Here is a 72,089-nt window from a genome sequence, read left to right as displayed (position 1 = left end):
CTAGTTATTGAATCAATATCTAACTACAAGCTAGCAGAAATCACTTGTAGCCAACCGAGATCTCGGATTTTGTTGGTGTTTGATTATTTTCGAAAATAGAAAGAAAGAGGGAGTAACTAGGGAGAGAGTTGGTGAGTGGATAAAATTAAGTTTTTGCAAAAGGTTGTCTCTAGTATGTGCATGCTTCACCTTATATAGGTGAAGGCATGCCATACTAGGCTTTCATTATATTGGCCCAATGGGATCTCAATACATGGCCTTGGGCCCAAACATACAATTAAACAAACCGAAAAGCTAATAAAGCATCGTAAATAAATCAAACAAATACAAAAGACTAATATACAAAAAGGATCCTTACAATCTCCCTCTAGTCTTCAGTATTTGATCCGGTAGCTTCTGTCTTCAGTTGGTTTCATAGTCGAAGCCTTCGTCATTTTCATATAGTTGATTGTCAACAAGGAAATGAACTCACCTATTGAACTTCTCAACTATCATGTTCATGTTATCTCGACGAACATTTTCGACCGTGGCTAACGTAGAGTTGTACAAATTTATCAAGTCTTCTTTACTAAGGGAACCAAGCTCGTGCTCATCGAAGAAACGAAGAAAGTGCATTCGTTTGCAAATAATAATCTCTTCCCCATGTTGTTGTCAAATTCCCCGCAAATAAAGTCATGAAACAAGTTGGGCAGAAACGGTTCTCCATGGTAAATGTGTCACTCATCCTTGCGAGTCTTGACCTTCAAGCCTTTCTTTTCTTTCTTGAGACCGGATCAATCTCAGTAGGGTGACGATATGACTTACCCTAGTTGAGTTTGAAGTTAGGGTAATCGTTCTTCCATTCCCTACTCAAGAATCTCATAAACCATCCCTTCAGCACCGCCTCACTTGGACCTTGACCTAAAAATCGTCTGAAGATGACTGTCGTTTTAGTCATTCAAAAACCCAATTAAATTAAATAGTTAGAGTAAGTAGGGTATTGTATCCACAAGGAGCATGTTGTCAGTATTACAAATTTGTTTGATTATTTTAATATAAAATTATAACAAAAGTGGATAAACGATGTCAAAAATATTTGAAAGAGTGATGTTAAAAACAATTTAAGGAAAATGCAACCTCCTTCGGGTTCAGGTTCTAGGTTTCACACAAAACTCGTTTGATCAACTGGACACCACATAGACATGGTGTTGGAAATTAGTTATAACAGATATTGAGATAGCCTTTTGTCATCAAACCTATATAATTCAATTACTTAGTCTACTAGTATCAAATCAACCCCCTTAAGTCACCCAACCCGCTTCTAGGTTTTGTAATCAACCGAACATGGTTGTAAAGAAAGAACTCAAAACACCAAGAAACTGTTTAATTAACTAATACTTCAATTTGTTAAATGTTTGTCATCACATAAACAAATCCAAGACATAAATAAAACAAGTTTAATGTTTAACCTATATGAACCATTCACCCGGAGAAAGTTACAATGAGATTAGCCTTGCCTCATCGTGATTTGTGAATTTTTTATTTGTATGTAAAACTGCCAAGAAGGCAGTTGCCTTCTATTTTCATGCTCTCCAAGATCAGCCACCAAGCACTCTCCCCTTCCTCGGAATCAGGAATACACCTCCTTATCACTTGATCCGAACCAATTTTGAACAAGTTCGGTTCATCCCAAATATATTGTTTCACTTGGTCCATGAACCGTTGCCTTCTTTTCTTCGTCCAGTGACTTGGAATAGACCTCGTGGCTAAATAATTCACAAAGTGGGCATACCACGGTGTGGTCGACACGACTAACAATTGTTCACCGGGAAACAGTTCATTTATCTTCATCGGGTCATCAACACCCTCCAATGGAATCCTGGATAAGTGATTCGCCACTACATTTTCACACCCCTCTTTATCCCGAACCTCCAAATCAAACTCTTGCAAAAGCAATACCCACTGAATTAACCGCGCTTCTGTATCCTTCTTCTCCATCAAATACCGAACCGCACTATGATCTGAATAAATGATCACCTTACTCCCCCAAATATACGAGCGAAACTTATCCAAAGCATACACCACCGCAAGCAATTCCTTTTCGGTGGTTGTGTAATTAAGTTGTGCTTCGGATAATGTTTTACTCGCATGATAAATTACCACCGGATTTTTATAAATTTGTTAACCCAAACAGCTCCGATAGTAGTGTCACTAGCATCACACATAATCTCAAACGGCTTTGGCCAATCCGATGGTTGTAAAATGGGAGCTTACACCAACTATTCCTTCAAAACATTAAACGCTTGCAAACACTCACTAGTAAAATCAAAAGGAGCATCTTTTAACAACAAATTACATAAAGTTATTGTGATCACACTAAAGCCTTTAATAAATCTTCAAAAAAACCCGCATGCCCCAAAAATAACCTTACCCCTTTAATGGTTTTAGGTGTAGGTAAAGATGATATTACCCGGATTTTTGCCTTATCCACTTCCATTCCCCTTTTCTAAAATAACGTGACCCAATACGATACCCTCTTGCACCATGAAGTGACTTTTCTCCCAACTTAAAACTAAATTTGTCTCAACACACCTTTTTAAAACCTTTTCTAATTCATTGAGACAAGTTTCATAAGTTGGACCAAAAATGGAAAAGTCATCCATAAATACCTCAAGTGAATCCCCGACCATATCCGAAAAAATAATCATCATACAATGTAGAAATATGGCCGGGGCATTACACAATCCCAACGGCATTCGCCGAAAAGAAAAAGTGGCATACGGACAGGTGAAATTGGTCTTGTGTTGGTCATCCGGGTGGATAGCAATTTGATTATAACCCGAGTACCCATCCAAAAAACAATAATACTTTTGACCCGATAATTTTTCAATAATTTGGGCAATAAAAGGTATTGAAAATGGTCTTTAGATGTAGCGGCATTTAATTTACGATAATCAATGCAAACTCACCACTCGGTGACCGGTCGGGTGGCAATTTGTTCACCGCTTTCATCATTAATTACATGTATACCTGCTTTTTTCGGTACCACCTGTGTAGGACTTACCCACGCCCTATCTGAGATGAGATAGATAATTCCGGCATCCAACCACTTTATTACCTCCTTCTTCACAACTTCTCTCAAATTTAGATTTAACCTTCTTAGAGTCTCTCGGGTTGGTTATGCATCCTCGTTGGTGATGATTTTGTGCATGACTATAGACGACCAATGCCTTTTAAGTCGGCAATTGTCCAACCTATCGCCACCTTGTTCATCTTCAACACCTTCAACAATTCCTCCTCTTGAAACTCATCCAAATTAGATGAAATAATGACCAGTAGTGTGTCGTTATTCCCCAAAAACACATACTTCAAGTGGCTAGGCAAATCCTTCAATTCCAATTTCGATGGGCATTGCAAGGACGGTTTTGTCCCCGAATCGATCTCGGCCGGTAGACTTTCAATTTGATGAGTCCATGGTGGTCGTCCTTCTTTTACCACCGACACATCTTGATTCATCTCTTCCATCCTCAACTCACAAAGATGTACGTGTTCAGAAAAATCACAAACACATACTTCTAAATCATCTTCCTCATAATCATGCAGTTCACACATGACAACTATATCTGCCATGAAACACTCATCACCACATAAAGAATTAGATCTGTTAGTGACCACATTTAATCTCATTTTCCTATTCCCAAAATCCATATCAGCCGTACCTGATCGACAATCAATAATAACATGAGCGGTGTTTAAAAACGGTCGACCCAAAATAACAATTTGTTGTTGGTTTGAATCAACCGATGAGTAGTCTATGACCATAAAGTCAACCGGATGGTAAAATTCTTCAACTTTTACTATCACATCCCGCACAATCCTTCGGGGAAGTTTATGAGACAAATTGGCTAACACAACCGTTGTCTCAACCCGTTTTAAAGGACCAAAATCGTATTGGTCATATAAACCCCCCGGAAGAATGCTTACTCCGGCCCCAATAACTAGTAACGCCCTAGATATTTGAAAGTCACCAACTTGAATATTAATTAAGGGCGTTCCCGGATCTTGAAGCTTAGGAGGAAGATCTACTTTTAAAACTGCACTTACTGTAACGATTCCGGCAAATTCAGGTATACCCTAGCCGGTATATACTATTTACGTGTTATTTAATACTGAATATTTGAATTATAATGTGTATATACGAGTATGTATGATTCACGGTACGAATTATACTCGATTATACAGTTAATCGTATTGGAAGTACGATTAACCGATTGACGGTAATTGAAACCCGAATGAATCGGAGATTACATTATAGACGAAAGATATAATGTTTAGTGATGTTTACGAAGTATTAAAGCTTCGGGATAAGTGAATTAAAGCACAGAAAAAAGTTTTCGATTTAATGGTACGTCGGTACGTTAAACGAAACCTTTAATACCAAACCAAGCAAGAGACGATCGATCAAGCCGAAAAAGATGCACAATTACCGACAATATGATGTGTTAAGTCAATAAATGTCATGGTTTAAGTTTTTAAAGTTTTTAAATCGGTTTTATGTAAATTTCATTTTTAAGCCGAAAAACGACCGTTTTAGCCTCGTTTTAAGCCGAATTAAACGTTTAACCGAAAAATGAACTGAATCAGATTATCCACAACATTATCCGGATTACACAATCCGAATGTGTGGCCAAGATTTGAGATGTGGGCCCCACCCCACACCATTACATGGACCGATCGGTCCATTTCACACACATTAACATTTCATTTTCTTTTTTTTACATACAATCCAACTCCAAAACCTTTCCCTCTCTTCAAATCTCATCCAAATCTTTGATTTTTAACAAGAATCACAAGGTAAAAACATGGTTATAATGGTTAATTCATAGTTTTGATTCCATGATCTTGAGTTGTTTGCAAGAGAATGAAGTTTCAAGTGAAAAATGGGTGAAAACCCGAGATGAAACCGATTCTTGCATGATCAAGTGATCTATACAAGTTATACAAGGGATCTTGGTCCAAGAAAGGAGTTAAAAGTGTCAAAAACGAATTTTTACGGTTAAAATCTTTGTTTCTTTATCATAACCGAAACCATGAAAGAAATGGCTTGATTCTGGGTGTAACTTGCTTGGTGTGGTGTTGTTGTGCTTGTAGGTGTTGTATCTAGTTGCTAGCAAAGGCTAGAAAGCAAGATCTTTGCGATCTAAAGCTCGTAACACAAGGTAGTTCGGTTTTTCGTATGATTTATATGATTTGGACAGATTGTGATAAACTTAGAGTTGGGTCATGAAATTTCACAGAGATGATCTACACATGAAAATATGAGATCTGTGAAAATTTGGTAATTTTTGGATAAAGGATGAATATTTGGTGAATTTAATGCTCGGTTTTGGCTAAAAATGGTGAAAAATAGCTAAACATCATGAAAAATTCTGGAAAATTCCAGATAAGCTTTTCATAACATGTAAAAGTCACACACAAAATTTCAGGTCCATTGGGGAAGTCTAAGTAGGCTTTTCGGTAAAACGAGTTCTAGGGTTTTCTAGCTCGGTTTTGGTGAAAATGGCATGAAAAATGAGATTTTGGTTCTGGAAAAATTACAGGGAACTATGTGGATGGCAGGGGTCCTCCCAGAAAAATTTGGGATTTTTCTAAGGTCGTTTGGTATTTTCGACATATTTGGTGCTTAAATGACGTTTAAAAATAGATAAATAAATGTTAAATATAAAAATTAATTCTGGAAATATTTTTATAAAACTCCTTACTGTCAAAAAGTGATTTGTCCAAAATTTCAAGATCCGAGACTAAACGGATAATCATTTGTGCAAAAAAGAACATAAAAACAAACTTTTAAAGCATAAAACGCGTAAACCGGCAAAGTTCGCCTAAGCGAGCTGACTGGTGTATAAAAACCCTAAAAATGGACTATTTTCATGAAACTAAGTAATCAAGTAAAAATAAATCATCCGAAAATAATTCGGATGATTTGGGTAATTTTACCCGATTTAGCAGTTTCCGGTGTATTAACGACGGAAACGGGTCCCGCGGCCAAACGGGGCGTCTAAACCGAGCTCTAAATTCACGGCTTTAACTAAAATATTATTAAAACACTATTTTCGGGTCGTGTGTGACCAAACTCATTTTTGAAACATAAAAACAGATAACAGTGCTAGGCACGCAAAACGAGGAAAACAAAATACTAATAATTTTGACGGTCAAACTCTAACGATATCACAATCTAAGTCCTGAGAAGTGTTTCGGGGTTAACATTGTCCCCGGATCGTGTACGGTACTGGGTTAACGGTGTCCCCAGACGTACCGGTTAACACGAATTTAAGTTATATTAATAGAAATTGTATAGTAACGACTTAGGGATCGTATTACAGATCCGGACCGGTAGCCGTGCACAGTGTTACATAGTTGCTCACGAAAAGGTGAGTTTCACGAGCCCCTTTTTACTGAACTGTTTTAAATATTTTCCCGGGGCGGAAAGCATGTTTATATCAAAATGTTTAAGTACATGCTGATCGCATGGAAATGAATGTATTTATATAATGATTATTGTACGGGAATCGTACGGTAATGTATTAAGATGGTAATTGTCTGAGTTGCTAACATTGTAAGGCCCGAAACAGTGTTCTGGGTTAACAGTGTCCCCAGAGGTTATTAAATGAGTTTCTGGGTTAACAGTGTCCCCAGAGGGTATTAAATGTGTTTCTGGGTTAACAGTGTCCCCAGAGGTTATTAGATGTGTTTCTGGGTTAACAGTGTTCCCAGAGGTTATTAAATGTGTTTCTGGGTTAACAGTGTCCCCAGAGGTTATTGGATGTGTCTCTGGGTTAACAGAGGTTTCACTTGTGGGCTCAGCATAATTTCATCGCTAATATATGATTACTATAATGATTTGTTATGGTTTATTTAAATTAGTGAAACTCACCAACTATTCGTAGTTGACCCGTTTTCTTTACATGCTTTCTAGGTACTCCCAAACTGGAATAATTGATACGCGCTTGATGATGCGTGCTTTTGTGGAGGCTTAGTGATCTTTATTTTGTATTGAATATGTTAACGTATTATCGGTAAAACTTATGTGTTAACGCCTAGATGATAACGAAACTCGGAACAATGTATTGCGATGCAAATTAATGTAGTGGTGTTTTCTTTATAAGCAATGCTGTTGATATCAGATGCGTCTGTTGCATCCCGTTTACGTTTCCGCTGCGGTTACGGGGTGTTACAGAACTTGGTATCAGAGCCATTGGTTATAAAGAATTAGGATGTCTTTAAAAAGATACCTAAAATATAACCAGTAGCTCAAGTATTATAGGATCTGAATATCAACTAATAATTTATAGTGACGAGATCTGGATGAACTTGGATGGGCAAGTGAGTTATTATGGTCCGGAACATAATAACAGACTTGTCTGCACGAGGGAATTCAGGGGAAGTCACGGGGGACTTTAATAGGTAAAATTGGCAACATATGTGTAAATATATGATAATATTGTTATGTGGTAAAGTTGTATAAGTAAGTGTATATTAATTTGATTATGGTTTACACTATGGAAAGAACTATATGTTTGATTAACTTGTGCAGGTAAGAATGTCGAGAACTCATAGTTTATCGGTGGAGGAGGACCCGGAGGAAGTCAGCTCCGGGAACTCTGGGAGTCTACGCATATCATCCAGCTCTGAGCCTAGCGAGGCTAGTCGTAGGAGCTCTAGCCAGTCCTCCCCAGTCAGGATTGCCAGATCCCCCACCCCACCCGCACCACAGGCCACCCCTATCCCTCCCGGATTCGGACCCCGCCTCACGACGCGGATCAGTGTCCCGCATGTTCCACCGACCTCTCCCCCACCCAGACCTGCTACCCGTCGGGGCGAGTCCTCCCGCTCCCAGCCCGAGCCTGTGACTCCACCTGTGTGGGGTCTCCCTAGGCAGGAAAGGGACGCGGCGCCATGGCTTCGAGTGCTCACCGAGCAGGTGAATGAGCACTCCGCCGCCTTGACAGTGGGAGTGCAGAGGCGGATGTATCTGGGGGACTGCATACTGGACCACCAGTATGCGATTGCGCAGCTGAGGAGGGAGTGCTCACACTCCCAATTGATGATTGATCGGTTAGAGGCGTGGGTCCGGGGTGTGTTGGCAGTGATGGTGGTGTTGGTGGCAGTGATGGTGTGGTGGGTATACCACCGTGTTTAGTGATGATAGGATGGTAGAAGTCATGGACCGCTTTTTGATACTCTGTGTAAGCAGTTAGTGGTGATGCTAACATAGAGTGAATCTTGGGTAGTTATAATACAACCACTGGCCCTTAGGGGGTCTCTTTTGGGGTATATCATTATAGATACTTTTGGGTATCATTCAAGCACTGACCCATTGCGGGTTATGTCGAGATGATGCCGACATAGGCCCTATGTATGAAAACTTAACCTATGTAATGGTGACAGGGAAGTAATGTGAACGGATGTTTGTGTAATATGTACTAATGTTTATTAATGAATGGAATGTGGGTTATGTTTTATGATTGGAATTTGTATTAATTACATGTATTTTTCTGAATGTTGTGTAGAATGGCACCAAAACGATCAGCTCAAATGTCGGAAGTGAATGTGAGCCGTTTGATTGCTCGACAGTTAGAGGCGGCGATACCGGATATAGTATCGCGCATCGCCGCCAGTATTAACAATTCGACCAATCCAACCCCTCCGAGCAATCAAACGACCACCAATAATGACGGGGAACAAAATGCTAATCCTCCACAGAACGATAACACGATTCCGAGTAATGACGCACCGCCTAGGGTGGTCGTTACGGACAGTAATGGCCCTATACCAACTGTAGAAACGAACCGCACTGAACCAATTCCTGCATCCAGGGGTTGTTCAATCAAAGACTTTATGTTGTGCAAGCCCCTAGAGTTTAGCGGGTGTGAAGGACCAAATGGGTTGGTTAAGTGGATCGAGAAAATAGAATCAGTTGTGAACATCAGCAACTGCCCCGAGGATTGTGTTGTTAAGTACGCCACCTGCACATTCACGGACCATGCCTTGACATGGTGGAACACCATAGTGCAGACTCGCGGTCAGGCGGCGACAAACCGCATGACCTGGACAGAGCTCAAGGCTCTTGTACTGGAACATTTCTGCCCGAAAAATGAATTGCAGAAATTAGAAAACGAATTGTGGAAGCTGGAGATGCAGGGGGCAGACCACTTGGGTTATACGAACCGGTTTAATGAGTTGTCGCGATTGGTACCATGGTTGGTCACCCCAGAGTCGAAGAGGGTTGAGCGTTATATTTGGGGGCTAACTCCAGTTGTAAGGAGTATAGTCAATTCTGGGGGACACCAGACGTATGAGGGTGCAGTGACGCAAGCTGGTATCATCACGTATGATTTCGTAAGGAGCGGGTCACTGAAGGTGGCAGGAGAATCCGCTGGGGGAAAGCGGGGTACACATGATCATAGGATCCAGGAAAAGCAGCAAAATAAACATGCTAGGCCCACTGCCCAGAACTACGCCATGACTAGTTCGGGCGGAAGGCAGGAACCGCAGACAAGGACGTTTCCCAGTTGTGGGAAATGCGGTTACCAGCATGGTGGCGAGTGCAGGGTGGTAGTGTGCCATCGGTGTGGCAGGGAAGGGCACTCCGCACCGAGATGTAGGACAAACCTGAACAATCTGAACCGACAACCTCAACCTATCCGTGCGCAACCAGTTAGGACCCAACCAGCCCGACAACAAAACCCACAAGGAAATCAAGTGATGACCACCAGCCGTGCTTGCTTTGAATGCGGCAGCACAGATCACTTCAAGAGAAACTGTCCGAAACTGAACCAGGGAGGAAATGAGCGGCAAACCGCGGGTCAGGCATCGTCGTCCAACCCGGCAAGAGGCCGAGCATTCGTGATGGGGGCGAACGAGGCACGCCAAGACCCCAGCGTAGTGACAGGTACCTTCCTCGTCTCTAATCATTACGCTTCTGTATTATTTGATACGGGCGCCGATAGAAGTTTTGTCTCCGTTAAGTTCCTATCGATAGCAAACCTTCCAATTGGTGAAACCATAGAACCTTATACCGTAGAAGTCGCTAACGGTAAAACCATGATAGTTAATCGAATAGTTCGGGATTGCCCTTTTATTCTGAACAATCAATCCCTTCCGATTGACTTGTTACCGGTAGAATTGGGTAGTTTTGACGTGATAGTGGGAATGGATTGGTTAGCACGTAACAAAGTAGAAATAAACTGTGAAAAGAAAATCGTCAAGATCCGGGTGTCGGATGACGAAGAGGTATTAGTGCAAGGAGAAAAGTCAGGCACCATGATACCATTTATATCCCACCTCAAGGTGTTAAAATATATACGCCAGGGATGCGTGGCGTATCTAGCAAGCTTGACGGCCACTGATTCTGAGGAGAAACGGGTGGATGATATACCAGTGGTACGCGAATTTCCACAAGTTTTCCCAGAAGAACTTCCTGGATTACCGCCAACCCGCCAGGTCGAATTCAGAATCGATTTATTACCTCAAGCTGGCCCTGTTGCTAAGGCGCCCTACCGGCTTGCACCGTCTGAGATGCAAGAACTATCCAATCAATTGCAAGAATTGTTGGATAAAGGGTTTATACGTCCTAGTTATTCCCCGTGGGGTGCACCCGTACTATTCGTGAAAAAGAAGGACAGGAGCCTTAGAATGTGCATTGATTACAGGGAATTGAACAAGTTAACAATCAAAAATAGGTACCCTCTTCCCCGAATTGATGACCTGTTCGACCAACTACAAGGTGCGAGCTACTTCTCAAAAATAGATCTTAGATCGGGATACCATCAGGTTAGAATTCAGGAGGAGGATATCCCAAAAACCGCATTCCGGACTCGCTACGGCCATTACGAGTTCTTAGTTATGCCTTTCGGGCTAACAAATGCGCCAGCAGTGTTCATGGATCTCATGAATCGAGTCTGTAAACCCTACCTCGACAAATTCGTCATCGTGTTTATTGACGATATTTTGATATACTCGAAGAGTAGAGAAGAGCACGAGCAACACTTAAGATTAATTTTAGAGCTTCTTAATCAGGAGAAGTTGTATGCAAAATTCTCCAAGTGTAACTTCTGGTTACAAGAAGTGCAATTCCTTGGTCACGTTATAAACCATCAAGGAATACACGTTGATCCGAGTAAGGTGGAAGCAATTAAGAATTGGCAAGCACCTAAATCTCCAAAGGAAATCCGCCAATTCATAGGCTTAGCTGGATATTATCGTCGATTTATAGAGAACTTTTCCAGCATCGCCCAACCTTTAACCCTTCTGACCCAAAAAGGATCGAAAGTATGAATGGGGTGAAGAGCAGGAAACGGCGTTTCAAACGCTAAAACAAAGATTGTCCCAAGCGCCGATCTTAAGTCTCCCCGACGGAGACGATGGTTTTGTCGTGTATTGTGACGCATCCCGGAGAGGGTTAGGATGCGTGTTGATGCAAAATAATAAGGTTATAGCCTATGCTTCTCGACAGTTAAAAATACACGAGAAAAATTACACTACTCATGACTTAGAACTGGGAGCAGTTATCTTCGCACTTAAAATCTGGAGACATTATCTCTACGGTACAAAGTGCACAATCTTCACCGATCATAAAAGTTTGCAACACATATTCGATCAGAAAGAACTGAATATGAGGCAACGAAGATGGGTCGAGTTATTAAGCGACAATGACTGTGACATCCGTTATCACCCCGGCAAGGCTAACGTCGTAGCCGATGCCTTGAGTAGGAAGGATCGGGTTAAGCCATTGCGAGTGCGAGCGCTGGGGATGATAGTCCGGTCGAACCTTTCGGACCTGGTTCGAGTCGCTCAACGCGAGGCGTTGAAAGAGGAACAATTGGAAAAAGAGGGACTTTACGGTAACGAGAAGAATTTCGAACAGCGCGTGGACGAAATTCTCTATTTCAAAAATCAGATTTGGATCCCGACCCTCCATGACCTTCGTGAATTAATCATGGACGAAGCGCATAAATCGAAATATTCCATACATCCGGGATCGGATAAGATGTACAAGGATGTGAAGGAGTTCTACTGGTGGCCGGGTATGAAAAAGAATATAGCCACATACGTCGGCAAGTGTGCGACGTGTGCGAGGGTTAAGGCGGAGCACCAGAAATCCTCGGGGATGTTACAACAACCGGAAATTCCCGAATGGAAATGTGAGCAAATCACGATGGATTTTGTGACACATCTCCCTAAGACGTCCCGTGGACACGATGCAATCTGGGTAATCGTCGATCGATTAACCAAGTCGGCACATTTTATTCCGATTAGAAATAATTATAACACCGAGAGAATTGCGCAGATTTATATAAATGAAATTGTGTCTCGTCATGGTATACCCATCTCGATCATCTCCGATCGGGATAGCCATTTCACCTCCAATCTTTGGCAAGCTGTCCAAGAAGCGTTGGGAACGCGTATTGATCTAAGCACAGCTTACCACCCTCAGACCGATGGTCAGTCTGAGAGGACCATTCAAACCCTGGAGGATTTGCTTCGTGCGTGCGTACTGGATTTTAAGGGAAATTGGGATCAACATCTCCCACTCGTTGAATTTTCCTATAATAACAGTTACCATAGCAGTATAAAGGCAGCACCTTACGAAGCATTGTATGGACGGAAGTGCCGATCACCACTCTGCTGGACTGAAGTGGGCGACACACAAGTTATTAGATCAGATCTGGTCCAGGAAACGACCAGCAAAATCCTTGAAATTAAGAACAATCTGAAGGCCGCGCGGGATCGGCAGAAGAGTTATGCTGATACCCGTAGAAAACCGTTGTCATTCGAGAAAGGTGATAAAGTGTATTTGAAAATATCACCTTGGAAGGGTGTAGTCAGATTTGGTAAGGCGGGGAAGCTAGCCCCTAGATATATTGGACCATTCGTTATTACTGCAAAAATCGGTCCCGTAGCATACCGATTAGAACTACCCGATGAATTAAGTGTAGTTCACAACGTGTTTCACGTGTCGAACTTGAAAAGGTGTCTGTCGGATGAGACATTGGTGTTACCACTAGAGGGTGTCCAATTAAACGATAAGCTTAATTTCGTAGAAGAACCCATAGAAATAATGGACGGGAAAATCAAGCAACTTAGACACAACAAGATCTCGTTACACAAACATGTAAATTCACGCAAGAACAACTTATATTCGTTAACGTTTAAGCACAAAATAACATAAACACTATTAGGAAAACATGTGTGTTTTACACCACATCAACAACGTCCTCTATTACTGTCAGTTTCTTCCCTGCTACCTCAGTTGTAACGGTGTCACCATTTTTTATTATCTTAGCTTTTGACCAAAATTCTTCAATTCAACAAGTGTGAATCTCCAGGTTGGCAGAAATAACATGCATTAGTGGACACTCATGTAGCCCCTTGATCATTGAAGTAAATACCCGGTGTCTCATCTTCCTCGGACGATACAAAGGACAATACATGTTGTGTGCTACAATGACATTAACAAACAAAACATTAAGACTGATCATTGAGTTAGAAGAATAAAGATATATATACTAATAAAGTAAAAAATAAAATTTAAAATAAAATGAAATAATAAAATAAAGTGAAAATAAAAAATAAATAATAAACCAAAAAAAAAATTAAAACTAAAGACTATTTTATAAACTGTTAAGGAGAAATGAATCGAATCGAGTTTTTATTTAAAAGATTAGAGTTAGAAATCGTTGGAATAAAATATTTAGAGTGTAAACGGATCAGATCGAATATAAAACGAATCGAAACAAGTATAAAACTAATCGAATCAAGTTTGATTTGAATCGAATCGAGTTTGGAGATTCGATTCGATTGAAATCGAGTTCGATTAGATTAGAATATCAGAGACTCGATTGGATTGGAATTATAGTCATTCCGAGTCCTTTTAACCTGTGAAAATGAAAATTGTCCAAATTTGATCGAATCGAGTTTGAAATTAAATGAATTGAGTTTCATAAGAATCGGATCGAGTTTGGAACCCGATTGATTCAAATGAAATTCGATTCGATTCTAATCAAATTCGATTAGAATGGAATGATTACGATTGCGATTTGATTCCTTTTTCCTTTGGGAATTTTCAATGATCACATTTGATTTCGAATCGAATCTGAATTCGATTCGATTCAATTAAGAACTCAATTCGATTTAAACTGAATTTGAATCAAATGCAACACTTTGTCCAAAACATCAAATTCCTTTTCAACTGTGTTCATTTACCCCCCGATATGAATTTTGAGCAACATATATACAAAAACACATCCATTTCAAAGGTCAATTAGACCCAAAATGGTCCGAAAACGACCTAAAAATCAAAAACTATACAAACTTAAACAAAAACTCAATTACATCATTCCTGAAGTTCCTAATGATAGCGATATCAAGATTATAATAACAACTTGAGCAAACAACAATATATAAAACCCTTTGATCCAATAACAGTTCCGTTTGGATATAGGAAGAACAAGGTCAAACCAAACAAGAATTTAAACCACAAAATATGGACTACCGAATGTGAAGGATCCATTATTGATGATTATCAAGTGTAGATAATCGAAGGTAGAAAACAGGTTTGATGATTTAGGTTTTGAAAGAAATGGTAGTGGATAAGGTAGAGAGAGGGAGATTTGAGAAAGTTTTGGAAAGTGTTTGTGGATAAAATGAAAGATATTTTGGTTGACCCTTTATATAGGGTCTCCCTCTCTTGCAATAAGATCAAAACATCGCAAGTTTTAAACGATTTTACACTCTCAGTCCACCAACTCTGAAAATATTAACATATTTAAACCCGAAAAATATTTATAAACCGAATCCAAAAACTCAAATATATACAAGAAATATTTTTGTTGGTCCACACATTAACAATGTTTGCACGAAAGACCTTAACATAAGCCCATAAATACCATAGATTAATATGAAGAAATAAAATTAAAATTAAAAAGTAAAATCAAAGATAAAATAAAATAAAACATACTCAAGTCAAATTTGAAGTAAAAATAAACAAAAATAAAAAATTAAAACCAATTAGGTGCAAAGATGAAATTTATATTATATATTATATACTAATTATAATTATTAAAAGTTTACATATTTTTTGTGAGAAATGTCACGACATGGAATCACATTATCCGTTAACATCCTAGAAAAAACTTCTATTTCAACATTATTATGCCAAGAACCCAAAGTCGATTGTAGATACATTTTGTCAATTTTAAGCTTAACAAGTATTTAGATGTGAATGTGATACGTGAAGGTATATATATTAAGCACAACACTTATGTGGTTTGCATTTAAACCAATATGATACTGACTGCATCATACCTCAGACATAGATTATGTTTATTAGATCACCCTGAATTGACTCCGATCCCCTAATGATTGATCAAAACATTTTGAGCTAATTTAAACCTTTTAAAATTTTTTCAAACAATAAAGGTTGAACCATGGACTTAATTCCAAGTTCGGACTTACAACCTTCATATAAAGTGTTTAGGAATTACTTGTTCGCCACACGTTACGTGTATTTTGTTGATTATCAACATTATGTGTTCAGAATTGTCAACATTCTTTGGTTTGAATTAAATTATTTTAATCACTTTGCAGTTTTTCTGCTTTATCATTTTGATTTTAATTATTTGTATTTAAAACAAGAATAATTTTCCTGGTGATTAATCACTAACGGGCTGATGTATGACTGACTAATTACATTTTTGCCTTCATCTATATGACTTAAGTGGAGTCATGTAACCTCTTCATAAACGTACAACCACTAGCATAGACGAGTAATTTAGTTTTTATCACTCTGACACTTACTCATTTGTCAAGTCTATCAACAGATCAAACAATGATCTTGTTGGCTATTGATCTACTATTTTCATGTGCTAGGATCATTAAACTCAATTTCTTATCATTTTCAAAAGGTCGGATCAATTTCTCAAAATTTTATAATTTTATATTATCCGATTCTCTCTAAGCAAGAGCTCCATCTAAACAAGAAAACATTTTAAATCATTTTCTAATTTTCATAAATAAGATTGTAAAATGTGAAATAAAATATATAGAGTAAAATATAAATTATTTTTGGCAAGTCAAGTGACTTAAATTTTGTTTTTCATTAAATCAAACGAAAAATCTTTTTGGTGAATCAGAACTCAATTTTCTTCCTCTAAAATTGTGACATATTTTAAATATATTTACAATTTTATAAAACACTAAAGGATACAAGAAATTCAATCTAAAAAAATCATGCCCAATGACTGTACAAGATATAGAAATCGGGCACGTTCAAAGGATTTTGTGAAAAGGTCCGCAAAGTTGTAATCAGAGTGGACCCTTACAATACTGACAAGTTTTCGGTCATAACAATTATGAAAGAAATGCATTCGGATGTCAATATGTTTTGTCTTATAAGGTTGAACCGGGTTTTTGACGATACAAATTGTTGCTTCGTTACCACACTTGATAAGAGTGTTAAAGAAATTGAATCCATAATCTAGCAGCTGATGTTGGATCTATATAAATTTTGAGCAATAGGCGGAGGTGGCAATGTATTTTGCTTCAGATGTGGAAGTGGATATGATGACCTGCTTCTTGCATTGCCAATAAATTTCCGTCTCAAACTGACATTCTCTGAAAGTTGATTTTTTGTAAAGATTGCATCCCCATAATCACTGTCGGTGAACGCATGTAGCACTAAAGGAGAGTCTTGGGGATACAAAAGACCTAAGAAAGGCTTTCCTTTTAGATACTAAAAGATACGCTTGACATCGGTTAAGTGGGATTCTTTTAGATCACATTGATATCTTTCACACTGACAGACAGGGAACATAATGTCCGACCTTCTTGCTGTGAGGTACATCAGGGAGCCAATCGCGGACCGATAAAAGTATTGATTGACTGACCTTCCCGATGGATCTGGATCTAACACTGGTCTAGTAGCAATCGGAGTGACTAAGGAATTGGCATCTTTGAACCAAACTTCTGAACAACTTCGTGAACGTATTTCTCCTGATGAATCAAAATCCCGTCTGCCATCTGTTCAACATGAACGGCCAAAAAAAGTCATTTCCCCAACGAGAAAGCTTGCGGTGCATTGCAAAGAATTGCCTGGCTTTAAATACAGACATGATCTGGTTAGGGATGTTCTGTGTGATGTTCTTAAACGGGCAGGGATTTCTGCTAAAAAGGAGGCCCCTGTTAACTTTCTCACGGATCCTATTGAAGGGAGGTCTACTTTACGACCAGCTGATATTCTTGTGTTCGGGTGGGCAGGGGGGAAACACGCCTGTGTGGATCTTACAGGAGTGTCTCCTCTTGTTGGGCTCAGGGACCGTGGGTTTGTTGTGGGTCAGGCTGCGTTGAAGGCTGAATCGGGCAAAGTTGTTAAACACGAGAAAGCTTGTTTAGATAATCAACATGTCTTTCTACCATTTGCCTTTGATACATTTGGTTTTCTGGCTCCAGAGGCTGTGAAATTTTTGAGTAGGGTTCAGCGCGTCGTACACGGAACCTCTTCAGCTTCTAGGTCCCAAAGCTTCGTTTTTAGCAGGATTGGCTTTGCTGTTCAAAAGGGGGTTGCGGCGCAGCTTGTTGCCCGTTTGCCTGCCACTTTATTGTAATCATTTTATAGTAAATTATATAAAACTTCGATAATCAAGGTAAAAAAAAAATCATTTTGTTACATAGCTTATCACACGTTAATCCCAAGATAGTTTAGCTTATCACACGTTAATCCCAAGATAATATCATCAACATACACTTGGACAAGAATCTGATCATTCTTTACTTTCTTGATAAAGAGTGTTTGATCAATCACACCTCCTCTCTAGCCATTCTTCAAAAGATGTTCTGCTAAGGTAGCATACCAAGCACGAGTTGCTTGATGAAGGCCATAAAAAACTTCATCAAGACGGTAAACGTAGTTTGGACGTTCATGATCTTCAAAACGTGGCGGTTGCTTGACGTAAATTTATTCTTTCTCTTTCCCAAAAAAAGAGACAGTCTTTACATCCATTTGATACACTAAGGCTCATGTATGAAGCATAGGCCAAGAAGAGACAAATTTCCTCAAGCCTAGCAACATAAGCATAAACCTCATCGTCATCAAGACCTTCACGCTTAGATAAACCTTGAACTATCAGCTGCGCCTTATTTCTTATTATTGCCCCTTTATCATCCTTCTTATTTCTGAACACCCATTTGTACCAATTAGTTTCTTGTTCTCCGGATTTTTAACCAGTCTCTACACGTTGTTCCTCCTTAGACAATGATGTCTTCTATCGGGTGTGATCAATGAATGGGCAACTAGGTAATGTCTTCCACTTGAATGGCAATTTCCACTTGAAGATCAATTGTTTGACTCTCGATGGGATGAAATATGTTTGGAGAATTATTTAGAATATCAGTGGCCGGCCGAACAATGTCAGGTTGATCAACCACATGTTCTTGAGAAATAGGTCATCCCAAAAATTTTCAACAAAGAGGATCAACAACTGCATGAACAGGAGTAGAGGTAGTGTTGCCAGCATCACCAGCTGTAGTTTGTTCAGCATCAACAACTTATAACTTGTCATTTGAAGAGGGAGGCGTGGGAACAAATACGACAACACTAGGAGATTTTTGAACATTTGCTACGGGTTCAATTTGAATTTGTTCCACAATGTCAGCTGACAGGAATGAGTCATCTGAATCTAAATCAGAAGCATCTTCAACGGTTTCCATGTCGGTTGTATCAGCAGGTTGAGGAGCAGGATTTTTGACAGCTAGTGGAGGGGCTGTTGGTGGTACATTTTTGTTGGAAGGGCTAGTAAACAGATTGTTTACATTCAAGTTGTTGGAAATAACTTGAATCAACACAGGATCGGGTATAGAAGTTGGAACATGAACACTTGTTGATGGGGAGGTAGACATGCCACGAAACTGATTGACGTGGTAGTCATAATCAAACAACCAATTGGTCCCGTGCGAGCATTAGTAGGGTTAAGATCTTGCCAGTCGACATTAAAGGATTCCACAATCACCTTTGTTTTCTTGTTGTAGACACGATAAGCGGTTTTGTTGTCTGCATACCCAACAAAATAACAGTCGTCGGCCTTCTTAGAATTTTTTTTATCCTGGTGAGAACTTGTATGAAGCAGAGTGCATGGACATCCAAAGGCTTTAAAGTAGTTGACCTGCGGATTGATCTTATAATAAACTTCAAAAAGAGTCTTCTTTAAGTGCTTATTGATTATCACACAGTGTTGTATGAAGCATGCAACATTGATTGCTTCATCCCAGAAAAACAATGGTAGCTTTGAGTTAGAAAACATCGTTCGTGCAGCTTCAATCAGTATTATGTTGTGACTTTCAGCAACCCCATTCTGCTGTGGTGTGTACGGGGCACTGAACTGTCAGTCTATTCGCTTTGAATGACAGAAATCTTTCACAACTCTGTTACAAAACTCAGTTACGTTGTTGCTTCTAATAAATTTCACTTTTTGATCAGTCTAATTTTCCACAGGAGTTATGAACTTGATTAAAAACTAAGTGGTTTCATCCTTGTGCGCTAAAAGGAATGTCCAATTGAAACGCGATAAATCATTAGTAACAACAAGACAATGGGCTTTTCGGCCTATTTCCAATGGATGTATGGGACCAAATAAATCCATATGTAATAACTGAAGAATGGAATATATGGAATTGATAGTCTTGGGCCGGTGAGGGAGCTTGCACTACTTGCATTTAGAGCACGAAAAACATTTTTCAATGCAAGAGAAAATTTTAATAGGCAAGCCCCTCACGTTTTTACCGTTTACAAGGTTGTTTAAATTTTTAAAGTTCACATGGCCAAGACGTCTATGCCATAGTGATGAATTGTTCTCCGAGGCTTTTGACATTAAACATGAAGTAGTTCTCTCTGAGGCTTTTGACATTAAACATGAAGTAGTTCGACGAGAGTATGAACTGTTAATATCCAATATGTAAGCAACACCCTGATTATTATTGATTTCACCAGTTTTAATCTAGTGGTTTCGCACTCTTATTTCGTAAACATTAATGCCAATAGTTTGTGTGGGTTACGAGATTAAGGGTTTTGAAAAGTGGTATCAGAGTAGGTTACAGAATCGTTCTGAGTAACCACTGAATTTGATTCAATTCTCTCTTTAATCAGCCATGGACATTAAACTTTGAAGTTTGTTGAAGTTTTTGTGGGTTTTTGCATGGATATGGATGGAATTTGTTAGTGCACGATTTGGTGTCCGTAGCGATCGAATAAGTTAGAGATAGTCTAGTCTGTTTATTTAATGTAAAATGGCCCATTCGCTATGGATTGTATTGCGAATGAGGTCCATTCGTTATTGATTAGCTATTCGTTAAGGTATAAGCCCATTCGCTATGGACTGTATAGCGAATGGAGGCTTAATAGTTAAGTTAGTCCCACTCGTTATGGAAACATAATGATTGAGATTTAGTTAACTTATGGGAAGCCATTCGTGAAAAGTATCACCCCATTCGTTAGTTTTGTATAACAAATGGGGCTAATGCCTATAAATAGGCTTATCTTATTCATTGAATATGAATGAAATCCGTGCCTAAGTTATTTTTCATGTCGTTATCATGCCAGATTCTCTCTAGCTTAAATTGTCCACCATAATGTATTCACCATTAACATATCAATAAAGTATTGTATTTATTGTATAACGTATTCGTGTTCGTAACGTAATTTGTATCGTGTTAGCGGCTAGATCTTGACTCGTTAACGTTTTCTCAAAATTTGATGATTTGAAGATGATTTTTGGTTCGTTTTAGGTTGAACTCGTTTATATTTGAGGCTCTAGATATGATTGTTTGAAGAATACGAATGGACCGCCATTCTTGTGTTAGGGTTTATATAGTCCGTACAACACAACACACTTCCCAATGAACCTAAATGGTTTCATTCATTAAACATGTTAACGCAGCCCTTAGTTCGTTAAGGTTTTAATGAATAGGATTTCATTTGTTAAAATATTAACGAATAGCCTTGCATTTGTCAGTCATTCGTTAAAAGATCAATGAATGAGTTTTCATTTGTTTTGATAAAGCGGAAACGAAAGTGAATTTGAAACGAATGTAGCATATTAATAATGGATGCAACACATTTGTTACTTAACGAATAACCACCCAATCGTTATACTATGATAACAAATGAATAGTAACAAATGTTTTTACCATTCCAAACCCTTGTAAAATATTTCAATTAACCATCAAAACCAAATTTTGATGCCAATTTTCATAAATATATACTTAAACTCGTGTGTAAAATTTTATCAATATGGTAAAACCCAAGATGTTATCAAAATTTTCAATTTTTCAACTTTCAATTCGCATAGCTCGATAATAAAAAATAAAGCAGAAAAATAAAATATTTTTGTATTTTGAAAATTTTAAGATCAAAACACACCAAAAATATTTTTGTACTTTATCAAATATTCAAACAAAAATCAACAGAAACCCCAATTTAAACTACCATAAGCAGTACATATATTTGTGAGTTCGAGTAGTGAATCATATTGACTTATAATGTCCTAACCAACATTTCAGATTTGACATTATTATGCACATAACTCGATGATGATTGCAAATATAATTGTCCACTTTAAACTTTATACAGATCCGTCGGCAGCCTTAAGATACGTTTTAAGGTTCAATTAAGCACCAACTTCCAGTCAGAGTTTTTATATCTTTATACAGTGAATTTCACATGTATATATTTTTCTTTCTTGAAATGATCTAGCTATGACCCATGCAAAAATAACAAAAAGAAATAAAAACAGAATGTTAAAGTTTTCCCTTAAGATCGGTATTACCATATGTAGATTAGGTTTCATTTTAACAAAATAAAAAGATACAATAAGTGGAAATTGTACATGGCCTTAACCTCCGGTTCGATACATGACTTTCACACATTTGTGCTTATATTATACGCAAAGAATATCCAAGGCTTGTATGAAGCACCAAGAAAATAAAGCAGAGATCTTAGGCCTTAACACTCAGATCGGTATTACTACACACAGAGAGAATGCAATACTTAACCAAAAATAAAGAACAAATAAAGTTAATTTTTTTGTAGAATAAAAAGAAAAATTAGCTGAATTTCTTTGCAAAATGAACATATATATACACAGCAAGCTTTAAGCTTTTCGGTACTTAAAACATATATTAACTCCGCATCAAGAGGAAATACCACTAGATTTAGCTAGAAATTTAGGTTTATATTTTTTTAGCACCTATATGATTTGTTAAGCCTATCATCTGGCAATTAACTTTATGGCATTTTTAGTTAGTTTTTCCACGTGTTAGATCCGATATGTTAATGTGCTATCATTTTCTCTTTTTGCTTCAAAAACTCATTTTGAGGAGTATTTTTCAATGTTTTTGAATTTTTATATATTTCAAACAGAAAATCACACTATTTTTGTATTTTCCCTCCAAAAATCAAAAACTAAAGAAAAAGAAAAAAAATATAATTAAATAAAAATGTTTAACCGAGCTTTTGAATTTCATTCAAAGTTTTTAAACCATTTAAACCAAGCAAATATGTAAATCTCGTTTTGTTAAATGCTTTGGTAAAAAGGTCATCTTTTTGAAAATTTGTGTGAATCTTTTTAAGATTAATTAATTTCTTTTCATAGCAATCACGGATAAAATGATAACGCATTTCAATATGTTTCATTTTAGAGTGATGAACGAGGATTTTAGTAATACATATCGCAACAGAATTATCAATAAAAATGGGAGTAGTAAAAAATTTCAAACGTAATCCCTAAAGTGTTTTTGGATCTACAAACCGGTTTCCTATTAATTGACATCCTACTGTGGTAGACTTGAAGTTAATTTTGCACCTTCCATAGTCTGAATATGTGTAAGTAGTAAGATCGAAACTCTCATCCATGGAATACCATAACCCGATGTTAGGATTACTACCCCTCAGGTAATGGAAAATATGCTTAACAGCTGCCATATGAGTCACTCGGGGACTCGATTGATACCTAGTGTACAAGCAAACAACAAATATTATATCAGCGCAAGATGCAGTTAAGTACATTAATGAACCAATCATAGCACGATAGAGGGTCGGATCAACGATATCCACTAATTCGTCCGATAACAAATTGTGACCCATGGGAAGAGAAGTCTAGGGAAGTTTTTTTTGCTGTTATCCTGAATCGGCTAAATACATCATTCACATACTTGGTCTGTTGAATGAAAATGCCAGAATCAGACTGGTGAACCTGCAATCACAAGAAGAAATTCATCTCTCGCATTGAGCTCATCTCGAATTTAGTCTGCATAATCTTCTTGACACTACTAGAAAATAGGGAACTTTCCTAAAAAATGTTTCCGACAAAATATCAACAAACGCAATTTCCTACAAATTATAAACATTTTTCTGACAAAATAAGAAAAACTTACATTTCCAACAATTTTTCAAGAAAATTTCAACAAAAAAAACATTTGTCGGAATTTTGTTGCTAGTGGTAAAAGGATTCTGACACCTTACCGACCATTTTTCCATTTATTTTCTAATCTATTTGGTGAAATTAGAAAATCATTCGATGTTTTGTCAGAAAGTTGTCAAAACTTCTATACACTTTCCGATATGTTTCCGACAAATATAACAAAAAAATATTATTCCTTTTTATTAAGATTGTTAACAAATGTAATTGATTGATTTAAAAAATAATAAGTTAATATTTTTTAACGTTTGTCGGAAAACTGTCGAAATTTATTAAACTTTCCGACAAGTTTCCGACAAATGTTAAAAAAAATATTTTACTTTTATAAGATCATTAATAAATCTAATTGACTAAATAAATAAGAAAAAAATAATTAAAAAGTATAAATAAATTAATACTTTATTATATAAAACTTATTAATTATAAAGAATGGAAGGAGAAGCAGTGGATTACACGTGGTGTGGAGAAGCGGCGAATTACAGGTGGTGTGGTATACATATTTCGTTGCAGGATGTACAGCTGTTGATGCACAATATCTCCCGATATTGTATATTTATAAATAGCATAAATAAATTTTTAAAACGTTGTTTATGATTTAGTATTACTAATTAAATATACTAGAAACCAAATAATTTATGATTGTTATTAGCACATTATTAATAGATAAAGTTTTAATTACGAATTATTTTCACTTGCATAATGTATGTATAATTTGTAAAGGCATATGCGTTGTGTTAGCTTATGTTATATAAGCGTGATGTGTTAGTGCGTGCATGCATGTGTGTGAGTGTGCGTTATGTGTATGCGTATGTGCTAGTAGTCTATGTGTATATGACATGTATGCTTATGTACAAGCGTGTGCGTTAGTGTATGGATGTGTATGGGTATATGCATATAGGGAGAGGATCATGAGAGAACTCCATTTTATGAAGAGAACTAGAGAACTAATAATGAATTATTTCTAATTTAATTAAAAAAAATATTTTTAAAATTTTTTTTCTTTCATCCTTCTTATATGTTGTTATTCTTCATCACAAAAAAATATAAAAATAAAAAAAATAAAAAAAATAAAAAATTAACGAGTAATGCATATATGAAATACACCGGCTTTTTTTATAATGCATATGTGCAATAGTGTGCATTTTGATATTTGAAATAGTGTTGAATAGCATATATATAGTTGTTTGTATTGTTTATTTGCAATAGTGTTATATTATATACAAAAATTAAAAAAAATCGATATAGTGCATATGTGCATTAGTGTTGTCTTACATATATGCGATAATGTGTTTTGCATACAATTATTAGTGTCGTATTTGCATATATATTCAATAATGTGTATTGGATAATGCAATTGTGTTGTATTATATGCAATAAAACACTATTGTATATATGAAATAGGCATTAGTGCACATATGCACTACAGTACTACACCGACAAGGTTTTTTTTAGTATCAATATCATCTTATTAGAATGAGGAAAGAAAAAAAAATCACAAAATATTTTTTGAAAAAATAGTTAAAAATAATTTTTTAGTAGTTCTCTAGTTCTCTCTTTAAGAGTAGTTCTCTCTAGATCCCACCCCTATGCATATATATGTAGATATTAGTATATGTGTATGTATAAGCTTGTGGATAATGCGTGTTAGTGTATATGTGTATGGGTTAGTGTGGTTGTGTATGTATGCAGAGGTGGATGCATAATTTTTTTGTACGGGAGCACAATACGGCGACTGACGGGTTTGTGGCGGCAGTGGGGTGACGTGACATTGTGTGAGGCAGATTACAGTAATGAGAAGTCGAGTGGGCAATCGTGTCTGGTAGGCAGAATTTGATTCATCATGTATGGGTGTGTATGTTAGTGTGTGTATATGTATGAGCGTGTGTATGCGTTAGTCTATGTACATGTGCTAGTGTGTGTGTATGCGTATAGATACGCACGCGAGTATTTACATCGTTGATTTTTCAATAACCCTAAGGGCCTGTTCGTTTCAAGGATTTGTAAGGAATTCTAAGGAATGGGATTTTAAATCCCATGAATTGATATGTTCGTTTCATTAAATGAAAGAATGAGAATGGAAACTAAATCTCATCAAATCCACATTTCATGGGATTTTAAAATCCTACATATTTGAAAGGATTGTTAAGGATTTTCTTATTAACAATAAAAACCCTTCCAAAATAAATTCAAAAAAATTAATAAAAAATTCATAACTCAAAATATAAATTAAAAACGAAAAATGTAAAAAAACTAAAACGTTTCCGCCTTTGCCCTCCTTCTTAAAAAAAACACCCAATAATGAAGAAGATTCCAGTTCCAATACATATTAACCAACCAAACACATGATAGGGATTCTCAAACATTCCATTCAATTCCATTCGAAATTCCAATTCCAATTCCTATTCCAATTCCAAATCCTTAAAAAAAAGTCCGTGAAGCGAACGCGCCTACGAAACACTTATGTCCAACAATCTCCCTCAACCGCCATCGATCCAACACTTATGCCCAACAATCACCCTCAACCGCCATCGATCCAATACTTATGCCTAATAATCTCCCTCAACCGCCATCGATCCAACACTTATGCCCAACAATCTCCCTCAACCGCCATCGATCCAACACTTATGCCCAACAATCTCCCTCAACCGCCATCGATCCAACACTTATGCCCAACAATCTCCCTCAACCGCCATCGATCCAACAGTCGCCGACATCAACACACCTCCGTCACCATCACAAGTGTGACATTCGTCAATTTCGGGTCAATTTTGTTATGTAAACCCAACCCGTTTGTAACCCGAACATTTCAAATATATAAAATATTGGATTTTGTCATTTAAAATATATAAAATATATAAAATATTGTTTTTTTTATATTATGCATTGTTTGACCATTTAAACATACCCATATTTATGCAAACCATAAAAGAATCTTTATACCCAACCCTTCACTCCTTCCCTATATATACACACCCATCTTCTTCATTTTACTCTTGCTACATCTCCAAAAACTCTCTCAAAACTCCATAGATTCAAGGTTGTTATTTCTTATGTATTCTTGAAGTTTTGACTTCTCAAGTCAAACTAACTATAGTATTTCATTCTAACTTGTTCATCTAACATTACTAACTCTTGAATATGGTGGTACAACATATATATAATACACACCCCTTGTTTCCTTTATTTGTTACTTCACCGACTCTGGTTGGTTAAGTTTCGAATGTCATAAGGCAAGGCTTCATGGGGGACTTCGTGTTCTTGATATATATTTACACACGCATAACTTATTATACATATCACTTATGACTAACTTCTAACCCTTTAGTTTGTTCATCTTATTTACAAGTTCCATGGTGTGGGTTTGTATAAGACTAACCTCGGTTTAACCGAAACTAGTCCAAACCGGAAACCGAACTTTTGTTTACTAGTTTTGTTAAAATAGTTGTTTAAACATGTTTATTGCTAGATTTGAGTTTCAATAATCATTTTTACAAGTTCTTTGATATTAAGCATATGGAATCCATCTATGAACTCGTTGCGAGATGGAAATCGAACTAAACCGAAACTTTTGCTTAAAAGACTTGTAGTTAACTTTTTTTGTTGTAAAATTTAAATTTTCTTCATTTATAAACCAATATACAAGTTCTATGATATTTGGGCATGTAGAAACCATCTATGAACTATTTGTGAGATGGAGACCGAACCAAACCGAACTATACCGACTTTTACTCGCTTAAGACACACAAGTGTGTTTTTAGCTATCAAGACTTGTATATTTCATTAAAAAATAGTTTACAAACTGATTTTAATTATTTTCTTAAGTACCTGGAATAGTTAGATCCAACTTGATCTCATAACATAGTTTGGACCGACAAAACCGAACACTCGCTTAACGTGCGTTGTTAGTTCTAAACAATAGATCTACATACTTGGTTAAGTGTTAGTATGTTTTAATGAGTTATCTCATAACAATTAATATTTTGGAAAGTTGACTTCGGGTTTGACCATTTGTCAAGACCCGAACCGACAACCCGAACACTTGTTAAAAACCCGTTTTAGTATCTTTAGCCTAATGGAACTTGCATTTTAGCATTTTCCCCACCTTATTACTTAACATTGGTTAAGTAAATATTGAGGTTAGATACTTTAACCCGGTTTTGAGCAAACTTACATTTTTTAAAAGGGTTATTATTATAAATTCTTAAATAGTTACATTTTAAACCTTGAACTTTAATTGATTAGTTTTTGCAACAATTATTTTGTTTAAAGATCTTCAAGACAACCTTTCTAAATCCAAGACTTTCTTTTATTTAGGCTTCATACGTTAAACTCGTCGTTCCGGAAAATCTCCAAATAATCAATCTTTCAAGTTTATTACTTGAACGTGAGTAACTTCATACCCCGTTTTCTATCTTTATTTTGGGGGTGACATTTCAACTTATCTTAACTAAATGTTTTATAGTTGGGTCTTAAACCACAAACGTTGTTGTATTCCTTACTTGAATAATTGCTCGATTTGGTGTTCTATGCTTATTTGACTATGTGTTTATCGCTTTTGGATGGTGGAACTATAAATCCTAGACCATTTGGCAACCCCTCATGGCAAGGTTTCGTTAACGTAATGCAATTAACGATAACTATAAAATCCTAAACTATTTAGCAACCCCTTATAGTTGGGTGTCGCTAACTTGTTAACGATAACTATTTATCCAAGTTTATAGCTATTATTTATGGTTTTGTATACTAGTTTTGTGGCTTTTCATACTATATATCTATTGTTCAAACTTATGAATTGCTCACCAACCTTTGTTTTGGTAAACTTTATTTTATGAAATGTTACAGGTTTGCATCTAGGTTGATTATGGAGTTCGGTGAAGAAAATGTCACAAATACCGTTAGGATATTAGCAAAAATGAACAATATTTGATTTGCTATATTTTGTTATATTTTGTTGTATTTGAGTTATGAATATTTGGTTATGTGACATTTTCGATGTTGTGAAATGAAATGAGTTTGTTAAATATTGTCGCTTTAAATAGTGTCATGCGCTTATGAGCAATCGTTGCACCCCGGCATGTTCCGCCGCCTTTGGTCGGGGTGTGACAGATTGGTATCAGAGCCATGACAATTAAGATAGGTGGTTAGACGTAACGACCTAGAATTGTTATGCTTAGGGTCCTATACGTGTGTTCATACGTGTTTACTCTATCTAATTGTTCATATCGCATGTTTATTTATTAACTTGTTTAAAATTCACCAATATCCTAAATGATCACATACACACACTTTCATAGTATTTCCAAGGTATCCTTACCATAAAACGCAAAAAGTAGATTTTCATTGTGTTTTATGGATTACAAGATTAACTTGGATCCCGTTGTTTCAAATCCCTTAAATGTTGCGTTTATTTCGGGTTTGTAGCCATCGTAGGAAACGAGAATTTATAAAATGACCATTTGACAAAAAGATTCCAAGAATCGAAGGTGATTTACTTACCTGGGATGGTTGAGTTATAATTCTCGTTTTCTAGGCCATAAATCGTGTTATAAATGTCAATACTTTAAGTAGTCGAATGCGAGCGTTCTGGTCGCCATCCTAATTTTCGGTGTTAAAACAATAGAACTACGGTGATTTCGTGGACTAGTGTTTTGACATAACGTTGTATCTCGATTTATTGTGTTATTATCGTTATTTGAGTCGAAAACATGAAAAAGTTTCGGTGGTTCGTACACATGTTTAGACTCCAATATGTTGTTTTATAAAACTTTTTAGTGTTGAAATATCAAGTCATGGTGGTTCATGCACGATTTTTCCAACTCTATAAATCTCAAAATCTCAAATTTTTAAGCTTTAAATTCTCAAAAAAAAAAAAAAAAAAAACCATTTACTATTGTTTTCGGTTTTGTTATTTATAAACAAAGTTTTATATTTTATCTAACACTAACATCTTCTCTATACTAACTCTAGGATTCACAAATCAAAAATCGAAATCTTATTTTATTTTATACACCTTTATATTCATTTCCTTTTTACCCAAAAACTTATCCCATTTTCTTTATAATTTTTTAGCATGCCTCCGCTAAGACGCCAACCGCGCAAGAACTCTACTCGACGTATGGCCGCCATCATCGCCAAGCAAATGGCCGCTGTGATTCCCGAACTAATAACCCAAATACAAGCAAACCAACCCGCACCCTGTTGTTGCACCTATTGAGCCCAAACCCGCATCCTACTTGCTTAAACAATTTACTAGTGCCAACCTGTCCGAATTCTATGGAACCAACTGTAAGACTACGTTGTTGCAGTGGTTCGAATATGTGGAGAATGTGTTTTTACACAGCGAATACCCCGAAGCGAAAAAGATAAACTTCGCTTCAAGCATGTTTAGGGGAACCGCCCTAACTTGGTGGGGTAGTGTCATGCACCTCTAAGGTACGGATGTGGCCATGGCTCTTCCATGGGCCGAGCTCAAGGCGCTGATGAAGAAGAAATTATGTCCTAAACACGAGCTCCAAAAGCTTGAGGTAGAATTTTGGGACCTAAAACAAGAAGGTGGTGATAACGCCGCTTACTCGCTCCGTTTCCACGAGCTAAGCGTTCTTGTACCTCACTTGGTCACCCCAACCGAACGTGAAATTGACAAATATATTGGGGGTTTACCGATGAAAATCCGGGACTCAGTCATGAGTAGCAAACCCGCGAACCTTGAGGAAGCCATCACGTTAGCCGGTTGGCTATCAGAAAATCACGTGAAGGAGGGTACCCTAACCCTCAAGAAAACAATCGAGAAAGCCAAAATCGAGCCCGCTCCCCAAGCCAAGATTGAACCTGCACCACAAGCTATAAACTACTCCAACTCCTCCCGACACAACAACAACAACAAGAAGAAACCCAAGACTAATTACCGAAACTTTGCCGTCACCCAACCTCAACCACCACAACAAGCCCAAACTCTTCCCCAAAACCGAAAACCTTATATTGGTAACTCCCCACTATGTAACACTTGCCAACTTCACCACCCAACGAACTCGCCGTGTCGCCATTGTACAATTTGTAACCGATTTGGTCACTTCCCCAACACATGCCGATCCACCCAACGAAACCAACCCAACCAACAAAACCCACCAACCCAACCGAGGAACTTTCCCCAAAATGCCCAAAACCGCTATGAACCATACCCATCAAACCAACCCCAACAACCCCGAGCTTGCTTTAATTGTGGTGATCCCAACCATTCCCGCCAAAATTGCCCACGTTTAGCTTTTGCCAACCAAGCTCAAACCGTAACCATACCATACTACCAAACACAAGCTTACCAAGTTCAAACTTACCAACCCCAAATTCCCTAACTCAATGCACCACTCATCCAACCCATCCAAGTACCACCTACACCTCCACAACAAGCACATCAAGTCAACCATGGTAATCAAGGGCGGGCGTTTATGATGAATGCAAATCAAGCTCAAGTGGAAAACGATGTTGTGAACGGTATGTTTTTGGTGAACTATCATTTGGCTTCTATTTTATTTGATACCGGTGCCGATAGAAGTTTTATTTCTTTGAAATTTGAGTCGAAACTTGCGATGCCTCGAACTAAGCTTTCCCGACCGTTCTCTGTTGAAGTTGCCAATGGCAATTCTATTACCATCAATTCCGTCGTCCGCGATTGCTCTCTTATTCTTTCTAAGCATAAATTCTCCCTTGATATCATCCCGATGCAAATGGGTAGCTTCGATGTCATAGTAGGCATGGATTGGTTGTCTTTGCACCGTGCCGAAGTCGTTTGTTTTGATAAATTCATTCGCATTCCGCTTGTCAACGGCAAGGTTCTTAAGGTCTTTGGAAACACAACGTCTCGAAGGCTAAAACTCATGTCGTGTGCTCAATCGCAAAAGTACTTACGCCAAAACTACGTTCCGTTTTTAGCTCTCTCGGTGACAAAAGACAAAAAGGAAAGGAAGATCCAAGATATTCCTATTGTTCGTGATTTCCTTGATGTCTTTCCCGATGATGTTACCCGTCTTCCTCCCGTTCGTCCGATTGAATTCCAAATCGATCTTGTGCCCGGCGCGATGCCCGTGGCCAAGGCTTCTTATCGTCTAGCCCCGTCGGAAATGCAAGAACTATCAAACCAACTCGAAGAACTTTCCGATAAAGGCTTCGTTCGTCCAAGCTCTTCTCCTTGGGGCGCTCCTGTTCTCTTCGTGAAAAAGAATGATGGTTCGTTTCGTATGTGCATCGATTATCGAGAACTCAACAAACTTACTATTAAAAATCGTTATCCATTGCCACGTATCGACGACTTATTCGACCAACTTCAAGGCGCAACTTGTTTCTCCAAAATTGATCTTCGATCGGGTTATCATCAATTGCGTTTTCGCGAAGAAGACATTCCAAAAACCGCTTTCCGTACTCGATATGGACATTTCGAATTTTTGGTTATGCCCTTCGGGTTAACAAATGCACCCGCGGTGTTTATGGACCTCATGAACCGCGTTTGTAAACCATTCCTTGATAAATTCGTTATTGTCTTTATTGATGACATCCTTATCTTCTCTAAATCCAAAGCTGAACATGAACATCATTTGCGTTCCATTCTCGAGCTCCTTAGAAACGAACAACTCTATGCCAAATTCTCCAAATGTGAATTTTGGCTCGAGGAAGTTCAATTTTTGGGACATATCGTAAACGACAAAGGTATTCATGTTGATCCCGCTAAAATTGAGGCTGTTAAGGATTGGAAAACTCCAACGACTCCCACGGAAATTCTATTCTTCCTCGGTTTGGCCGGATATTATCGGCGTTTCATTCGGAATTTTTCCAAGATCTCTTTGCCTCTTACCTCTCTCACCCATAAGGGACAACCCTTCGATTGGGGTTCGAAGCAAGAGGAAGCCTTTTGTACTCTCAAAGACATGCTTTGCAATGCTCCTATTCTAACTCTTCCCGATGGAAACGATGATTTTGTTGTATTTTGTGATGCATCCCATCAAGGACTTGGTTGTGTTCTCATGCAACGAGGTCAAGTCATCGCATACGCATCAAGGCAACTTAAGGTCAACGAGAAGAACTATATGACTCACGATCTCGAACTTGGTGCCGTCGTTTTCGCTCTCAAAATATGGAGACATTACTTTTATGGAACAAAATGTGTGGTTTTTACCGATCATAAAAGCCTTCAACACATTTTTGACCAAAAAGATCTCAACATGAGACAACGACGATGGGCCGAATTACTTAGTGATTACGACTGCGAGATTCGCTACCACCCCGGTAAAGCGAATGTTGTCGCCGACGCCCTAAGTCGAAAAGTTAATGTTAAATCCGTTCTGCTTCTAAGCGTCATTGTTCAAACCGATCTTCAAATTCGTATCTTTCAAGCTCAACGCACCTCCGTTGAAGAAGGTAACATGTATGGCGAAATGTCATGTGGAGCCGAACTTCAACTCGAAACCAAAACCGATGGTCTTTTGTATTTTCTCAATCGTTTGTGGGTTCCCGATCGCGATGACCTTCGTACTTGTATTCTCGACGAAGCTCATAATTCGCACTATTCCGTTCATCCCGGTTCAGATAAGATGTACTTCGATCTTCGTGCTACCTTTTGGTGGCCGGGTAAGAAAAAGGACGTAGCGTTGTTTGTATCTAAATGTCTTACTTGCTCGAAAGTCAAAGCCGAACATCAAAGACCTTTTGGCCTACCCGAGCAACCACCGATTCCCGTTTGGAAATGGGAAGACATTGCTATGGACTTTATCACCAAATTAGACAAAACCCAAAAAGGCAACGATAGCATTTGGGTGATCATCGATAGATTAACCAAATCTGCTCATTTCATTCTGATCCGCGAGAAGTATTCTGTCAAGCAGCTTGCTCAAATCTATGTTCGGGAAATCGTGTGCCGACACGGTTTGCCATTGTCTATCATCTCCGACCGCGATGCCTATTTTACCTCTCATTTTTGGTGTTCACTTCAAGAAGCTTTGGGAACACGTTTCAATCTTAGCACCGCTTATCATCCTCAAACGGACGGTCAATCCGAACGTACAATCCAAACACTCGAGGATATGCTACGAGCATGTGTTCTTGATTTCGGTGGGAATTGGGATTCTCATCTTCCGTTCATCGAGTTCTCCTACAACAATAGCTACCACTCTAGAATTGATGTGGCTCCTTTTCAAGCTCTTTACGGTCGTAAATGTCGTTCCCCGATTTGTTGGAACGAAATCGGTGAAGCTCAAATCACGGGACCCGAAATGGTCCAAGAAGCCACCGACGTCATTGATCAAATCCGTAAAAATCTCCTAACCTCTAGAAATCGTCAAAAGAGTTACGCCGACAAACGGCGAAAACCGATCGAATTTAATGTTGACGATCTTGTCCTTCTAAAAGTATCTCCTTGGAAGGGGGTAGTTCGTTTTGGAAAGAAGGGTAAACTAGCTCCTCGTTTCGTTGGTCCTTTTAAAATTCTTGAGGGTGTTGGGAAAGTAGCGTATCGACTTGAACTACCGCAAGAAATTGCCGGTGTTCATCCGACATTTCATGTTTTGAATCTCAAAAAGTGCCTAGCCGAGGGTAATCTTCATATACCCCTCGATGAAGTTCATGTTGATGAGTCTATGATTATGGTTGAACGACCCGTTGAGATTATGGATCGCAACAAGAAGAAAACCAAGCGTAGTCGTATTCGGTTAGTAAAAGTTCGTTGGGAATCACGGCGTGGCGCGGAGTTTACTTGGGAGCGAGAATACGCAATGAAAGAGAAGTATCTACATTTGTTTGCATCGTCGTCTTCATCTTAATTCCGGGACGAAATTTCCTAAAGTAGGGAATACTGTGACATTCGTCAATTTTGGGTCACTTTTGTTATGTAAACCCGACCCGTTTGTAACCCGAACATTTCAAATATATAAAATATTGGATCTTGTCATTTAAAATATATAAAATATATAAAATATTGTTTTTTTATATTAGGCATTGTTTGACCAATTAAACATACCCATTTTTATACAAACCATAAAAGAATCTTTATACCCAACCCTTCACTCCTTCCCTATATATACACACCCATCTTCTTCATTTTACTCTTGCTACATCTCCAAAAACTCTCTCAAAACACCATAGATTCAAGGTTGTTATTTCTTATGTATTCTTGAAGTTTTGACTTCTCAAGTCAAACTAACTATAGTCTTTCATTCTAACTTGTTCATCTAACATTACTAACTCTTGAATATGGTGGTACAACATATATATAATACACACCCCTTGTTTCCTTTATTTGTTACTTCACCGACTCTGGTTGGTTAAGTTTCGAATGTCATAAGGCAAGGCTTCATGGAGGACTTCGTGTTCTTGATATATATTTACACACACATAACTTATTATACATATCACTTATGACTAACTTCTGTCCCTTTAGTTTGTTCATCTTATTTACAAGTTCCATGGTGTGGGTTTGTATAAGACTAACCTCGGTTTAACCGAAACTAGTCCAAACCGGAAACCGAACTTTTGTTTACTAGTTTTGTTAAAATAGTTGTTTAAACATGTTTATTGCTAGATTTGAGTTTCAATAATCATTTTAACAAGTTCTTTGATATTAAGCATATGGAATCCATCTATGAACTCGTTGGGAGATGGAAACCGAACTAAACCGAAACTTTTGCTTAAAAGACTTGTAGTTAACTTTTTTTGTTGTAAAATTTAAGTTTTCTTCATTTATAAACCAATATACAAGTTCTATGATATTTGGGCATGTAGAAACCATCTATGAACTATTTGTGAGATGGAGACCGAACCAAACCGAACTATACCGACTTTTACTCGCTTAAGACACACAAGTGTGTTTTTAGCTATCAAGACTTGTATATTTCTTTAAAAAATAGTTTACAAACTGATTTTAATTATTTTCTTAAGTACTTGGAATAGTTGGATCCAACTTGATCTCATAACATAGTTTTGACCGACAAAACCGAGCACTCGCTTAACGTGCGTTGTTAGTTCTAAACAATAGATCTACATACTTGGTTAAGTGTTAGTATGTTTTAATGAGTTATCTCATAACAATTAATATTTTGGAAAGTTGACTTTGGGTTTGACCATTTGTCAAGACCCAAACCGACAACCCGAACACTCGTTAAAAACCCGTTTTAGTATCTTTAGCCTAATGGAACTTGCATTTTAGCATTTTCCCCACCTTATTACTTAACATTGGTTAAGTAAATATTAAGGTTAGATACTTTAACCCGGTTTTGAGCAAACTTACATTTTTTAAAAGGGTTATTATTATAAATTCTTAAATAGTTACATTTTAAACCTTGAACTTTAATTGATTAGTTTTTGCAACAATTATTTTATTTAAAGATCTTCAAGACAACCTTTCTAAATCCAAGACTTTCTTTTATTTAGGCTTCATACGTTAAACTCGTCGTTCCGGCAAATCTCCAAATAATCAATCTTTCAAGTTTATTACCTGAACGTGAGTAACTTCATACCCCGTTTTCTATCTTTCATTTTGGGGGTGACATTTCAGCTTATCTAAACTAAATGTTTTATAGTTGGGTCTTAAACCACAAACGTTGTTGTATACCTTACTTGAATAATTGCTCGATTTGGTGTTCTATGCTTATTTGACTATGTGTTTATCGCTTTTGGATGGTGGAACTATAAATCCTAGACCATTTGGCAACCCCTCATGGCAAGGTTTCGTTAACGTAATGCAATTAACGATAACTATAAAATCCTAAACTATTTAGCAACCCCTTATAGTTGGGTGTCGCTAACTTGTTAGCGATAACTATTTATCCAAGTTTATAGCTATTATTTATGGTTTTGTATACTAGTTTTGTGGCTTTTCATACTATATATCTATTGTTCAAACTTATGAATTGCTCACCAACCTTTGTTTTGGTAAACTTTATTTTATGAAATGTTACAGGTTTGCATCTAGGTTGATTATGGAGTTCGGTGAAGAAAACGTCACAAATACCGTTAGGATATTAGCAAAAATGAACAATATTTGATTTGCTATATTTTGGTGTATTTGAGTTATGAATATTTGGTTATGTGACATTTTCGATGTTGTGAAATGAAATGAGTTTGTTAAATATTGTCGCTTTAAATAGTGTCATGCGCTTATGAGCAATCGTTGCACCCTGGCATGTTCCGCCGCCTTTGGTCGGGGTGTGACAACAAGCATCAACAACGAGCCTCCGCAACCTCCCGGAAAAACGTAGAATGCCGCTCCCCTCGTTTTTCACAGGTTTATTTTAGCAATGATCAATTAGACTTTGAAATTGATCCAATTAATAATCAATTTGAAGTTTCAATTGATTAATTTTGAGTTATGAGTGATGGGTTTTAACATTGAATGTATTAGAATTTAAAGATGAATGTTTTAGGGCTTTTACCTGAACGCTCTAAGGTTTAACTATGAACGTTTTAGGGTTGGGATTTTGGCTAACGTTTAAAGTTTTTTTTATCACTAAACATATTTCGCGTACCTAATGTACGTTAAGCAATTATTTTATGTTAACGCACCCATATACAATTGTAATATTTGTTAATTTTATTATTTTCTTTTAAGTATTTCCTATAAAATACCGACAACAGTCCTAGTCCATTCATTATTTAATTGATTATTTAGGGTAATTAGTATCTTTTAAGTTTTCTTGTGGGTATGTTTTTTAAGGTTGAATGTTATAGTATCATATTTCGGATATGCTGATTTTGTGCCTCCTTCTTTTTGGAACAAACTAATTAGATTGATTATGCCATACATTTTGCAGAAGTTAATATAAAAAATATGTTTGCTTCATCTATTCTTAGGACTAAGTTAGTGCACAAATAGATTTTGGTATAAAATCCATTGTTGTAATGAAATAGGGGTGTTCATGGTTCGGTTTCAAACCGTGAACCACCCGCCCAAACCGGTCATCAGTTCGGTTTCACGGTTGGTTTTTTTGTTTAACTTTTGTTCGGTCGGTTTTAAAATTTTCAAACCGTAGTGAACGGTTAGTTTGCGGCTTATATCGTAAACCGGACGTAAAATGCTGGATCGAACTGTAATTTATATTTATCTTTTAAGTTTTTACATGTATATGGTTTATATAACTTGAATTAATATATAATTGTTGCTGGAATTTGAATTACTGCTTTACAAATATAAACAGTTTGCTAAAATTTGGAATGACTGTTATGCCATGTTTTTTATAGTTGTCATTTATGCCATGAATTTTGCTGTTTAAATTCGTTGGTACATCAAATGCCCATGTAGCTATAATTAAGATATTCGTTTTAAGTTTTGAAAAAACATACTAAATGAAATAATAAAGAGTCTTCGCACGCCTTTTAGTTATAAGTACTCTTCAAAACTGAAAAAGAACTCATCAGCCCATTTAAGTTTTAACCAGAAACAAACTACAAATTTGAAAACCGTGAAACCGAACTGGAACCAAACCATTATTAACGGTTTGGTTTGATTTTAGTATCTAGCAGTTTGTTTTGGTTTTTGATAAACAAAAAACCGTTATCAACAGTATGACCTAAGAACTGTTAAAACCGGACCATGATTACTCCTAATTGATATTGTTAACTTGTTTTATTTGTATATATTTATTGTTAGGTTAGCATCTATATGTATACGTATGTGGATGAGGACGATTATGATGGGGAACATGGTAGTCGTCTATATGATGATGGTGAGAATGATGGTAGTGGTAAGGGTGCTAGCGGTAATGATGATGTGGTGATAGGCGGATCGCACGCGTGGGAAGAAAGTATGTTTTTTAATTTCTATATTTTTATTTGTGTTAATTATAATTACTGTTTATTTTTATAATGCTATAGGTTTGGATCTGGACGTGTTCATAGGAGTGTTTGTGTATTACTAGATCAAAAACTTGATGGAGATTGGATCACATTTAGAATGATCCCACATTGTGTCTTAAGGGAGATGTTTAGTACCTTTCGGGTAAATATCAGTAGATTATTTGTATATTTTATAACTATTTATTTTTAATGTATTAATTTTATATTTTTATTACAGACATGGTGGATATGGGATTCGCGAGATGACCAATACATTTTTGTGGGTTTTGTTAATGGTCTTATGGATTATTATCTAGCTAAGATGAATGAACTAAGAGAAGAATAAAAAAGAAAGCCAGGGGGAACAATCAAGTTATTGAGGATGTTCGATAGTCGAAGGAGGTATCATTGTTATTATTATTGTAAATTGTTGTTAAGATTATTATTATTACTTTTAAGTCAAACATATATATATATATATATATATATATATATATATTTAAGTTTAAGTATTTTAGGGTTGTTTTCATATTTATTAGGTATGCAAATTCTTCTAGTTTACATTTAGGGGTGCAAACGAGCTGAGGCGCTCGCAAGCTACTTGAGATCGGCTCGAAAAATTATAATTGAAAAAAAGTTCATAAAAATAATTCTAAATATATAAAAATTAATTAATAAGCAGTTAACGAGCCGAGCTCGAGCTTTGTAAATATAGCTCTAAACAAGCCGAGCTCGAGCAACATGTAAGTTAAACGAGCCGAGGTCAAGCCTAGTCGAGCTCGGGCTTGGCTCAGCTCGTTTGCACCTCTATTTACATTAAAGATCAAATGAACATGATTTCAGTTTGTAGCTGGTAAACTGTAGGTTTGACCTGTAGCTATTGTAGACATATGATACTTGTTTTCTTAGTGTAAGTGTAAGTTGTAACATAATGCATTTTTGGTAAATTATAGTGTAAATTGGGACACTATTGTCATCTGCTGTTTAAAATCGATAGGGCCAACATTGTAATTTGCTGTTTAAATAAGGACCACCATTGTTCTTTTTTTCCACAATATCAAATTCACATGTAGATAATAGATTGTTTTATTTAGTTTAACTTATATAGTTACTTGTTTATGTTAAATTTATTTTTATTTATGTAAAGCTAAAAATATAATATAAAAAGAACGGCAGAACTTCCATATAATAGAATTTACACTCGGTGTCGTTACTATAAGGCATATTAATTTGCATCAGTTAGTTGTTTTGAACTTTGGTCAACTTGCTTGGATACCGCAATAGCTTGGCTTTCATATTTCTTTGAACTAGTCAATGCCTGAATCTCCAAACTGGGTGATTTTGCTAACATTTGATTTGCATGACAGTACAACATTTTGATTAGCATTACAGCTTGTAAATTAGTATGCATTGTGTATTAATTATATATCTTTTAACAAACTATAGGTCAAAGATGTTCAAGGCAAGTTCGAACAATAACAAGAGGCTCGACAAAACTTGGAAAACCGCTTGAAACACATGGAAGGAGACGCGGAAAAAGAGCGGGCCAAACGCAAGAAGCTACAATTTTAGATAGAAAGAGACTTGGAAAAAAAAGCGGGCTGAACGTGAGAAACTACAAAGACGGTTTAAAGAGCTTATGAAAAATTTTGCTGATAAGTAGTTTTGACTGTTTGGCATTTTGACATGTTAAAACATATGTTATTTTGTTAGGCTGTTATAAAGATTTGCTTAATTTAAATCATGTTTTATTTTTTTTTTTTTGGAATTTTAGCATTTTATAACTTTTTTGAATAACTAATTTAAATATTTTTTTTTTCATGTTTGTCAGAGTTTTGTCAAAAAAAATAATAAATTAAAATCTAAAATTTGTCGGAAATTCCCAGGTAAAAATCAAACAAAAAAAAAATAATAATTTAGTTTTTTTTGTCGGAAAGTTGTTTGTACATTTAAAATTTTTTATATTTAAATAAAATGCTTTGTCGTAAAGTTGTCGGAAACGAAAACAAATTAACTATTATGATTACCAAACTTTTATGATTAATGAATAAAGCAACATATTAATAAAATTTTGATTGGTGACTACTTTTTCGCTAAAAGATGGGAATAATCTAAAAGCCTTGTCTTCGGTGGTTTGTTGGAAATATAGCGACAGATTATGATTGTCGCTATTTTGTGGGAATATTTGTGGGAAATTACTTAGAAAAATATTTCCTAGTAGCGTTTTTCCTACAAATTTGATTCCTCGGAACTTTGTCGCAAATATGTGTTTCCAACAATTTACCTACTATTTTTTTTGTCGAAAAAGCTTCAGTTTTTTAGTAGTGTGAATTCCCGGCATAAGTTGTCATTTGTGGAGACGAAAACGATATCATCAACATAAATCTGGACAAAGAGAATATCATCTTCCACGGTCTTATGAAAAAGAGTACAATCCACAGTGCTTCGTTTGAAGCGACTATCGATCAAATGGTTCTTGTTGATTAAATCCTTGAACCACCAATCTTGCTTTGGTTAGAACAATAAACCCACAGTCATCCTTTTTGCACTTAAATACCCATTTTTTTCGGGATCACCTTCTTCACCCGAGTTGATTTATCAATAAGACCCTAAACACCCAGTCGAACAAACTGTTTCAACTCTTCTTGCATTGCCTCTACGTCGTAACATTTTCTAAATAGTTATTATTTAAAAGTGTTGAAGTTGAAAACTCATTAATAAAGTTTGATTTGGTGGCAATTTGGTAATATCAATTAGCTTTAATTTTTAGACCAAGTTGTATTTATCGTAGATCAATATAGGTAACAATTTCTTTTCTTTTTTTATAAAAAAAATTAGTTTTTAATATTATACAACTGATTCGTCTCTATAACTTGATGTTGTATTTGTGAAGGTTGATTAATGTTTTACCTTTTTCTTTTTTGTATCACCAAATCAGTCACAACAGGAGAGTATTGAATATAAATATGTAATCCTTTTGCAGCTGGTCATGTGGAATTGGAATGACTGTAAATAAGTACATTTGTGCTCCTTAAAATTACTTGCAATGCAGGTAGTTGTAACTTGTAAGTTGGCCTTTCTCATTCGGTTATATTTTTAAGTAGTTTCAAAAGTCTAAGATAAAAAGAAAATTAAATAAATAAATAAGATAATTAAAAAAAACAAAGTTAAAAGTGGAAGATATTATTTAGGAGAATTTAAGGAAACGAAATTTTAGATAAATGTTAAAAAGAAACAAATTTTGAATGAATAGGGTTTGATATATTTATAAAAAGAATTTACTCTCCTCATTCTCCAATTCATCTGTCTGCATAATTTCTTCTTCTTCAAGTCGAACAATGTCTTCTATTTTCCGGCCTTCCACTTTCATCAAGCTCAAGCCTTTGATCCAAAAGTGTTACACAAAAGCCGCTTGTACTCCCTTTCGACCACAAACAATAATCAGGAACCAAACCCACGTCTCAACCATACTCGCCACTCACCTTCTCTCCAAGGAACTCGACTCCAATGTTGTTTTCTCTCCGGTTTCCATTCATGCTGTCCTCAGCTTACTGGCACGTGTTGGGGAGAAAGGGTTTACACAAATTGAAGGTGTCGATTTTCATGATACGTTCGTACCGGTTGCCAAACATGTGACATGTACGAACCTTACTTGTCATTGCCGTTAAACGAGACTGGATTACCACCAGCTTGATGTAGACAATGCCTTCCTACATGGTGATTTAAAAGGGGTGGTCTACATGAAAATCCCACAAGGGTTCTACAAAGAAACGAGACCATAGTATGTAAACTAATTAAATCTCTTTATGGGTTGAAACAGGCCTCCAGAACTTGGTAACAAAAATTCACGTCTGCTTTGATCGAGAATGGCTCCACACAATCCAGAGCCGATCACTCTTTATTTTTATTCATCGAGTCGACGCTCATTGTTGCGATTTTACTATATGTTGACAACGTGATAATTATTGGGAACCACGTTGACAAGATTCAACAAACGAAAGCTTTTCTTTATAAACGTTTCAGCATCAAAGACCATGGCATCCTAAAATATTTTTTAGGTGTATAGGTGGCAAGAACTACAGACGGTCTGGTCTTAAGTCAACAGAAGTACACCCTTGGAATCCTTGAAGATAGTGGTCTCCTCGGATGCCATCCTATCCCTTTCCCGATGGAACAACATATAAAACTCGATCATTGTGTTGAAAGTGAGAAGACAGATGCACACCAATACATATGTATCAATGGACGTCTTTTATACCTTCAATTTTCCCAATCATACATCGCTTACTCGGTCAACTTCCTTAGTCAGTTTGTCTTGGATCCAAGACAAGAGCATATGGAAGCCACAACACGTATCCTCTATTATCTAAAAGCTACCCCGGGTCAAGGAATTTTCTTTCCAAAAAATGGTGGTTTAGACCTAGTCGCCTATTACGACTCCGATTGGTTGGGACGCACCTTCATGAGGGGTTCTTGTACTGATATGTGCCTTTATTGGGCGGCGCTCCGATTTCATGGAAAACCAAGAAACGGTCAGTTGGGGAACACTCCTCGACCGATGCAGAATACCACACTATGGGTTCCACTGTTAGTGAAGTCTTATGGCTAAGTCAGTTATTAAAGCAATTACATGCCACCCCTACTTATTTTGTGATAATCAAGCAACTCGTCACATAGCCAATAACCCGGTTTTTCATGAACGAACCAAACATGTGGAAATGGATTGTTGCTTCGTTAGAGAACGAGTCGAGTCTCATGAAATACTTTCGAAGTGTATTGATTCCAAACACCAGATTGCTGAACTTCTTACAAAACCGTTAGGTGCTCAACAACTTCAAGTTTTTCTTGGCAAGCTGGGCACTTGTGACCTTCATGCTCCAACTTGAGGATGAGTAAAGAAACCATAGTCAGACTAGAATACATTTGCTTATGTTTATCTCCTTTTTATTATTATCTCATATTTAGTTAGACATATACGCACTTCTGATATCAAATTTCTCATAATTAGTTATTAAATAATTTAATTAGCTAGCAAGTTATATAAATAATGTCTGGTGATCGTCTAAGACCCCTCGCTATGGGGCGCATAAGGAGATGAAGACGGGCGTCGTTGGGAGCTGAACACCACCAAGGGGTGCCCTTGGTGGTGGCGCGCAGTGATGCCCAACCTTCTAACGGTCGGCACGGTGTGTGGTGTTGGTGGGCCCCCTCCCCTTCAACGGCTAACTCAAAAATGATTATATATTGAGTGATATCATTCACTCAATCTCTACAAACTTAAACATATCCTACACATCTTCAAAACTTATATAATTTTCTCCAATAAAATGTCTTCCTAATCATCTTCAACACCCGACTTCTACCCCGATCCCGACATTATTTCAGACTCGGATTCAGGGGATGAGGTGCTTTTTTGTGCTATTCTAGATGTTGCCCGAGTCTTAGTCGAGCATTGCGAAAGCTCACAACCGCGAACAAGACGGCCTTGTTTTCAGCGGGATCGTGTAGGTGCTCATGAACAGTTGATGAAAGATTATTTTTCGCCGGACGCGACTTTTGAATCGGAACGATTCCGGTGCCGTTTTCGGATGACTCGCCAACTTTTTTTACTAATAGTTGGTGATTTAGAACGCGATTATGCGTTTTTTCAACAACGGGAAGACACGAGAGGTAGCCCGGGTTTTTCTCCATTGCCAAAATGCACGACGGCGATTTGTCAACTCGCGTACAACGATGCACCGGATCCGATGACAACACTAAACGAAGATGAGAAATTTGCTAATTTATTAAGAACACGAAAAAAGAAAACGAATTTAAGTCTTCGATCGGATTTGGTTGAACATATTTGGAGAAACAAACATGAAAACGGCGGCGAAAACGACTAAAAATAGTTGATTTTTTTAGGTATATGTTTTTAAGTTTAATTTAGTTTGTATTGTATTTAATAAATTTGTTGGTTTATTAAATTTATAAAAAAAATTAAAGGGGTTTCGAAACACCCTCACCATAGAGGGGCATCTTTGCGGTGAGACTTTGAAGCCTCCAGTACCTATATGACACTGGGGAGGAGTTTCGAAGCCACTCACCATAAAGGATAATCTAATTGTTTAAATTCCATTCAAGTGAACATATTGGAAATTTAAATACCCATTTTGATGGTGAATCTAGTAAATCTAAAACGCATAACTTTTAAAAAATATATATTTACTTACAATTTTAATATTTGAATAAAATTAAGATAACTAAAAAAGAGAATACAAAGAAACCATATTAAGTCAAAAATATTGTTTAGGAGAATTCAAGATGTGTCAATATTAAAAAATTAATAATAATATTTTTTTTTGATTGAATACGGTGATTTTAAAAAAAAAGGAAACAGAATTTTCGACAATATTAAAAAAATTGAATAAGTAGGGTTCGATAACATTACTGTCCAATTCGTTACGATACCAAAACTAAATCTAAAACTCAAATATCCTCAAATTATTATACTTAAAAAACCTTAAATAAAAAGAATCAAAATTTCAAAAACGTGTCACATCCTATCAATAAGCATAGGAGTACACATACTTTACTTAAATAAGTCAACTGATCTACTATCATTTGACTCAAAATCTGGAAGCAAAGCATACCCTTATATATATACTCAAATAACTCAAACAAAAATTGGTAGTTATATTTAGTTATATGGGGAGTTCAAATGTATATTTTTAAATTAGTTATTCATATTCTAATATTATCTAACTAAACTAAAAGAAAGCACACATATAGCCTTTCTACTAAACCTAACATAGCAACATAATATCGTTTTACCAGCCTTTTTTTAACAAGTAAATTCTATTTTTTTTCTTTTCATTTTCATAGTTTTTAAATAATCATAATTCACCATACAGTTTATTATCTTATTGCTAAATCACAATCGAAGTTTTATATAATTTACTATAAAACGATTACAATAAAGTGGCAGGCAAATGGGCAACAAGCTGCGCCACAACCCCCTTTTGAACAGCAAAGCCAATCCTGCTAAAAACGAAGCTTTGGGACCTAGAAGCTGAAGAGGTTCCGTGTACGACGCGCTGAACCCTACTCAAAAATTTCACAGCCTCTGGAGCCAGAAAACCAAATGTATCAAAGGCAAATGGTAGAAAGACATGTTGATTATCTAAACAAGTTTTCTCGTGTTTAACAACTTTGCCCGATTCAGCCTTCAACGCAGCCTGACCCACAACAAACCCACGGTCCCTGAGCCCAACAAGAGGAGACACTCCTGTAAGATCCACACAGGCGTGTTTCCCCCCTGCCCACCCGAACACAAGAATATCAGCTGGTCGTAAAGTAAACCTCCCTTCAATAGGATCCATGAGAAAGTTAACAGGGGCCTCCTTTTTAGTAGAAATCCCTGCCCGTTTTAGAACATCACACAGAACATCCCTAACCAGATCATGTCTGTATTTAAAGCCAGGCAATTCTTTGCAATGCACCGCATGGTCACCAAAAGAATCCAAACAGTCCTTGCGATAAATTGGGCAAGGTTCATCCGTCGGGAACATAGGTATCATTAACCGGTACTTAAGGATAGCCCGATACTCCAAACCCGACATACGTTGGCCTAATCCTTCAATGGGGATGGCCGTTAGAAAATCCTGAGCCCGAGGAGCCCGAAGGCATTCAAACACCGCCTTTTGGCGAGGGGATAGATCAAACTTCACTTCTAAACTCTTGGGCTTTAGGGGGGGCGGTGTCCTTATTAGAGAACCCGCTAAGATCAAAATCTGGAAGTGAAGTACGTAAACGATCCATCGCACACCCATAATCAGAGTCCAACCCATAAATATCACAACCCCGAAGAATATGGTCTTGCAAACACCACGACTGTGCTCTCGAAGCCACAAAAGCATATGTAGATACATCCTCGGCCGAACAGAGACCCAACCCCCCATAACGGATCGGAAGTGATGCCAACCTCCATTGGAGATCCCCAAAGAACGGACCTCCACAAACCACGATGTCCTCAATCGCCCTTCAAAGACCATTGTCAAATATAGAAACAGCTTCCCCCACATACATAGGTTGGCATGTTCTCAAACCGAACAAAAGCTTGGCGACTCCCATACATGAGCGAAGCAAAAGAAGCTCGCATTGAGAATCCCGAAGTCTTGGGAGACAGCTCATCAGTTCCACAGCGCTAGATGACCTTTTCATAGCCAAACTGCTGATAAACCCCGCATCCTGGCTTACAGCACCACCAAGGAGTTTCACGCCAAGCACCGGCCTTCCAATCCCGCAAGGGAACAACCCCTCCTGTGCCTTCACCTCATTGCATGTTGGCCAAAATAACTCTGTTTTCTTAACGTTTAATTCAAGACCCAAACGAGGCCCCTCAGACCTGATAATATCTAATGCTTTGGCTACCTCTCTAGTATCCCCGATAATCGTGCCATCATCCAAGTACCAAGCATGAAAGAGAAGCTTGCACCGATCTCTGATTTGGTGAACAAGTGGGTGCAAAGCTAAGGCAAAAAGGAGAGGCCCAAGAGGGTCCCCCTGTTGAACCCCAGTGGTGGATTTAATGAAAGTATCACCCACATATAACCTAGCCGACTGCCCATATAAAAAATCCACCCAAAGAGAAATGGAAGGACATCGACTCCGAACCTCATGTAGAAGGGTCGTCATATCTACTAAGTTGAAGGCATTGGAGAAATCAACAGTAAGCATAGCCAATGACCCATCCGAATGAAACTGATTTAGAAACCTGTTCGCGCTATGAAGCACGGTCTCTGCCCCACTGGGGACTCCCACCCCAAATTGAAAGTCACCGAGGTATTTAACCATCTCCTTCCCGACACCCCTCATAGCCACCTTAGAGACCAACCGCCTCTAAATCGAGATTTTACTATATCAATATTCAATGTTGTGTTGTATATTTGTAGTTCTCGGATGTTCTCTCACCAATATGCTGTGATATATACCAAATGATCCAATCACGACTTCTGTTGGTGTTGATGTATCCCCCAAGATCATCTAAGAAATTTAGCATTTAACCCCCTAAATAAAATGTGTGGATTTGTGCAAGCTAAAAAAGGTTTTTAACTTACATGCTCTACTTACATATCCAATTATACATATGTTTTAGATATTTAAGATGTTATGTGTTAGACATCAGCAAGATTGTTCTTTGATTCTTGTCTAGAAGAAGCACAAGACTGCTTGAGAAGATGATCCATGACATATATAAGTAGTATCGTTATGGCTACTGCCTACTGGGAATGGAACATATCACTCTTTGCCTCTTATAAGTTGGGCTCTGCAACATATGGTTATATTTGTAGTTATAAAAAGCCATGGTCTACCGAAATCTGAAACTATTAATGAATTTGAGCTTGATGACTCACATTTGAACATCATACGAACCACTTCTTGCTCATCCCATCATTTGATACTAGATTTTCGAAGATGATGGTTCAATGGGACGGAGTTCCATTAGTGTGTCAAAAGTTACTCTTACTAGAAACAATGTTATTTTGCAATGAAGGCTTCATGTTTTGTAATTATTATTATGCTAAAATCAAATTAGTTTTGAAAAACATCAAACCCTTACTATGAAGAACTATTTCAATCAAATGATTCTAAAAGCAAATTATTTATGAACAACATTCGTCGTTACAACTCGATATTCTCTTTTACTTCAGTGGGGAGAAAGATTTGACTCATTGAAACAAAAATCTAAATAAACCCACATAACACGGGCTAAAAGCTAGTTTAATATAATTGACTACCCCAATTATACGCCGGTCTTAAGATAGCTAGCTAGTTATATAAATAATGCGGTGATCGTCTAATTGTTTAAATTTCATGCATGTAAATCTAGTAAATCTAACTTTACTTGCAATTTTAAAACTTTTAAAAGTTTAAGAAGTAGTAAAAAAAGAGAATACAAAGAAACGATATTAAGTCAAAAATATTGCTAAGGAGAATTCAAGATATGTGTCAATAAATAAAATTAATAATAATTTGTTTTAATTGAACGGTGATTTAGAAAAAAAAAAGGAAACGCAATTTTAGATAATATTAAGAAATTGAATAAGTAGGGTTCGATAACATTACTCTCCAATTCATCCGCATAATTTCTTCTTCTTCAAGTCCAACAATGTCTTCTATTTTCCGGCCTTCCACTTTCATCCAGCTCAAGCCTTTGATCCAAAAGTGAAGAGGTAGGTCCCAGCAGAGCCCAGTTGGACCCGCAAGACTCACCTTGAAGAGGGACGTTTGCGCAAGGACCAACTGGTTTCGCAGGACCCACCATGCTCAGAGATGAAGACCTTGCGCGCAGTACGCCAGCTGTTCCCGCAGGGAAAGCCTCCCAATGGTGAAGTATCCCGCCTGTCCCCGCAGCTGCGGATACAAGCCATCAGGGAAGGCTACCCGCACTAATAGCAAGGCTACACGCACAAGGCACTAAATAATTCAGTGTCACCTGAAGGAATGAGCAAGGCGGGAATACTCCCGCCCAAATGAGCCAGTCCGTATGCTTCTGGAAGATCTTTTGTACTATACCTGCCAAGGTATGGACAAAATAGACAAGATCTGACCAAAGCAGCCCATGAACCAATCACAGGGTGACAGCTCACCGACAACAGTACGAGGAGGAGCATGCTCTAGTACTGTTTGTCACTATTAGCCGCTGCTTACTCACCAACCCTTGTCGTGGCACGCACATAGCCTGCAGTCGGTGGAAAGGGAACAGTACACAGCCGGCCTTGTCACTATCAGCCGCTGCCTACCCACCAACCAGCATGGCACGTGCGTAGCCCATAGTTGGTAGAACAGGAATATTATACAGCTGGCTGTACCTGCTTGGAAACCTACCTTCGGCTATAAATACTCCAACACCTTGGAACGGTAGGATCATCTGGTATTTTACCTTCACTAGCTATCTCTCTCAATATACACTTATATTCAGAGCAATCTAGTCTGATTCTCGCGCCGGAGGGTGGTCACAAGGAGGAACCCCCCCCCCTTCTCAGTGACGAGCTCACGGTGTCTGTTTTTCAGGTCATCTGAAGAACATCCTTCTTTGCCGGACCTAACCCTCGTGGGAAACATTACTTAACCCCAAGATTATCCGTAATCTGCCCGGGGTAGATTAGTGTTTCTTCATTGGCGCCATCCGTGCATAAAAGCTAGAACTAATTCTCAGTTTTTTCAAAATTTCTGAAGAAATGGTTAACGTTACTCCGGTCCCAAGGCCAGTAAGTGACCAAGAAACCCCGGTAACCACAACCCCAGCTACTAGGGGGAACACCGGCGGTTATACAAATTTTATGAACACTACCCCGGTTACCCAAGCCGGGGCAAGTGCAGTAAACAATATTTCACTGGGGTTCACTGATGCCCAGTTGGAGAAACAGGCGAGGCTCCCTCGCCAAACACTCGATCAAGTTAAGGCGTGGGCCGAAGCACGTCAGAAAGAGTTCCAAGCTGAGTTGGATGAACGTTTGCGTTCACTCCAACAGGCTGACGAATTTGGAAGTACTCGACAACAGCTCAATATGAACAGTGAGTGCGAGTACTCGGATGATGATCGGGAGGAATCCGACACCGACGCAAACCCTCGCCACAGGGCAAAAGGGAAGCGTACGGAAACGGACTTCTAACCAAGAAGAAATTTTGGAGAAACCTTTAAACCAAGGAACGCGGGAGGAAACCCACGTGACTTCTCCAAAACCTTTAGACCAACTGCCGCAAACGCGGGAAAGTCCAAGTTTGCAAGGGACATTGTGGAAGCAATCGTCCCGAGAAGTGCCAAACAGATGTCCAACATCGGCACTTATGATGGTATGTCCGACCCAGATGATCATTTGAACAGATTCATAGCGGGGGCAACCGTCAGCAGCTGGACGGAACCCACGTGGTGTTATATGTTCCAGATGACGCTGGTTGGAGCGGCCAGGGCGTGGTTCGATCGTTTACCGGTCCACCACATCTATGATTGGGCGGACTTTTAGCACAAGTTCAGCCAACACTTCAGTCAACAGAGAAAATATACTGAAGAACAGTGGACGATCCTCAACTGCGTCAGAGAGGAGAATGAATCTTTACTAGACTTCATCACTCGCTTCAACTCCAAAAAGCTGAGTCTGGGCGACATAAGTGAAGATCTTGTTCGCGCCGCTTTCATCCAGGGTGCCGAATACCCAGAGCTTATCCGCACGTTGACGGGTAAGGACGGCATGCCATCCACATGGGATGCCATCATGACGGCGGCCAAGCGCTTTGTCGAGACGGAGAAGCAACTGGGTAGGGACCTTCCCCAGAGTACACATCTCTACACGCAGAGGACCAGAGAAAACAATGTTCGGATCGCCCGGCAGAACAAAAAGAGGAAGCTAGGTATTTGGCAGTCAAGGGTAAACTTTGACACCTCATCCAGCTCTCGCCCTCTTGTTGGCGGAAGGGATAACACGCACCCTTCAAGCCGAAAACACCGTTGGACACCACTTACCAAAAGCGTCACGGAGATATTTGCTACCGAAAAACTCCCATGGCCAAAAGCTCCAATGATCCGGCAACGACCTAATGCGGATCAGAGCAAATTTTGTGACTTTCACGGGACAAAGGGTCAGAGTACAGAGGAGTGTACATCCTTGAAGGATATTGTTGAAACATTCGTCAAGGATGGAAGACTTGCACACCTTGTGGCATCAATCAAGAATGGATGAAGAAATGATAACCGGTATAAAGGCAATGGACGAAAGCCCGTTGACATCAGCATCCACATGGTTCATGGCAACATCAGAGGAAGAAAAAGACGAACGACAGAACCATGCGCGTGGAAGGAAGCTGAGGTGCGCTTCCCGCGAGTGCCAGGAGGACCCAGCAAAGAAGGCCCTATCGTCATCAAAAGCCAGCTGGGGCACTACATCACTTCACGCACTCTTGCTGACAACGGCGCCTCGTCAACGGTTATGTACAGGCAGTTCTTCGACAAGCTAGACGACGAAGACAAAGAACGCCTGGAAACGGTTTACGCCTCAATGGAAGGGTTCGACGGCAGCACAAACACCCCCCTGGTATCCTATCTTTCCCCGTCATTCTCACGGACGGGAAATATTCCCGCACAGAAGACGTGGACTTCGTTGTAATGAGGATGCCACATAACACATACGACATTCTCTTCGGGAGAGACGGGATGGCAAGATTCAACGCCGTGGTATCTTCAGTCCACGGCATGATGGGATGGCCAACTGCTGAAGGGGTAGCGATGATCACCGGTATCCCCCAGGTATGCATCGCATCCGGCTCATCTAAACCCAAACCAAAGGTGGCTAAACCAACCATCACCGAACCAGAAAAATGGGCCCTCAATGGCAAATACCATGACCAGGCTGTTACAATTGGCCCAACAATCGCTGATCCTACGCGCACCTTACTCAAACGCTTACTACAGAGAAACGCTGACATCTTCGCGTGAACACCAGCTGACATGACTGGTGTACCTCGAAGTAAAGCAGAGCATAAGCTCAAGTGTGACCCGGCTTTTACGCCAGTCATACAAAAGCGCAGAGTAATGGGGGCGGAACAGGCTAACGCGTGTAGAACCCAAGTCAAGGAACTCCTTGACGCGGGCATCGTACGCGTTAGTAGATATCAAACATGGGTTGCAAATCCCGTTATGGTACCGAAGGCTAATAAACAATGGCGCATGTGTATAGATTTCAAAGATTTAAATAAAGCATGCCCCAAAGATTGTTACCCGTTACCCGAAATTGACCTCAAAGTGGATTCATTAGCACCGTTTCGCCTTAAATGCTTCCTTGACGCATATAAGGGATACCATCAAATCCACATGGCTGTAGATGATCAGGACAAAACCGCATTTCGGACGCCCGATGGCACATTTTGTTATCAAATGATGCCATTCGGACATAAGAATGCAGGGTCCACATACCAACGCCTGATGGACAAAGAGTTTCATGCCCAAATTGGGAGAAACTTGGAAGTATACATGGATGATTTGGTCATCAAAAGCCCTGAGCCAGAAGCGATGTTGAAAGACATCGAAGAAACTTTCAACACGCTCAGAAAGATAAACATGAAGCTCAACCCGAGCAAGTGTTCCTTTGGGATGGAAGAAGGGAAGTTCTTGGGAGTCATTGTTACTAAAGATGGCTTCAGAGCAAACCCTGAAAAGGTCGAAGCCATTGTCAAAATGGAATCACCTACTACCATCAAGCAAGCTCAGACACTGAATGGACGCCTAGTCGCACTTAACCGCTTTTTGTCAAACCATGCGGATAAGTCGTTCCCATTCGTATCTACATTGAGAAACTGTTTAAAGAAAACGCACTTCCGCTGGACACCAGAAGCGGAAGCAGCTTTTCAGGAAATTCGGTCATGCTTGATCGAACTCCCAACGCTCACAGCACCAGAAGCGGGGGAGGAATTAATCATATACCTTTCTGCTACAGATAGAGCAACCGGGGCAGTCCTGCTAGTAGAGCGGTAAGGTATCCAGATACCTATTTACTATGTTAGCCGTGTCCTAACAGACGTAGAAACCCGGTACTCCACCTTGGAAAAATTAGTCTTAGCACTTGTACAAACTTCACGCAGACTGAGACGATATTTCCAGGGTCACCCAATCACCATTCTCACCAACTTCAAACTCGCAAACGTTCTAGGCAAACCCGAATTATCGGGACGTCTAGCCAAGTGGGCAATTGAGTTGGGGGAATATGAGATAAAGTACAAGCCAAGACCAGCTATAAAAGGCCAGGTCCTGGCCGACTTTATTGCAGAAGTCCCCGCTTCGCGGGAGAAAAAGTGCCAGGAGGAGGCTCAACCCTTCCCAGCACAGGACATCAATGATGTCTGGCGACTCTACACTGATGGAGCAGCCAGCAACGAGGGTTCAGGCGCAGGGTTGAAATTAACCAACCCAGCAGGCCAAGAATACACTTACGCTATTCGACTGGACTTTCCAAGTACGAATAACGAAGCCGAGTACGAAGCATTCTTGGCAGGGCTGAAAATTGCGCGTAAAATGGGAGTGAAAAACTTGGAAGCCCACGTAGATTCCATGTTAGTAGCCAATCAGATAAACGGAACGTACATGGCCGTGAATGACACAATGGCCCTGTACCTTGCACAAGCAAAAACCCTTATGCGCGATTTTAATAATTGTAAAGTCATACACGTCAAGCGTAGCGAAAACAAATCTGCGGATGCGTTAAGCAAGCTTGCATCATTAGCCTTCACCCATTTGGGAAAGGACATCCGCATTGAACTCCTTGAAGCACCATCAGTCCCGCACAAGGAAATTTGTGTCATCCAAACCGGTACAGAAACGTGGATGACACCAATAAAAAATTACCTTGCAGCGGGTATACTACCAGAGTCAAAAACACAGGCAAGAAAAATACGTTGTAAAGCATTAAACTATCAACTCATCGATGACGTCCTTTACAGACGTAACTTTCTTAGCCCACTCTTAAGATGCGTAGACAACCAAGATGCTGACTACCTCCTAAGGGAAGTACACGAAGGCATCTGTGGAGTACACGCAGGTCCACGCGCTGTTGTAGCTAAGCTAAACAACGCGGGATACTTTTGGCCGGGGATGCATACGGATGCGCTGGCATACATCAGAAAGTGTAGGTCTTGCCAGCTCTACGCACCCAACACGCATCGCCCGAAGAATGAACTTGTTCCAGTCACCTCTTCATGGCCATTTCAGAAGTGGGCCATCGATGTGATAGGCCCATTTCCTACAGCAGAAGGAAACGTTCAGTTCCTAGTGGTAGCCATCGACTACTTCACCAAGTGGATAGAAGCAAAACCCTTAGCCCAAACAACCGCAAAACATATTAAAAAATTTATTTGGGAATTTATTATTTGTCGTTTTGGACTTCCACAGACTTTGGTGAGTGATAACGGCACCAACTTTGCTGACAAGAACCTACAAAAGTGGTTAGAAGAACTTCAAATCACCCACACCTTTACCTCAGTGGCATACCCGCAAGGTAACGGTGAGGTGGAAAGAGCAAATAAAAGCATCGTCGAAGGCATAAAGAAAAGACTCCTGAAACACAGATTCGGCTGGGTAGACGAAGTTCCATACGTCCTTTGGGCAAACAGAACGCTGAAAAAGGCCAGTACGGGAGAAACCCCGTTCAGCCTCACTTATGGCACTGAAGCCATGGTCCCAGTCGAAATTGGTTTACCCTCACCAAGGGTCTTGATTCAGCCAGAAGACAATGATGCGGAAAGACGGTTAGACCTTATGCTAACCGAGGAGCGCAGAGACTTAGCCGCAGCGCGTGAAGAAAACTACAAGCGACAAATGCAGAAGTACTACAACACGCGGGTAAGAATCTGCAACTTCAATGTAGGAGACTACATATTGCGTAACAACGAGGCTTCAAACCAAGAGCGCCCGGGAAAACTGGCACCGGTCTGGGAAGGACCATACATTATCAAAGAAGTTTTGGGAAAAGGCGCATACCGGCTCGAAAGGCTCGATGGCACTCCTATCCCAAGAACATGGAATGGAGCTCAATTACGCAAATGTTACATGTAGATCAATTCCAAACTTGTAAAGAAAAGGCCTAGAGCCACTTCTAATGGAAATGATTCTCCTTTCACATTGTGTTGATAGCCTTACCTTTATACTTATGAACTTCCCACACTGATATGCCGGTATTCACCGCATAAATATGGGAAGAAGTAAGTCGTTGCGTGTGGAAGGCGGCAAAATCCGCATAAACACATAAAACGGTAAAAATTTCTAAGGAAAACCTTCATGCAGGTCAGCTATAGGTGAAGTTTAGTCATCCCAATAAATGAAAGTGACGGTCCTACCCGCACAATCATGATAAAGGAAACTGAACTTTAACCTATTGGCAACCGCGCGTCGAAAGGTTAACTTATTCAAAACACTTAGAAGATTTCAAAGGAAAAGATGAGGAAAACTTCCACGCAGGTCAGATATAGATAAAGTTTAGCCATCCTACTAAGTGCAAGTGACGGTCTTATCCGCACAATCACGAAAGAGGAAGCAAAACTTTAACTTATTATCTGCCACGTTGAAAAGTTAACTTATCTAAGTACTAAAGAAATTGCTAAGTTAAATCAAAATATGCGCGAAATAAACAAGGCAAGGCATTAGCAAATAATCTTTATTCCATCGAAATTCAAATATTACAAAGATTGCTGGGTACATACCCGCATACAAAAGAAGCTATACAAAAATAAAAATCTACTCTAATGGTGGAAAGGGATCTAAAGGATCAAGCTTCAGGACCACTTCCACTTGGACCCGCACCATCAATAGAGTGTGACGGTTCAAGGAAAGCTTTAAGGATAGCTAGTCCATCATCAGCAGCAGCAATCTCGTTCACCTTCTCCACCACCGGATGCGGGAAGGCAGCATACTGATTCACTGCTTGGTCATATGCAGCTTCAGTATCCACATTGTAAAGAGGGAAGTTGGAAGGCGGAATGCCTTGTTCAACAAACCCTAGACCAAGCAGGAAGCCAGCCTTTTCCCCATCCTCATGAGAAGCATTGAGGGCTGCGCTCATCGCATCGTCATACGATGTGTTCGTGAACACCCGATGCACAACCTACAAAACAGAAATATATCAAAAACTCTTCTAAAGAAAAGCGTAAAGATATTTAAAGTTACGCATACCTGAGACAACGCTTCTCGAAGAAGCCATTCCTTGGTAACCAGAGCCTCCTGCAGGGCAGCTTGAGCTTCATCACGGGCGCGTTCGGCTTCGTTCTTGGTAAGGTTGGCAAGCAACACATCTTTAGCGGCAGCCTCTTCGACGCCCTTCAGCTTACGCTCAGTGTGGTCAAGCATGCCCCTCTGGTCCAAGATCTCTTGGAGCTTCTTGGCGTCTTCCATGGCCAAGGCATCATGAGCCTGTTGGAGCCCCTCTAATTTGGCCTTAAGCTCCTCATTCTCGATGCGTAGAGGCTCAGCAACAGCTTCAGCCTTGGTGGCCCTCTAGGTTGCTTTCCGCGCTGTTTCCTTAGCCAACCTAAGCTGTTCATTAACAGCTTGAGCAGCCTTGGAACGGGCCTCGAGCCGGGCCTGCACTTCAACCTCGAGGGCCTTGAAGGCCTTTTCCTTCTCCGCAGCAACGGCGGAGAGTCTCCTGTTCTCTTCCCGGATAGCCCGCGCCTGAGCCACCTCTTGGATACGCGCAGCCTTTAACTTGTCGTTTTCACGACAAAGCAGCTCGACGCGCGGCTGCATCCGGGCCAGGAGAATCCGAAGGTCATTGGCTAGCCTACCCTCCTGGTAGCTAGCCATTGCTTCCCCCAACGCACCACTGGGAGCTGCGTGACGAGCCCACTCCACGCACTCCACAGGCGTGCGAAGGGTTGTCCCTCGGCGGATGTTCCATCGTGGAACATACACTTCATTGGAATCCGACACTGAAAAACAAAAAGCAGTTAGGAAAAGATGATATATATAAAAAAAAAAAAAAGGCCAAAAGAACCCTACGCACCTGTAGGGTCGACAACAGGCCGATAGCCGCCAAACCCATCACCTGAACCCAAGGGAAATCCATCCAAGAAGTCAGGCAGATGGGAAGGAGGCAGAGGTTGGCGAGAAGCCCCAAACATACCTGAAGGATCGGCCGTAGTTGCCGACGACGGAGGAGGCATGGTGGAGGCCGCCGCGGTAGAAACCAACAGAGGTGAACTCACCGGAGGTGAACTCACAACCGTGGTCGCCGCTGCGGAGGAGCCCGCAGAAATAGTCACCGCCGGCTCAGTGAAAGATTCAGTAAATATGGCACTGACAGCCGGCGGGGATGACGATACAGTTGGAACAGTTGCCTCAAAAGGATGGGCAACTGAACCAATACTGCATACAGACGCAGCCGCCTGGGTCATCGCCTCGGGTAGGTTGACCAAACCTACCTTCATGGGTCCAGAGCTGCTCCCTCCCGCTCCACTTTGGAATGCCGTAGCATCCACGCCTGTACGAAGACGATATATAAGTATAATAGCGGAAAGATAAGAAGTTAAAGTTATGAACACTTACGGGTCTTTTTGAGCCTGAAGGTACGAACAGGCGGGGACGAACCCGATGGAGCCGGCCTCTTCGTACCGGTTACCGTCGTCATCCTGGGCTGCTCGGAGGTGACAGCAGTTTCAACCTCCGGAGCAGTGGTCTCAACACCACCTGGGTTCCCCGCCGCCTCTTCACTCTCGGTCTCTGACTCGGACCGATTCACCGGATCGGCAGTGAAGGCAACCTTCACCTTGCCCTTCCCGCCGGCAGCCTTCTTCTTCCTCGCCAAGAAAGGACCATCTGCGGATTCCTCATCAGAAGATGACAAAATTAGAGGAATTCCCGCAGAGGTTTCAGCATTGACAGGGCGAGGGTTAAAAAGTTCTTTACCTGGCCGCCTGGCGCTCAGGATCTCGTAGCCTGGTGGGTAGACCTCCACGAACCGATCCGCCGTTTGCTCAAGGATGGGCAACTCGTTCTCGTCAAGAGCGCGAGTACCCATCCGAGCGGGACCACCAGCCTCCCGCGGCTGCAGGAGAGACTGCAAATCGTTTCCCTCTGAAAATAAAGAGATGGTTAGAACAAAAACCCTAACCTAGCAAATAAAATAAAGCATACCGTAAGGGACAGAGTTCAAACCGTATTCGAGGATTATCGGCACTTGCGGAGTCTCAGAGCCGGCATCCTTCCATACCCGGCTCATCCCGAGCATCACCATCCCGGACTCCGCAAACCGGTAAACCGGAGTCTGGATCCGGGAAATCTTGGAGAACCATTCCGCCTCCTGGTAGTTGGAGGCGTGAAGGTTGGGGAGTGCTCTCCCGTTCTTGAATTTCATCGCAATAGGGACGACACGGGCAGAGATGTAGAAGAACTCCCGCTTCCAAGACCGAAGACTGCGCTCGGTGGCGCAAATCTTCAGACCCTTGATCCGGTTGACCAAGGTGTACCACCCTTGGATGCACCTCCAGGAGTAGAAGGTCATCAGGCGGTCGACATGGGGCTCTACACCCATAATGAGGCACACCCACTCGAAATGGCGGATCTTCGCAATCGCCATTGGGTGTACCTCCGTCAAGTGTACACCGTGTCTCTACAGAACACGGTACACAAACTTCGTCAATGGGAACCTCAGATTCCCATAGACGAAGAATGCAGCGTACACCCCTATCTTGCCCTTGGGGGCATCGTACACCGTCTGATGAGGCTCCGGAAACTCAGGCTCGAAAGGCTCGAGCATGAACTTCCGGACGATGTACTGGTAGAGGTCAATAGGAAGAGCGCACTGGCACTCGCCAGCAGTGCTCTTGTCGTCCTTTTCGGTCGTCGACGTCGGGTTCTCGACGAACAACTCAGACTCCTCGGCAGTGGCCTCAAAATCACGGGTAGAGGACATGTTTTGGATGTACAGAACAACGATTTCAGAAGAATGCTCGACGGAATAGTGAGTATTCGCCGGAAATCGTTTAGAAGATGAAGAGAGAAGTGAAAGTGTGGACTAAGGTGCACCCTCTCGCCCTTTATATACTCATCGCAATTAATGCGATGAATTTAATGCGGAAGAGAGAGAAATCGCAGGTGCAATGAAACTATGACACGTGGCAAAGAGCAAGCTGGCAACAGCTGTTGAAAGGACGCGTGCCATTAATTTCGCGGCCACGCGCCCGAAAAATCGCGCCCACGCGCCTGAAAAAGCGCCTGGAATGACCATATACTGTCACGTCGCCATAACTTCCTGCACGTCCTGACACTGTCAAAAGAAACCGTCGGACGACGTTTCAACAGTTTGGACTGTTCTTATCCTTTCACCAACTCTTCGAATTTCAAAAAGATTCAAAAGTAAGCGGGAAAATACCCCTTACCTTGGCAACCAAGTAACTATAAGACAGGTGCGAGTACAGTGTCAAGGCAAAACCCTTCACATACTTAGCACCCGCAGGGAATTGAAGCCAGGAATACCTTGGAAGTAAAGTAACTATAAGACGAGTGCGGGTACAGTGTCAAGGCGAAACCCTTCACATACCTAGCACTCCGCAGGGAATTGAAACCAAGAAGGATCTTCTGGGCCATGCTTGCGGAAACGGGAATAACATCCCCGCATAGTGGGAACGTCAAGAACTAGATTGTTTGAAGCTCCAAGATGGAATTGGTTGTTTTAACATAATTGATCACTATGTTCAAAACTACCAAAACCTCATGGAGAATCTACACAAGTGGAACTCAACGCTCCTGACTTGCGAGGAGGTTACACACCTACCCGCATCATACCCAAAGATCAAGCAGAAAAGTCGGGAATTTCTGCGTGACATTAGGGAAACCGCGGGAAGAATCCCCACGGACAACCTTAAAACCAAATACTTTTCAAAACCCCTTGATTAAGTCCAAAGTTCACCTCACTTATTAACAATTCATGAGAAGAACATTGGACTGGGGGGACTTGAAGAGGTAGGTCCCAGCAGAGCCCAGTTGGACCCGCAAGACTCACCTTGAAGAGGGACGTTTGCGCAAGGACCAACTGGTTCCGCAGGACCCACCATGCTCAGAGATGAAGACCTTGCGCGCAGTACGCCAGCTGTTCCCGCAGGGAAAGCCTCCCAATGGTGAAGTATCCCGCCTGTCCCCGCAGCTGCGGATACAAGCCATCAGGGAATGCTACCCGCACTAATAGCAAGGCTACACGAACAAGGCACTAAATAATTCAGTGTCACCTGAAGGAATGAGCAAGGCGGGAATACTCCCGCCCAAATGAGCCAGTCCGTATGCTTCTGGAAGATCTTTTGTACTATACCTGCCAAGGTATGGACAAAATAGACAAGATCTGACCAAAGCAGCCCATGAACCAATCACAGGGTGACAGCTCACCGACAACAGTACGAGGAGGAGCATGCTCTAGTACTGTTTGTCACTATTAGCCGCTGCCTACTCACCAACCCTTGTCGTGGCACGCACATAGCCTGCAGTCGGTGGAAAGGGAACAGTACACAGCCGGCCTTGTCACTATCAGCCGCTGCCTACCCACCAACCAGCATGGCACGTGCGTAGCCCATAGTTGGTAGAACAGGAATATTATACAGCTGGCTGTACCTGCTTGGAAACCTACCTTCGGCTATAAATACTCCAACACCTTGGAATGGTAGGATCTGGTATTTTACCTTCACTAGCTATCTCTCTCAATATACACTTATATTCAGAGCAATCTTGTCTGATTCTCACGCCGGAGGGTGGTCACAAGGAGAAACCCCCCCCCCCTTCTCAGTGACGAGCTCACGGTGTCTGTTTTGCAGGTCATCTGAAGAACATCCTTCTTTGCGGGACCTAACCCTCGTGGGAAACATTACTTAACCCCCAGATTATCCGTAATCTGCCCGGGGTAGATTAGTGTTTCTTCAAAAAGTGTTACACAAAAGCCGCTTGTACTCCCTTTCGACCACAAATTATAATCAGGAACCAAACCCACGTCTCAACCATACTCGCCACCCACCTTCTCTCCAAGAAACTCGAATCCAACGTTGTTTTCTCTCCGGTTTCCATTCATGCCGTCCTCAGCTTACTGGCCGCGGGTTCCAAAGGTCCAACACTCGACCAGTGCCTTGCTTTCCTCAAAACAAGTACCACCGATGACCTCAACTCTCTTTATTCGCAGCTTGCGTCCTCAATCCTAGCCGACGGAAGCCCAGATGGCGGACCTCGATTGTCGTTCGCAAACTGGCTTTGGCTTCACAAAACCCTTTCTCTCAAGCCTTCTTTTAAACAGGTGGTGGACACCGTTTATAAAGCGGCTTGCAAACAAGCAGATTTTTATAAGGTACGTTGAGTTGAGTTTTAGATCATATTCTTTATTGATATAGCTAACATATTATTTTTCTATTAACAAAGGCTTTCGAGGTAGCTGGTGAAGTGAATTCATGGGCCGAAAAGCAAACAAATGGTCTTATAAAAAATGTCCTCTCACCTAGTTCAATTACAAGTCTGACAAGGCTCATCTTTGCAAATGCCATCTACTTCAAGGGAACATGGAGTCAAAAGTTTAACCAATCAATGACAAAAGAAGATGATTTCCACCTCCTTGATGGCAACAAAGTTAAAGTTCCTTTCATGACCAGCTACAAAAGACAATTCGTGCCTGAATATGATGATTTCAAAGTATTGGGTCTTCCCTATCAACACGGTCAAGATGAACGCCGGTTCACAATGTATGTTTTCCTACCTGATGCTAAAAACGGCCTTCAATCTTTAGTAGAGAAAATGGGTTCCACATCTGACTTATTAGACCGACACATTCCACGCATTGCAGTAGAACTCGAGCGGTTTTTTATACCAAAATTTAAGATCGAATTTGGGTTTGAAGCTTCTGGTATGTTAAATGGATTAGGGCTTGAGTTGCCTTTCACCAAAGATTGTGATTTGACTGAAATTGCTGACTTGGCTGTTGGCGAAGAACCGCTCTATGTTGCAAGCATTTTTCAAAAATCTTATGTGGAGGTGAATGAAGAAGGTACTGAAGCTGCAGCGGTCACTGCGATGAGGAATCTCGTGGGTTCATCATGGAACGCAGAGAAGCCCAAGATGGTTGATTTTGTGGCGGATCATCCGTTTTTGTTTGTGATAAGGGAAGATGTGTCTGGTGCAGTGTTGTTCATGGGACATGTGGTTGAACCTCGTGATGATTGAAACAGCAGTGGAAATCTCTAGTATCATGAATGCGCTGTCTTTTGTTTATGGTCGGGACTAGCTTGTTTCTTTTTGTGTCTTTTGTTTTTGAGTAAAGTTATTGCATCTTGAGCCATTTAATTCATATTAAGTTTTTTTATATTTTGCAAAGTTGGTGGCTTTTATGGGAGATGTTATAAATCTGTAATTCTATCTTTTGTTTTGAATGGAAAACTTTTTCTGTTGATTAATCTATGCTAAATGAGAAAGCTAGTGATCAAGCCTTTACAAATTAAATAATCACAACCACGATCTTTTTCTTTCCTTGTTCGGATTTTATTGGTCTCAGTCGCTGGTGATCGGCTTCTTCTTCCGCTTCTCCACGCCTGTTTGATTCAATCAAGCCGCCTCCTTTTTCTTTTGTTCATTTCATCAATAATTGTTATTCCAATTGCTTCGCCACTGCACCTTTCAGTTGCTACTGCCGCCACTGAATTTTGAAGAGCAATTGGTATAGTAACAACAGCGGATTATATATTACGCCAATAAAATTTTAGAACGGCGACTTTTTTGTATTTAGGCTACTACACTCTCTAAATTTGGAGAGTCTTGTTGACCCACGCTGGCTTTCAGAGTTTGGTTTGGGCATTCCCCCGGAAAACCATACCTCTGATTGCTCTTTGGCAGTCGTAGTGTTGCCATAAGAGCAAGAGCAGAACTCTCTGGCGTAACACAAGGTGGGACGAAAACCTGGGTGAGCTCGGGGTTCAATCTTACAACCTCTGCTCAAGGCTTAGGTCAAATAATTTATTGTCAATCGAAGTTCATTTGATACCCTTTCCGACGATTTCCTATTTTTCAAAAACTATGTATTTGAACCAAAACCATTAGTATGGAGATTTCCTAGTTGCCTTCTACTTTCTACGGTGAGAAATTATTAGACATAAGATAGCAACATAGTTATTTATATTTGTGTATATTGCGTCACTTTATTATATTTTGTGTATAACTATAACATTAATGGCCTTTCCAAAAAAAAAAAAAGAATTATCACGTACATTAATGATTTCTTTATCTTCAAGTTAAAGAAATATTTCTATATTTATTTCCCTTTTCCATTAAATTCTTCCACATAATAGTATCTTCTTCTTCAAGATCAACAATGGCTTTTATTTTCCGCTCTTCGACCTTCATGAAGCTCAAACCCATGCTCCAACAGCATTTCGCAAAGGCCGCTTTCCGTACCTTTCGACCTGGTTTCATCGCAAAAGTGTCAGCTGGAGGTGGGACTCTCGCCTTACTCTATTCAACATTCGGTAACGTATCAGTCAGGATGCAATATATTATTACGGTTTGGTTCTGGATGGGTTTCACTGTTTAGGCTTTTAGGCTTTAGGCCTTTATTAAAAATGTATAACACATAGAATAAAAGGTTGTCGAACAATATATTAAAACGTCAATAACATATATGATCGTGTATGGTAAAAATAGTTGTCGAAAAGCATATACCTAGTTTCCAGAACTAATTATTGCTCATGTATGTTTTCTAAGTATCATAAATTATCAAAAAAACTCAAGTTGAAAAATCAATAAAAACCAATTATCATGTGTAGAGAGACATACATAATACTCTTGTCACTGGCCTATTAGAATTTAACTAAACCAATATACACCAATATTGCATTCAGTCTGGTTTATACGCAGAGCCAGCTCTGAGAATTGACGTGCCCCGGTCGAGCCGAAAAAATACGCCCCTTAAATCTTAGCGTACTAAGTAATGTAAACACATTTTCCGATTAAACTTATAGTGATAAACATCACAATTAGCAAAATCATTGTATTAGCATGACTTTATGACATACTGAATAGACTAGTAGCTAATTGAATATTTGTAAAGCTCTCATAACATTCTTGATAACAAACTGGTGAATCAATTCTTCACAGTTTATACTCTCTAATGTTCTGTTCTCGATAGCTATCATCATCAACTAGCTAAGTCTTTGTTGGGGCATCATGGATTGTAAATAAGATTTCAATAACTATAATTTCAAAAAAACTCATTTATGAAGATGTTATCATGACTGCTGGTGTTTGAAGTCGACTTTGTTGTTATCCCGCCTATACATTTCTTTTATTTATTTAACTTATATGATTAATTAAAAGTACTTAGCATTTTTCAAATTTGAGTACGCCTATAAGTCTTTGCGTAATTTAAAAAAGAATGGGCCTAAAAGGTGTTTGAGTATTATAAAAATAGTGAGATTATAAACATTTGGGTATTCTACATATATAACATCGGGAATTTTATTTAAAAATTGTGTCCTCAAAAAAAACGTGCCTGCCCGGTCGTCCACTTGGCACACCCAAAGATCAGGGCCTGTTTATACGGTCGTTTTCGGTGTATAAGCTGTAAACACAGAGAAAACTGTTCCCCAGGGTTTGAAATTACTAAAATCTAACGACCCAAAGTAAAACAAAGAAACCCTAGCTAAACTGAACATGAAACCAAACAGAAGACTTGTTTGGGCAGTTTCAACCGTGAAATCGAACAATATATACCCCTAAACAATTAATCAAACTCTCCTTATCTTTATAGTTTCACATGAGAACTTAACTGGAATTATTCCAACAATTTGTAGTTCTCATAACCCAAATTTATTGTAGTTATTATGAGGCTTTCTTCTTGATATAGCTAACATATTATTTGTTGGCTAACGAAGGCTGTCGAGGTAGCCAATCAAGTGAATCTATGGGTTGAAAAGCATACTAATGGCCTTATAAAAGATGTCAGATGCTAAATCAGTTAAGGAGTTCACTAGGCTCATCATTGCAAATGCTGTCTACTTCAAGGGAGCATGGAGTCAGAATTTTGATCAGTCAAAGACACGAGAATCCGACTTCCACCTCCTCCATGGCAACAAAGTTCAAGTCCCCTTCATGACCAACAACGAAGACCAATTTGTTCATGAATATGACAATTTTAAAGTACTTGGTCTTCCTTATTTACAAGGTCAAGATAAGCGTCAGTTCACAATGTACTTTTTCCTTCCTAATGCGAAAGATGGGCTTCAATCTTTAGTAGAGAAAATCGGTTCAACATCTGACTTCTTAGACCGTCACATTCCACACAAAAAAGTAGAAGTCGGGAAGTTTTTAATACCGAAATTTAAAATCTCCTCTGAATTTGAAGCTACTGATATCTTGAAGGAATTAGGACTTGTATTGCCTTTTAATGGTGGAGATGGTTTGACTGAAATGGTTGACTCATCTAATGAAAGGCTTTATGTATCTGCGATTCACCATAAATCTTTTGTGGAGGTGAATGAAGAAGGTACTGAAGCTGCAGCGGTCACACATGCTGTGCTGGCTGGTTCATCGTTGCAAGTTCAGAGGCCCAAAAAGATCGATTTTGTGGCGGATCATCCGTTTTTGTTTGTGATAAGAGAAGATGTGACTGGGGCCGTGCTGTTTATTGGGCAGGTAATCAATCCACATAATGGTTGAAATTTCTAGTATAATGAATATATTGTCTTTTGTTTATGGTTCTTTTTGTGTTTGCTGTTGGTTTATGTACCAACTGATTTTTGGAGTTAGACAATTGCATCTTGGGCCATTTATTTCAAATTCAAGCTAAGGATTTCTTAATATTTTTGTCTTCCGTCATTACTTTTATGGGACAGGTCAATACTTTAAATGATTTGAATTATGTTTACTGGTTATTACTCTTATATCCTAATTTCATTTAGTACAAATATATTGGCCAAAACAAGCAAGATAGTCACGGGAAGGATTATAACAAAGTTTTTTTTTTTTTTTTTTTAAGAAAATGTAATCTTGTTAATTTAACAGTTCATATATGAGTCTTCGTGTGTTCTACATTTGGACATGATTGTATGTATTAAAATCTTCAACACGTTAATGGTGGTTTTATATGTATATGTTCTTTGTTGGCATTATAGACACGAAAATAAATCTTCAGCGATTGTATTTTCTGTGTAAACATTTACTTCGTCAACCAATCACAAATTCCTCTTAACCAAATTTAATTAGGTCGGAAATGATCATGAGTAATTATGATAATTACTATTGCATGCCAACAATAAAAATCGAATTAGAACACTAAAAATAGTATATCGATGCTCAATTGTTTGAATAAAAAAACATTTAACTAAAAAAAGTATATACATCGATGCCCAATAACACTAATTAGTAAAGCTAGAAAATATTAGTGGGTGTGCTAAATGTAGCCCATTTCATCTCTTTTTTATTAAACCTGCTCACTTTCTTTATTTCACATTTATACAATACAAACCATTTTTATTTCTTTTTTGTTATTTTGTTATATTTTTTGTTTAAGATTTTCTTTTACATTTTTGTTTATATTTTTAAGACAACTTTTTGTATTTTTAATATAACAAAATAAAAAAACATTTTTTTTCTAAATAATAAAAAGAAGCATTTTTTTTCTTAATTAAAATAATAATTTAAAAATACATTTGTTATTTGATTGTTTTCATTGTTTAGATAGCGTTTTTTTTACATATTTTGTTGGAGAGTTTGCATTTTTTTTAAACAAATTTCTTAATGGTTGTTAATAAATAAAAAATAGTGTATTTACATAATAAACTACACAAAATTTGTACTATAAATTAAAATAATATTAGAGGGGGGTAATATGTTAAATAAAATTGTTAAATGAATTGAAAGTTTAGAAGAAAGGGTATGATAAGTAGAAGAGTGTACGTTTAGCATTACCCGATTAATATAACCGTTTTTTGATATAATTTTCTCATAAAGTAATCATTGTTACCGCTAGATTACCTAGAATAATTACTTCCTCAATACTCAAGGAATCCATCGAAAGATGGCGTGTCGGTATGCTATCGGTGATTTGTGAAACGGTCACTATAGATGCCCTTAGAAAAGTTGTTCCTAATTCGTTGGCAAAGTGGTCCCATATCCTTAATGATTTTAGTCCATAACAACTTTTACTTATGCATTGACTAACGGAATGATTGTGTCGGTAATACTCCTTTATTTCCAATGTATGTCACTAGTAGTCTGGTACATAAAATGACCATTTTAAAACAGTTAAATAGCGAATACACAACGGTGTTAAAACCGCTATAAACGACGCGTTGCAAAATATAATTAAAACGGTTTCAACACCGGTGTATATTCGAGAAGATATTAGAACGAGTTGTAGCCGGTATATATTACATAATAACAACGGGCTGGTAACCGTTAAAAGGTTTTATTTACAACGGGCTCTTAATCGTTTTAAGAACATAATACAACGTGCTGTTAACCGTTGTTATTAAAGTATTTAGAACGAACAAACAACCGGTAATTAAGTAATTACAACGGGCTACAAACTGGTGTTCTGTATAAATACAACGATAACAAACCGGTGTATTTATGTATTTAGAATGACTTTGTAACCGGCATTTATAATTGAATTGCAATGAAAATACAAACGATATTTTTATGTTTTTACAATGGATTTTTAACCAATTTTTATAATGGTTTTACAACAGAAGTACAACCGGCATTTTATGTTCTTACAACTTCCGTTTACCGGTATTTTGCTTACATTGAACCGTTACTCTCTTTGATGGTATATGCGACAATGTATGTATTTACATAGGGTACACAATTAAAATCATACAGTCAATAAAATATATTAAATAGCAGCCAAAGATAAATATATTACATTTTACAACAATTTTATATTTAACCAGCTTTAGAATTTTTTAATTAACTTATCCTTTTTATCCTTTGATTTTAGGTAGTCATGAAAGTCTTTTAGAGTATCACGCACAAAATTTTTAATTGATTCCTGATAAGGGAGGAAAAATAGTTTATCGCCTAAACGCATATATTGAAATAAGAATTATGACACAGTTCCTAAACTAGAATAATATATCGATCAAATAGATATAAATAACTTACAAGATGATCCTTATATGCTATCACAATCTCGTACATTGCCATCATAACATAGTAACCATATTCCCAATCTAAGCTTTGTTGTGGGCACGACATTTAAAAGCAATTAAACTAATTAAAAAAATAATGAAATTGCTAGGCAATAATAAAAATATAAAAGTTACGTTAACCATTGTCCATGATACTCTCTCTTTACCCCCCCCCCCCCTCTCATCTCCCAATGCTTCATGAATTACTTCAATTAATGCGTAATTAGCAGGCGACTTTTTCTTTCCAGAGAATCTATGATGCTTACATAAAGATGCATCTCAGCCGCATTGCAATGAATATAAAATAGATGAAAATGTAACCTGCATAAATGAATTTTGTGTATAAGGTCCCAAAACGACCACCGAACGTTTTGTTCTCGATAAATGTGTCGAGACGGGAGCGGTAAATCAAACGACCGAACAAAAGATAATATAAAGATAGAATACAAGTGAACGATCTCGTTATCAGTTAAAAGATTGATAATATAAACAAAGAACCGACCCACCCAAGGTGAGCTCCCCTTGGGTGGTGATTTACATACAACCCACAAACAAAGATAATAAACAACATATTTATAGCCTAACAACATTCTAGAAGCTTTCTAGTTGAGGTTAAACGCGTGTAGAAGCTCTCGTCTCGGATCCGGTTTTATCATCGGCTTTAATTATTTACTTGACCATTAAAGGTCCCTAGAGGATTGCACTAAGTGCATTGTATGGGTAATGGCAATGATCAATTTAAGATCTACCACTCTAGAATCAACACAAAACGATGTTGAAATATCAATAACATCATATTCTAGACGTAACGTGAGTTTGTGAAATATTTCATCCCTCTTAGCTTACTCTTCCAAAATCCACTTCCTATTTAGGTCAAGAACATCAAGTGTGTGAAGTTATCTTTAAACACCTACTCTATCACTTTATCGATTATTTCCTTCTGGAAAATAGAGGGCGAAGAAGAGGAGGAGGAATACATTTTTTTCTATAGAAAGAAAGATTTGAAAAAATTGATCTGGTTTGGTAGTATCCTTATATAGAGCTAAATAACATAATTTATATCATAAATGCACTTCCTCAACTACTTTTAAATAATTAACTTGAAAAATACAACATTTTCAAAGAAGAATATGAACCTACGAATTCATATTTACAACGGGTAACATAAAAACAAGTTTAAGTATTTTAAACTTTTAAAAACAGTTTATAAATAACCGATATATTTAGTGAGTAATTTAAAACTAAGTACAAAGGTTTTAAAAAAACCGGTGTATTTTTATACTTACATAGGAAATACAACGTTAAATATAAAAAACGGGATAAATGTTGAACTTTTAAACACGATTTACATGTAACTGGTATAAAAAATAAGGTTATAACAACTTTACACGGTTTTACTTATCCCGATGTAAAATACATTATTTAATAGTTCGTGCTAAATAGTTAACCATTAAAGAGTTAAGGCAATTATATTTTCTGTTAAGTTTTCAAATAAATAATACTGTAATTAATTTTGGCAACTCAGAAGATTACTATTAGTAGGCTTATCAATTGCCTTACACGAATTAAATAACGTGCCTATATATAAAATACATCTCACACGTATCTACCCACAAAACCATATATAAAATTACCAAAAATGGCTCATCAAAGTTCTGATGCAAAAATTAAGAACATGATGAAGGATTACCTCATCACGGCTGTTGACGATGATGCGAAGACAACTATAGCAATGTAAACTCTTTCAAAGTTTGCCGAAGAGAGCGCCGCTTTAAGCCTCGATGCATACAAGGAACAACTTGATAGGTCAATGGTGCAACTTAACAGCAATGTTGAACTCCCAAATTTGATTTACTACAGATCCTAAATCCAACAAGATGAGAAGATTAACAAGGCTGTAAAAATAGACACAACTATGAAGGTCGATTTCCTAGATAAACTATGAAATGGGGATGTTTAGATGTATATATTTAATTATATGAAATGAAAGATGCATATTTAGTATATTTAACCGTATACTTTTGTGATTTTTGCTACAATGTATGAGTATTTGAAACGGTTTATTTATAAACATGAACGTTTCATTGTGCTAAAACTGTTAACCGCTTTAAAATAGTCGTCAAAAACAGGTGTTATAAACATTTTGTTCATTTATAACACTTATTGCTTTCTAAGTTACAACGGGTTTGGAAAATTCTTGCTTTAAACTGGTTATTCACATTTTATTTCAACGGTTGAACTCCTCACCATTTTAAATATAGTTAAAAACCGGTATATAAAACTTTTGTGCAATAAACAACACTAGTATCCTTCTAGTCTATAACGGGTTTGAAAATTTCTTCATTTTATAATGGTGTTTAACATATTTTACAATGGTTGACATTCACACTATTGTCATTTTTATTTTTAACCAGTGTTTATAGATGATTATGTGGTAGTGTGTTTAGCTAGACTTTTTATACATTTTTTTTCCAGATTTATCAATTGATTGTCATCTTCAAAAGAGTCTTTAGTCTAGTTTTAACAGAGCTTTAACAAGAGGCTGTGGTCAAGCGTCCCCTTTTAATATAGAAGGTTATAAGTAGACTAGAGATTTTGTGAATTGTAGTTAAAAAGATAAATATTTAAAAAAAAATTTGACTATGTCATCCAACTTATCACCTTAACATAATTTAAAAACATAATATTATTCAAAGAAACGGAATCTACAATAATATTTCATTTCATTTGTTTGAGCATGTCGATTGTCACACCCGGCCCTGAGCGGCGGAAACAGCCGGGCGCGCACGAGTGGGGATTGATAATTAAGCACGGGCCATTGCAAAACATTCAAAGATTTTTATTGCGCATGAGAAGTTTAGTACAAACACATTACATTGTTCAAAGATTACAAAAAAAAAAAAAACATCCAAGTATAAAACTGAAGATTTCCTCGCCATATCCCCTTGCGCGGCGGGTAACCGTGCGCATCGAGGGGATAAAACCAAAATCTTCCAAAAAGCTTGTTTTAGATGTTCAGCGTGTGGTGCTCTAAGTGTGACTCCATGCGCTACCTAGTTATCTCCTGAAAGACACGTAAAAACATTTGAATCAGTATAAACTGAGTGAGTTCACAAGTTTTAGTAACTTGATAAAATCATTCTGAAACATTTCTGGCAACATCATTAACATCTGCTTGGTAAAATCGTATTAACACATAATTATGACAATATTCTGATAAAAATCGTTCCGCGGGTTACGCGTGAACAAATTCTGGATACGGTGCTCGTCTATGTAAGTGGCGCAGCCACTACGAGCTAAAATAACGTAAAACCGTCCCGCGAGTTACGCGCAGACGTTTCTGGAAAACTATGCTCGTCTATGCAAAGAGGCATTGCCCCTACGAGCTAAGGATACCGTCCCGCGGGTTACGCGCAGACGTTGTGCCGGAAAACAAGGCGCTCGTCCATGCAAAGAGGCGCGACCCCTACGAGCGGGCTCAACCCCATAGTACTGCCCCATGCCAGGCACTCGTCCATGCAAAGAGGTGCGACCCCTACGAGTGGGCGGATCAAACCAGCAGTCCCTACCCTTAGAGTTCCAATGGTAAAGTGATCACTTACTCGAGTTCTAGCGCACATACATTGAAAACCTTAGATAACCGTTTGCATTGCTCATCATGAAACATAACTTAAACACATAATCGCTTGCATAGCTTGTAAGTATACCATGATAAAACATTATTTAAGTACGTGTCCCTCGCCCCGAAAGCAGTTTAAAAACAGTGAAAACAGTGAAAATAGGGGCTGTGAGACTCACCTGTGGTTCTTGTTAAGGGATTAATCGAGATTCGGGTTTTCTTGGTGTTGGCCTCGGAATCGAAGGTCTAGAATACGATTAAATAACAAGTATATATATATTAAGATCAAGAAATAGGAGAATATAAGGGTTGGATAGTAGGTCTCAAGGTTATATTCTCGGCTTACCTAGTAACAGGATCGGAGCTGGAAACAACGGATGCTTGGGAAAGGATTAGTGCAAGTTTGTAGTTCTTTGAAGTGTGTTTTGGGTGATAATTTAGGCTACAAATTTATAGGCAAACTCAAGGGAACACAATCCCTTGCTTTAGGGGAT

At 38.7% G+C, this 72,089-nt stretch overlaps 2 pseudogenes; both read left to right on the top strand.

Annotated features, from left to right (window-relative positions):
* The first annotated feature begins 41,650 nt into the window (after positions 1 to 41,650).
* On the top strand, positions 41,651 to 62,101 carry LOC143574147 (serpin-ZX pseudogene; annotated as a pseudogene).
* Positions 62,102 to 63,668: 1,567 nt separating this feature from the next.
* Positions 63,669 to 65,977, top strand: LOC143574151 (serpin-ZXA pseudogene; annotated as a pseudogene).
* The last annotated feature ends 6,112 nt before the right edge of the window (positions 65,978 to 72,089 follow it).

This window comes from Bidens hawaiensis, unplaced genomic scaffold, assembly GCF_021521415.1.
Source record: "Bidens hawaiensis isolate Kalapana, Puna unplaced genomic scaffold, B.hawaiensis_p1.1 tig00026854_1, whole genome shotgun sequence".
NCBI classification, from domain to species: Eukaryota; Viridiplantae; Streptophyta; class Magnoliopsida; order Asterales; family Asteraceae; genus Bidens; species Bidens hawaiensis.
This window is presented reverse-complemented; position numbering and strand designations above follow the sequence as displayed.